Source organism: Ovis canadensis, chromosome 21, assembly GCF_042477335.2.
Source record: "Ovis canadensis isolate MfBH-ARS-UI-01 breed Bighorn chromosome 21, ARS-UI_OviCan_v2, whole genome shotgun sequence".
Taxonomy (NCBI): Eukaryota; Metazoa; Chordata; class Mammalia; order Artiodactyla; family Bovidae; genus Ovis; species Ovis canadensis.
Window position 1 is genome coordinate 55,296,752 of NC_091265.1, and position 65,438 is coordinate 55,362,189.

At 41.6% G+C, this 65,438-nt stretch overlaps 1 protein-coding gene across 1 annotated transcript; it reads right to left on the reverse strand.

Annotated features, from left to right (window-relative positions):
- Window positions 1-22,869: 22,869 nt before the first annotated feature.
- On the reverse strand, window positions 22,870-31,865 carry LOC138426656 (pregnancy-associated glycoprotein 1-like). Its single transcript, XM_070289443.1, has 7 exons — window positions 31,757-31,865; window positions 31,536-31,654; window positions 30,288-30,353; window positions 27,580-27,710; window positions 24,861-25,002; window positions 24,675-24,773; window positions 22,870-22,977 (listed from the first exon to the last, which is right to left on the reverse strand). The coding sequence occupies exons 1-7, from the start codon at window positions 31,863-31,865 to the stop codon at window positions 22,870-22,872; spliced, it is 774 nt and encodes a 257-aa protein (XP_070145544.1).
- Between the last annotated feature and the right edge of the window lie 33,573 nt (window positions 31,866-65,438).

Consider the following 65,438-nt stretch of genomic DNA (forward strand, 5'->3'; position numbering starts at 1 on the left):
AGTGGCTTTAAAATTCAGAATTATGACTACATTCAGAGTGGAATATCTTCTAAGGAAAAACAAAAATACTGTCCATCCAAAACAAAACCAAAGAAAATCAAAAGAAAAACAGGAAAGAAATCTGAAACTATATTCAGCAACTTACTGTTTCTCATGACTTCTGTTATTGCGACAGAATCATATGCATGTTAACAGGTAAAAGCAAGACAATACTTAAAACTAATGTTCTGAAGTAATCCTTTCAGTGGCTAGAAAAAGAGGTTCACACATACCATAAAGAAGTTTAATTAAAACCCTGCTGTCTTAATCTGGAACTGAAAGCAAGTTTGTAACAGAAAATTATATTCATTCTTATTTTATTTTTTTAAGGAAAATGTGTGCTTCCTACTCTGACCAGTGTAGAGCCTACTAGTAATGACAGCTTGATAACAGTGACTATTCTGAGGTCTATCATGTAGCTTCTAAATACGTTTCCCATCAGATGATGCATGGATTCTCAAAGAGATGGCTGATTTCAGGACTGGGTAAAGAAATGCACAAAATAATCTTGGGAGTTGTGAAAGACCAGAAAGCTAAGGGGCTTCAAAGACCAATGGGGACTGGACAGAAAGTTGAGGAATCCAAATGAAAAGCCCAAATATCTACCAGTTTGTTGGGCAGAGTGATGTTTCTGCTTCTCAACACACTGTTTATGTTTCTCATAGCTTTCCTGCCAAGAAGCAAACATCCTCTGATTTCATGGCTGCAGGCACCATCCACAGTGGTTTTAGAGACTGAGATGAAGAAATCTGTCACTGCTTCCACCTTTTCCCCTTCTATTTGCCATGAAGGATGGGGCTGGATCCATGATCTTAGTTTTCTAAAATTTAATTTTAAGTGGCCGAGTGTGTCCAAATGGTAATAGGCAACATCTAATTTGTCACTGTGATAGATTCCTGGGGCACCAACTCACCATTCCAAGCAATGAGAAAGTAAAATAATCATCAATATTTATGCTATTTTTGTTTCTATTATCATGTTATGTAACTACAAACAGTTCCAGGAGAACAAGCTAGAATGTCCCTTCTCGGGGTGATGAGAGAGTGATGGGGAGCAACTATAATACAGATGAAGCCTCACTCAGTGGCCTGCAGCTCAGCTCCTTCTGTGGAGGTCTGGTTCCTAATAGACCAAGGACTGGTACTGGTCCTGACGACTGTGCTGGTATTGTGGACTCCTGCTCTAAACCCAATAGTGGGACATTGTGTAAGAAAAACCACCGTGCTTCTGCCCAGTTTCTGAACAAATAAATGACATTAAAATTGGGAGAGAAACAGTTATTTAGTCTCAAAGGAGAACAACCAAGTGCAACATATGACAACATTCTTTCAATAAACTGTGAACTGCTTTTTGAGAATCAGGGGAATTTGTACATGGACTGGATATTAGATGTTATTTTTATTGGGAACAAATGAGCATTTTTTTTCACATCCTATCATTTTACCCCAAATACTCATTATATATATTTTTTGAAATGTTCATCTTTTCCTTAAAATACTTCAGGAAAAATGAATAGGGAGTAAAACAGTGAATGAAATGAGGGTCTGTCTTGATTTAAAAATAGATCTGCATAGCTGCTATGGATTGAATTGTGTCCACCCTTGACTCCCAATGTGATGATATTAGGAAGTAGAGCCTTTGGGAGGTATGCAAGTTGACATGGGATTTTGATGGTGTCCCTCTAGATGGGATTACCCTCTCCTTTTTCTCTCTCATCCTCCCTCTTCCTTCTTCCATTCCCCCACCACAAATGAGAACATAGCAAGAAGAGAAAGACCTGATGTAAGTCAAGAATATCTTCACCAGGAACTTAATTGTCCAAAACATTAATATTGTATAGTCTCTGGTTTATGACAACCTGTGGGACTAAGAGGTTAGTTTTGTAGTTACTGATGCCGAATGATGAAATATAAGGTTCATGACTCTCTTCTTTCTTATATTTGTTATGTTTGAAATTGTTTTGTAATAAGAAGTTTATAGAATGAAGTTTCTGTCTTAGTGATATCCTGAGGGGCCCAAGATGACAGATTTAGGCAGGTCCCCGATGAGTGAGTGGTTGGAGGACCACATGCTCCTTACTCCAACTCTTCTCTTGTCATCTGAAAACCATCCCCCCCCAAACCTGAAAACCGTACCTCCAACACTATCTGCATCTTTACTCCCCTGTTAAGCTACTGGGGCATCTAGTTGAAGATCTTGATCATTCAAGACAAGGTCTGGAAGGAGACGGAATGCCGACATTTTTTAGAAAGAATGATCTGGGCAACCCTTCCTTGGTTTTCCCTTCTTTATTGCCATCTGAAGGAGAGGGATAGGACCTGGGTAGAGAGGAAGCCACAAGTGAGACTGCATGGATATTTGCAGGAGAAGGGAGGAGGAATTCACAACCCAATAACCAGGAGGTGGGCAGCTGCACAGGACCCAGGAAGGAAGGAAGAAATACTGGGAAAAGAATAGTGCCTACCTGAGGGTCAGACCTACCTGAATCTTCCTGTTAAACTTGGAGGTTGTGTCCTTCCTGATTTAATTTCTGCTCCAGATGTGGAGGGGATAGAGCTGTGCTCATTGTTAATGAGTTATGGGGAGAGGGACATCCTCCCCCAGGAGCCCTTTGATTCCATTCTAACTGTGGGTATCATCCCAAGCCAGAGAGCAAATGGCAGGTCATCCAAAAGAGGACCTACTTTAAATAGTATTTAAAATACTACAGCATTTGTCTAAGAGTCCTGGCATATATTTTCCCAGAGGGTTTTTTTTTGTTTGTTTTGTTTTTTTTTTAGGAGAGATGATTAGTTATCCTAATTTGGGTTTCTGCTGAGGAATCTACAAGCTTCCCCATTGGTAACTTCTGATTTATAAACACCTGATCTCATCCCACAGAACCCAAATCATGGTAAGTTCCAGTGGAAAAGGCCTCTAAGGTCCTCAGTGTCCCAGCAGCTGTGTGCCAACTGGTCTACCACTCCCAGTCCTGAACTCAGGATCCATGAACATCACCAGACAGTTACAGCCCCCTGCCCACCAGAGGCAGCCTCAGCATAGTCAGCAGCACCCACCTTTGATCCACTTGTCCACTGATTGGCACTGAGCTTCAGTCTGGAACAAGTGTTCTGGAGCAAGTCTAGTCTCTCTCATCTAAGAGATGGGAAATTGAACCTTGGGGTGTATGACTCACCTTGGGCTGCAGGTAAGTTAGTGAAGACTTGGGACCAAGGAACTCTACTTCCCAGGCTAGGAGACTTCAAGGAAGGGAAAGATGAAAGAAAGCTCGATTACATCCACTGCTGGGTAGCTCTCAGATGTCTGCAAGCACCCAGAGTGGAAGTTCCTTTCCCTTTGCCCCTCAAGTCTCATTCTGATTTTATCTGCAGACCTGCCTTCTTGTACCAGCAGGAAAGCAAAATTCAGGGCTGTTTCTTCTGGGTTCCAGGCACAGTGGGGGCAGCCCAGCTGTAGTGACCCAAGGAAGTAGTCCTGCAGGTGGTGACTGACTCACTCCCAACTCTAAATCCAAAGAGCTCCCACTTCTCATTCACACAACACAGACCTTGGGTGACTGGATAACATCCACCTGCATTCAAGTGAGAAACATTCCTTTCTCAGCCTTCTGGTAACTTAGATAAGTGCCATATATTTCCTGAGGGAACCCCTGGCTGACCGAGGCTGGGGTAGCCTGGATGAAACGGATGTGTTACCTCTTTGATGCTCAAAGTAGACCTTGGAGCTTCAAAGGCCTTTGGAAGGTTACAATCACACTTATGTTTTTTCAGGACTTTGTTTTATGAATCTGGTTGGAGAAAAGGGATAGAAACACAGCACAAGGCTGGACATCACTGGGTCCCAGCTGACTCTGAGTTGACTTCCAGCAACCAGGCTTCAAAGTTAGGTGGTGCTGTTATTCATAAGCCACCTTTGAAGAAGGAATAGAGGAAAGAGTTTTTGGACAGACAGCAGTGTGGTCAAGGGGCCATGGGAATCACATGGGGCAAGATGAAGCAAGAGTCATTACTTGTTTCTTTGCTCTATCAGTTCCTTGGCGTTTCTACTCCTGAGAACAAGTACATGGAGATAGTCAGAGTCATTGGTGTTGCCCCTGGCACCTGATGCTCCTGGCGATAACCAGTTTGTGGATATGTCCCTGAGTTCATAGCATATTCAGCCTCGTGATAGCCCCAGTTTCTCCCTTCTTGCGGGGGCATGACATGGCTCATTGCTTATAACTCACAACTGAAGCATGGCATGAGGTTACGGTGGTTGACCTGTAGGCCAAGTTCCAAGCATGGAAGGAAGGCTGGCAGTGGAAGGGTAGCCATTTATTAAGCTTGGTTACTTTGGTCCTTAGCAGGGGCGATTTCTCACATCTACAATGTTTTTCTCCCAGCTTTTTGCACGGCCAGGTCCTTCTCAACACTTAGTATCATCTCAAATGAGTCTCTCTCAGGCTTGCTTTCTCTGGCCACTGCACTCTCATGGTACAGACCCTCATCCAAAAAGTTCCTAGGCCCTTCCCTCCATCAAAACAATAATTATAGTTAACAAATTGGAAAGGTGGGAGAGGTTTGAGATTAATGTATGTATACTATATGTATACTATTTTATTTAATAGATAATCACCAAGGACCTACTATACAGTACAAGAATTCTGCTCAATAGTCTGTAATATCCTGTATGGGAAAAGAATCTAAGAAACAATGGATACATGTGTATATATGATGGTATTCATTTCCCATAAAACTATTATTAATACAATGCTGTAAATCAACTACACTCCTATATAAATTAAAACCTCAGTTTTTTTGTTAAAAAATGCTGACATGTAGAGACTCATGGAGTTCTTTAGACTCACAGGATTTCAGATATGATGCTGGAGAAGGCAGGCTGGGTGCAGAAATCTAGACATTATCTGAGGTTGCATTTTCCTGAGCTTTTGTGTCTTTTGCTTCTAGTGCCACTTTTGATTAGTCTTTGGAGGATCTAATACAAGGGCTTGGAGACACCAGGTAGGTGTTAGTTGAAGGATGAGAGGGAAGCGCTAGTGGGAGAGTGAAATCCCAGCTACCTAGCCTTGGGTTGGGGAACTTTTGAGGCACAACTTATATCCCAATTTCCCTGTGAAAACAGGCTGTAGGTTCCCTCTCCATGACTTGCATGAAATCAGACCCAGACTGGTTTCATCCTTTTTCATGTCTTTCTTCCCCTAAGACCTCACTGGTTTCTCTAGGAGAATTCTTTTTTCTTTTTTTAAGTTTGGTAGCACTAGGTCTTCATTGTGGAGAAGGCAATGGCACCCCACTACAGTACTCTTGCTTGGAAAATCCCATGAATGGAGGAGCCTGGAAGGCTGCAGTCCATGGGGTCGCTGAGGGTCAAACACGACTGAGTGACTTCACTTTCACTTTTCACTTTCATTCATTGGAGAAGGAAATGGCAACCCACTCCATTGTTATTGCCAGGAGAATCCCAGGGATGGGGGAGCCGGGTGGGTTGCCATCTATGGGGTCATACAGAGTCGGACGCAACTGAAGTGACTTAGCAGCAGCAGCAGGTCTTCATTGCTGCTCAGGACTTCTCTATTTTCAGCGAGCAGGGACTACTCTGTAATGGCAGAGCACTGGCTTTTCAATCCTGTGCTTCTCTTCTAGTTGGGTTTAATTCGATCCTCTTGCTCTTTATCTTCAATTTGTCCCATGTTCTTTCTTTCCATGTCTCTTTTTATCCCTGACTTCTCTCTAATTGAGTAGTTTTTCTCATTCCTCTTTATATCCTTTGTCACTTCATTAACTGTAACTTTTTTATAAATACTTTTAAGATCCATGGTATGCATCTTTAACTTGCCAGTCTATCATTATTAATTATGATGATTATAAAATTATTTATTTATTTATCATTTTTTGTCTGGGTCTTAGTGTGTCACGCAGGATCTTCCTTGTGGTAGGAATTCTCTATTTGAGGAGGGTAAGCTCAGTACTTGCAGTGTGTAAACTCTATTTATTTGAGACATGCAGGCTTAGTTGCTCAGTGGCATGTGGGATCTTAGTTCTCTGGCAAAGGAACAAAACTTTGCCATTTGCAAATGCTTTGCATTGCAAAGCAGATCCTTAACCACGGGACCACCAAGGAAGTCCCTATATTTACCTTTTAATACATATTATATGATTATATTTTGGGGTACTGTTCATTCCCCCTGTAGATCCAGATTTTCACTTGGTTTTAAATTCCTTCTGACTTGAGACCTTTTTAAAAAAATTATTACATTGGTTTGTTGGTGATGATGCAGTCTTTTTCTTGTTGTATGTCTGAGAAAGTATTTTATCTTGTTTTAGATATGTATTTTTCTTGGGTATAGAATTCTGAGGCAATTATCTTTCTCTCAGCATCTTTATGTGGTGCCAGTGTCCTCTGGCTAACATTGTTTCATTTGCCTCATCTGCTGTCATCCCCATTTTTTGTTCTACTGTGTTTTTCCTTATGGTTATATTTCTTTGGTTGGTTGTCTTAAAACATGAATTATGATGTGCCTTTGTATAGTTGTCTTATTTCTTGTCCTTGAATTAATTGAGCTTCTGTGTTAATGGATTTAAAGCTTTCATCATTCCTGGAAATTTTTCAGCCAGTAATTATGCAGTTCTTTGCTCTATTCTCCTGTCTTTCACTTCCTGTAGGATTCCATTTACATATATTTTAGCATTCTTAAAGTTACTTCAAAGCTCTCTGATGCACAATTAATTCTTTTCCCACAGTCTTTGCATTTCTATTTTACATGTCTCTATTTAACATAGTCAATATTCTTCAGCTTCATGAATATAAGGATTATGTATGTAGCAAGCATTTTAATGTCCTTCCCTGCTAATTATGTAATATATATTTTACTTGTGTTTTTACTAATTGAATTTCCCCTCGTTATGGATATTTTGTTGCTTCTTTACACATCTGGATTTTTTTCTTTATAAATTTATTTATTTGTCTTAATCAGAGGATAATTACCTTAAAAAGTTGAGATGAAACTAGGACAAACACTTTTACAATTTATATGTAAATTTTAAATTGAATGGTGGATGTGGTGACTTTACCTTTGGATGCTGGATATTTATTTAATTTTTATAAATTGTTCCCTTCATTGTTTGCAAACGCTGTTAATTTCTTGGAAACAACTGTATTTTTTGAAGGCTTGCTATAAAGTTTTTTAAGCTGAGATGAAACCAGCCTTTAGAACAGGTTTACTATTTCCCACTAGCAAGGCAATATTGTCTTCAGGGCCCTGTTGATCTCATGAGAATTATGAGTAATTTGGGCGGTGGTCCTAAGGTGGCAGAGTAATAGGACAGGGAGACCAATTTCTCCCCAACAAATTCATCAAATGAACATTTGAATGCTGAGTAAATGCCACAAAACAACTTTTGAATGCAGGCAGAGTACATCAGGCACCCAGAAAAGCAGCCCATTGTCTTCAAAAGGAGGTAGGAAAAAATGTAAAAGATATAAAGAGAGGCAAAAGAGGTAGAGACAGAGATCTGTTCTGGGAAGGGAGTCTTAAAAAAGACAGAAGTTTCCAAACACCAGGAAACACTGTCACTGGCGAGGCTGTAGTGAGCCTTGAAACCTCAGAGGGCAACATAAGTGGGAGGAAAAAGAAATAAAAAGACTAAACCCACAGATTACATGCCCAATGGTAACTCTCAGCAGAGAAGCAGTGCAGAGGCCTGCATCTGCACCTAACAAGAGGGGGCTGGGCAGGGAGGTGTGGGCTGCATTGCTTAGAGTAAGGACCAGGCCTGAATGCCCCAAGGGCAATCGAGGGAACTAACTTGAGATAGCAAACCAGACGCTGGGATAGCTACCCTGGTGAAAAGCCCTAAACTAAGACACCGACAGGCCTGGTCACAGAACAAAGGACTGAGCAGAGGTATCCAGCTGCAGACCAGACCATCCCCTGACAGAGACAGGGGAGTGAGGGCAGCCAGAGCCAGAAGGGGGCAATCACAGCACCAGAGAGGCATCATCTACCAAACTGCAAGCAGGCTTCATTGCTAACCAAGATTTCTTGGGATTCTGGATGGTCAATATCCGCCTGAGAAGGTGTGCTGGTTGTACACCCAGAAAACCAAGCAGCAGGAACGGGAGAGGCAATATGTTGCAACGACCGCACATATTGACCACACATCTGGTCACCTGAGCAGCTCGGACCTGGGAAGGGCACAAAACTCAGGCCCAACCGAGTATGCGTCTTTGTGGAGTACCCGAGTACCTGAACCTCAGTAGCTTAGACCTGGGAAGTGCATGCAACCGAGGGCCCGCCTCAGACAGTTCCCAGCAGAGCAACCTAGAGCCTGAGCAATGTAGACAGGGAAAGCATGCACGCCATGAGTGGGGGCAAACTCAGTGTGGCCAAATTACTGTGAGCAAACACCAGTGTTATCTGTTGGCAGTGTCCCTCCCTCCCGACAGCGCAAATAAACAAGTGAGCCTAAAAAATTGTCCACCACCACCCCCTTGGGTCAGGGTGGAAATTAGACACTGAACAGACCAGCAAACAGAAGAAGCTAAAACAGGGAACTGCCCTGGAAGTGACAGGTGCAATAGATTAAAACCCTGATGTTAGCACTGACTACATTGGAAGTGGCCAATAAATCTTGAGAAGTATAAGTTGGATCAAGGAACTATCAGAAAGTGAACTGACCCCACACTGTCCACAACAACACCAGAGAAAATACTAGATATATTTTTACTATTTTCATTATTTAATTTTTTTAATTTTTAAGTCCTCTACTACTCCTTTAATTTTCATTTTTATGACCTACTATTACTTTGAAAAAAAGACCCTATTTCTTAAAGCAAAATTCATGTATATATATATATATATATATATATATATATACACACACACACACACACAAACACATATATACACATATATATACACACACACACATATATATACAATTTTTGTGACTTTTTTCCTTTAATATTGTATTTTTGAGAATCCAAACTCTACTCTAGATTTTTAAATTTTGCTTTTTGTTATTTTTTTGCAATTTTGTACCTTTAAGAACCCAATCTGCACTAACGATTTTTACTTGGGAGCGAGATCACTGGCCTGATTGTTCTCGCCCCCTTTGGATCTCCTTTTTCTCCACCAGGTCGCCTCTATCTCCTCCCTCCCCCTTCTCTTCTCTACTCAACTCCGTGAATCTCTTTGTTTGTTCTGGACTGTGGAGAGCACTTAGGGAACTGACTACTGGCTGGATATTTCTCTCTCCTTCTGATTTCCCCCTTTATCCCCCTAGCCACCTCTGTTTCCTTCCACCCTCTTCTCTTCTCTGTGTAACCCTGTGAACATCTCTGAGGGATCCAGACTGGAGAGCACATAGGGAAGTGATTACTGGCTGGCTTGCTCTCTCCACTTTTGATTCCCCCTCTTCTCCTTCTGGTCACCTCTAACTCAATCCTCCCTCTTCTCTTCTCTGTGTAACTCTGTGAACAACTCTGAGGGATCCAGACTGTGGAGAGCACATAAAGAAGTAATTACTGGTTAGTTTGAGGAGAGTGAAAAAGTTGACTTAAAACTCAACATTCAGAAAACTAAGATCGTGGCATCTGATCCCATCACTTCTTGGGAAATAGATGGGAAAACAGGGGAAACAGTGTCAGACTTTATTTTGGGGGGCTCCAAAATCACTACAGGTAGTGATTGCAGCCATAAAATTAAAAGATGCTTACTCCTTGGAAGAAAAGTTATGACCAACCTAGATAGCATATTGAAAAGCAGAGCCATTACTTTGCCAACAAAGGTCCATCTAGTCAAGGCTATGGTTTTTACAGTAGTCATGTATGGATGTGAGAGTTGGACTGTGAAGAAGGCTGAGCACCAAAAAATTGATGCTTTTGAACTGTGGTGTTGGAGAAGACTCTTGAGAGACCCTTGGACTTCAAGGAGATCCAACCAGTCCATTCTAAAGGAGATCATGCCTGGGTGTTCTTTGAAAGTAATGATGCTAAAGCTGAAACTCCAGTACTTTGGCCACTTCATGCAAAGAGTGGACTCCTTGGAAAAGACTCTGATGCTGGGAGGGCTTGGGGGAGGAGGATAAGAGGATGACAGAGGATGAGATGGCTGGATTGCATCACCGTCTTGATGGACGTGAGTTTGAGTGAACTCTGGGAGATGGTGATGGACAGGGAGGCCTGGTGTGCTGTGATTCATGGGGTCACAAAGAGTTGGACACGACTGAGTGACTGAACTGAACTGAATTGAACTGAAGTTTCTCTCGCCCTTTTTGATTCCCCCTCTTCTCCTCCTGGTCACCTCTATCTCCCTCCTCTCTTTTATCTTCTCTATGTAACTCTGTGAACCTCTCTGGGTGTCACTCACTGTGACTAAACTTTTCATCTTCAACCTAGTGTTTTATCATTGGTGCTGTATAGATGGAGAAGTCTTGAGGCTACTATAAGAATAAAACTGAAAACCAGGAGCAGGACACTTAAATCCAAATTCTGAGAACACCAGAGAACTCCTGACTCTGGGAAGCATTAATTGATAGGAGCTCATCAAACGCCTCCATACCTACACCACCCAAGGGCCAACAAGTTCCAGAGCAAGACATACCACACAAATTCTCCAGCAACACAGGAATATAGCCCTGAGCTTCAATATACAGGCTACCCAAAGTCACTTGAAACCCACTGACATCTCATAACTCATTACTGGACACTTCATTGCACTTCAGAGAGACTAAATCCAGCTCCACCCACCAGAACACTGACACAAGCTTCTCTAACCAGGAAAGCTTGACAAGCCACCCGTCCAACCCCACTCACAGTGAGGAAACTCCACAAAAAAAGAGAACTCCACAAACTGCCAGAATACAGAAAGGCGACCCCAAACACAGCAATATAAACAAGATGAAGAGGCAGAGAAATACCCCGCAGGTAAAGAAACAGGATAAATGTCCACCAAACCAAACAAAAGAGGAAGAGATAAGGAATCTACCTGATAAAGAATTCTGAATAATGATAGGGAAAATGATCCAAAATCTTGAAAACAAAAAGGAATTACAGATAAATAACCTGGAGACAAGGATTGAGAAGATGCAAGCAAGGTTTAACAAGGACCTAGAAGAAATAAAAAAGAGTCAATATATAATGAATAATGCAATAAGTGAAGTTGCTCAGTCGTGTCCAACTCTTTGTGACCCCATGGACTGTAGCCTACCAGGCTCCTCTGTCCATGGGATTCTCCAGGCAATAGTACTGGAGTGGATTGCCATTCCCTTCTCCAGGGGATCTTCTGGACCCGGGAATTGAACCCCGGTCTCTTCATTGTAGACAGATGCTTTACCGTCTTAGCCACCAGGGAAGTCCAGAATAGTGCAATAAATGAGATCAAAAACACTCTGGAGGGAAAAAAGATAAAATGGAGGCAGAAGATAGAATAAGTGACTTAGAAGATAGAATGGAAGAAATAAATGAAACAGAGAGGAAAAAAGAAAAACAAATCAAAAGAAATGAGGACAATCTCAGAGACCCCTGGGACAATGTTAAATGCCCCAACATTCGAAACATAGAAGTCTCAGAAGAAGAAGACAGTAAGAAAGACAACGAGAAAATACTTGAGATAATAGTTGAAAGCTTCCCTAAATTGGGGAAGGAAATAGTCAAGCAAGTCCAAGAAACCCAGAGAGTCCCAAGAAGGATAAATCCAAGGTGAACCACCCCAAGACACATATTAATCAAATTAATAAAAATAAAACACAAAGGACAAATATCAAAAGCAGCAAGGGAAAAATAACAAATAGCACACAAGGGGATTTCCATAAGGACAACAGCTGATCTTTGAATAGAAACTCTTCAGGCCAGGAGGGAATGGCAGGGCATAGTTAAAGTGATGAAAGAAAAAAACCTACAGCCCAGACTACTGTATCCAGCAAGCATCTCATTCAAATATGAAGGAGAAATAAAAATCTTTACAGACAAGCAAAAGCTGAGAGAATTCAGCACCACCAAGCCAGCTCTCCAACAAGTCCTAAAGGATCTTCTCTAGACCGGAAACACAGAAAGGGTGCATAAACAATAAAATAAATGACAATGGGATCATACTTTTCAATAATTACCTTAAATGTAAATGGGTTACAAAAAGTTATATTAAAGCCCTAATCCTCAAAAAAAAAAAAAATGTAAATGGGTTGAATGCCCCAAACAAAAGACAAAGACTAGCTGCATAGATAGAAAAACGAGACCTCTTTATATGTTGTCTACAAGAGACCCACATTGAAACAAGGGACACATACAGACTGAAAGTGGAGGGCTGGAAAGAGATATTCCACGCAAACAGAGACCAAAAGAAAGCAGGAGTAGCAATCCTCATATCAGATAAAATAGACTTTAAAACAAAGGCTGTGAAGAGACAAAGAAGGACACTACATAATGATCAAAATATTAATCCAAGAAGATGATATAACAATTATAAACATAAATGCACCTAACATAGCAGCACCACAATATGTAAGGCAAATGCTAACAAGTATGAAAGGAGAAATTAACAATAACATAATAATAGTGGGAGACTTTAATACCCCACTCACATCTATGGCTAGATCAACTAAACAGAAAATTAACAAGGAAACACAAACTTTTCCTGGAGAAGGAAATGGCAACCCACTCCAGTATGCTTGCCTGAAGAATCCCATGGACAGAGGAGCCTGGTGGGCTACAGACTGTGGGGTCACAAAGAGTCAGATACAACGGAAGCAACTTAACATGTACACACAATGTTTAATTATATGGATAATACCACATTTGATTTGTGTATTCATCCAGTAGACACTGCATTATTTCTTCTTTTTTTTTTCCTATTACAAATAATGCTGTTATGCATGTTTTATAGAAGTTCTTGTGTGGATGTATGCTTCATTTCTCAGGGTATACACCTAGGAACATAGCTCAGTTGGTAAAGAATCTGCCTGCAATGCAGGAGACCACGGTTCAATTCCAGGGTCAGGAAGATCTGCTGGAGAAGGTATAGGCTATCCACTCTAGTATTCTTGGGCTTCCCTGGTGGTTCAGCTGGTAAAGAATCCGCCTGCAATGTGGGAGACCCATGTTGGATCCCTGGGTTGGGTAGATCCCCTGGAGAAGGGAAAGGTTACCCACTCAGTATTCCAGCCTGGAGAATTCCATGGAATGTATGATCAGTGGTTGCAAAGAGTTGGACATGACTGAACGACTTTCGCATACCTAGGAATGAAATTGATGATTTGGTAACTCTATGTTTCACATGAGGAGTAATTGTCAAACTGTTTTCCAGAGTTTCTCTACTATTTTACATCCCCCACCAGCAACATAAAAGGGTTTCAGTTTCTCCACATCCTTGCCAATGCTGGTTTAATTTTGTCTTTCTGATTATAGCCATCATAGTGGGTGAAAAATGGTATCTCACTGTGGTTTTGACTTGTATTTCTCTATTACTTGCATTATGTTGAAAATCCCTCAATGTTTATATGGTCAGTTGTATATTTTCTTGGAGAAATTTCTATTCAAATCCTTTACCCATTTTAATTAGATTATTTGTGGTTTGAATTATTGTTATTTGTATTTTGTGAAAACAAGTCCACTTATCACATATACAGTTTTTTCAATTTTTTTTTTAAATTCTGTGGTTGCCTTCTACTTTCTTGATGGAATTTTTGCAACACAAAAGTATTTAATTTTGATATGGTTCTATTTATCTTTTGTCACTTGTGCTATTGGTATTACATATAACCTATAAACTCAAGGCCCCAAATATTTACTCACATGTTTTTAGTGTCATAATTCATAGTTTTCTCTATCACATTTAGGTTCATGCTCTATTTTGAATTATTTTTTGTGTTTGTTTTAAGATAGGTGTTCAGCCTCTTTGCCCATGGATATACAGTTGCCCTAGCACCACTGTTCGAAAAGACCACTTTTATCCCTCATTGAATTGTTTTGGCACTGTTGTTTAAAGTCAACTGACCATAAATTTATGGGTCATCTCTGGATTAAAATTGATGTTTGAAAATTCTAAAAGCCTATTAAGTATAAGGTAGAGGTCTAATTAATCTTCTTTTATGTGAATATCCAATTCATCTGAATCAGCATCATTTATTAAATAGACTATGTTTACATTTTCAATGTCAAAAAAAAAAGAAAGGAAACACAAACTTTAAATGATACAATAGACCAATTAACCTACTTGATGTTTATAGGATATTTCATCTCAAAACAGTGGATTTCACCTTTTTCTCAAGTGCACATGGAACCTTCTCCAAGATAGATCACATCTGGGCCATAAATCTAGCCTTGGTAAATGAAAAAAAAAAAATTGAAATAATTCCATTCATCTTTTTTGACCACAGTGCAGTAAGATTAGATCTCAATTACAGGAGAAAAAACTTTTAAAAATTCCAACATAGGGAGGCTGAACAACACGATGCTGAGTAACCAACAAATCACAGAAGAAAACAAAAAAGAAATCAAAACATACATAGAAATGAATGAAAATGAAAACAAAGCAACCCAATCCCTGTGGGACACTGTTAAAGCAGTGCTAAGGGGAAGTTTCATAGCAATACAGGCATACCCCAGGAAACAAGAAAAAAGTCAAATAAATAACCTAACTCTACATCTAAAGTAACTAGAAAAGGAAGAAATTAAGAACCCCAGGGTTAGTAGAAGGAAACAAATCTTCAAAATTCTGGCAAAAATAATGCAAAAGAAACAAAAGAGACCATAGCAAAAATCAACAAAGCCAAAAGCCGGTTCTTTGAGAGGAAAAATAAAATTGACAAACCATTTGCCAGACTTATCAAGAAACAAAGGGGGAAGAATCAAATCAACATAATTAGAAATGAAAATGGAGAGATCACAACAGACAACACAGAAATACAAAGAATCATAAGAGACTACTCTCAGCAACTATAGGCCAATAAAATGGACAACGTGTAAGAAATGGACAAATTCTTAGAAAAGTACAACTTTCCAAAACTGAATCAGGAAGAAATAGAAAATCTTAACAGACACATCACAAGCATGGAAATTGAAATTGTAATCAGAAATTTTCCAGCAAACAAAAGTCCAGGACCAGACAGCTTCACAGCTGAATTCTACCAAAAATTTAGTGAAGAGCTAACATCTATCCTGCTCAAACTCTTCCAGAAAATTGCAGATGAAGACAAACTTCCAAACTCATTCTATGAGGCCACCATCATCCTAATACCAACACCTGACAAAGAAGCCACAAAACAAAACAAATGAAACAAAACAAAAAAACTATAGGCCAATATCACTGATGAACATAAATGCAAAAATCCTTAACAAAATTCTAGCAATCAGAAGCCAGAAAGAAAAACATGAATATAGTATACTAATGCATATATATGGAATTAGAAAGATGGTTACAAAAACCCTGTATGTGAGACAGCAAAGAGACACAGATGTATAAAACAGCTTTCTGGACTCTGTGGGAGAGGGCGAGGGTGGGATGATTTGGGAGGATGGCATTGAAATATGTATATTATCATATGTGAAATGAATCGCCAGCCCAGGTTTGATGCATGATACAGGACGGTTGGGGCTGGTGCTCTGTGATGACCCAGAGGGATGGTATGGGAAGGGAGGTGGGAGGGAGGTTCAGGATGGGGAGCACATGTACACCCGTGGTAGATTCATGTCAGTGTATGGCAAAACGAATACAACATTTTAAAATAATTAACCTCCAATTAAAATAAATAAATTTATATTAAAAATATGAGTAATTTCGACACTGGTGGGTGGGGACACAATTAAACTTGGTGCAATTTGAGACTCAAGTATTGTTCCCTGCAATTCAGACCAGTACTATCATCTCTATGCCGAAAACTGGAAGGGTATCACCTGTACCTTCCTACAGTTCCCTCTATGTCCCTCTCGCCTATGAACTCTAACTATATAGAGTCATAAATCTCTCTTCTTGGGGAGACTGTTTGTCTCTGCCTAGGTACACCTTCCATGTATGTGTTGGAAACTATTTCTAGAGTTGAGGCAATTGTAGAACTCTCCTTGCTTGCTCCCCGCCTCAGAAATCCATTCCCTGCTGCCAGATGTTTGATGTAAAACAATGCTCTTTCATTTGTCTTTTCTACTTTGGAGTTAGTTGAGACAGGAGGATAAATGTGTCATTTACTCCTTTATGTCGATTAAAATGGAGGTCCCCCTGAAATCAGAAATCACAGAATGACTTGTGAATGCTAGGCACTGACTTTTGTGCATGGGTGCAAACTTGACTGGGGATATGTGTTGGGGCCTTAGGGAGCCCCAGTCTTGCTGGAGAAACGTGCACATTACAAATAGTATTTGCTATGTGGTATGTTCAGTTCAATTCAGTCGCTCAGTCATGTCTGACTCTTTGCAACCCCATGGACTGCATCACAACAGGGCTTGCTCTTCTTCACCAACACCTGGAGCTTGGGCAAACTCATGTCCATCGAGTTGGTGACTCCATCCAACCATCTCATCCTCTGTCATCCTCTTCTCCTCCTGCCTTCAAGCTTTCCCAGTAACAGGGTCTTTTCTAATGAGTCAGTCCTTCACATCAGTTGGCCAAAGTACTGGAGGTTCAATTTCAGCATTGGGCCTTCCAATGAATATTCAGGTTTGATTTCCTTTAGGATGACTGGGTGGATCTCCTTGTAGTCCAAGGGACTCTCAAGAGTCTTGTCTACACCACAGTTCAAAACCATCAATTCTTCATCACTCACCATTCTTTATGGTGCAACTGTCACATCCATACATGGCAACTGGAGAAATCATAGCTTTGATTATACTGAACTTTTTCAGCAAATTCATGTCTCTACTTAAATATATATATATACGTCTCTCAGAGCTTTTCTTCAAACAAGCAAGCATCTTATAATCTGACTGCTGCAGTCATCATTGGCAGTGATTCTGGAGCCTCCGAATATAAAGTCTCTCACTGTTTCCATTGTTTCCCCATCTATTTACCATGAAGTGATGGGACCAAATGACATGATCTTTATTTTCTGAATGTGAAGTTTAAACCAGATGGTTCACTCTCCTATTTCACTTTTATCAAGAGGTTCTTTAGTTCTTCTTCAATTTCTGCTGTAAGGGTGGTGCCTTTGGCATATCTGAGGCTATTGATATTTCTCCCAGAAATCTTGATTCCAGCTTGTGCTTCATCCAGTTGGGCATTTCACATGATGTACTCTGCATATAAGTTGAATAAGCAAGCTGACAATATACAGCCTTTATGTACTCCTTTCCCGATGTGGAACCAGTCTGCTGTTTCATTGTCAGTTCTAACTGTTGCTTCCTGACCTGAATACAGATTTCTCAGAAGGCAAGTAAGATGGTCTGGTATTCCCATTGCTGTAAGTTTTCCACAGTTTGTTGCGATCCACACAGTCAAAGGCCTTTGCATGGTCAATAAAGCAGAAGAAGGTGTTTTTCTAGAATTCTCTTCCTTTTTCTATGATCCAACGAATGTTGACACTTTGATCTCTGGTTCCTCTGCCTTTTCTAAATCCAGCTTGAACATATGGAATTTCACAGTTCATGTACTGTTGAAGACTTGCTTGGAGAAATTACTTTGGTATCATGTGAGGTGAGTGCAACTGTGTGGTAGTTGAACATTCTTTGAAGTCACCTTTTTGAGAGATTGCAAGGAAAACGACCTTTCCAGTCCTATGGCCACTGCTGAGTTTTCCACATTTGCTGGCATATTGAATGCAGCACTTTAACAGCATCATCTTTTGGGGTCTGATATAGCTCTACTGCAATGCTGTCACCTCACTCTTTGCTCTGATTGATGCTTCTGAAGACCCATTTGAATTCGCATTTCAGGATTGTCTAGCTCTAGGTGAGTGATCACACCATTGTGGTTATCTGGGTCATTAATCTTTTTTTGTGCAGTTCTTCTATGTAGACATTACTATGTAGACATACTTCTAAGAGACATTACTTTACCAGAAAAGGTCTGCATAGTCAAAGCTATGATTTTACCAGAAATCGTGAGTGGATGTGAGAGTTGGACCATAAAGAAAGCTGAGGACCAAAGAATTGATGCTTTTAAGCTGTGATGTTAAACAAGACTCTTGAGAGTCCCTTGGACTGCAAGGAGATTCAACCAGTCCATGCTAAAGGAAATAAGTCCTGAATATTCATTGGAAGGACCGATGCTGAAGCTGAACTTTCAATACTTTGGCCACATTTGGGGAAGAACTGATTCATTAGAAAAGACCTTGATGCAGGGAAAGATTAAAGGCAGGAGGCAAAGGGGAAGACAGTAGATGAAATTGTTGGGTGGCATCACTGACCTGATGAAGATGAGTTTGAGCAAGCTCCAGGAGTTGGTGATGGACAGAGAACCCTGGCATGCTGCACCCATGATATAGCAAAGAGTAGAACATGACTGAGAGACTGAACTGAACTGATATACACAGGACATCAGGGAGCATGCAGAGGTCTTTGGGGTCCAGTCAAGCCTGTGTCCCTGGTGAGAGTGTTGAAAGATTTAGGTGGAAGGGAATGCTTCCCATCCTCTAGTGCAGGTCCTTGAATCCAAGGAAGGAGCACAAGATTTTGAATGTGTTACCAAATATTGTTTTCTTAAAAAACGAAAAACCTATTTTCTGCAGGAGTGAGAACTTTGACTGAGTCTGTTCTTTAGATATTACTGAGGGATATGGAGTGGGCTGAGTCTGCAAAAATTATGTGAACAGCTGCTGGAGGGCCAGGCTTATGCCTGGCATTCTGCACTAGATGGAAAACAAATCTAGAGAAAAAGTGTCCCTTCTGGAGTGTACATGCCAATGTATCCCATTGTTTCAGCAGATCACTTCAATGGTGTTTTGGACCAAGCAAGAAATCTATGAAGGGTGGTTTCTTTTGTCAATTCCTGTGGGTAGTTAGATGACTAAATGTTTGGTTACTTCATTGCATGGTTGAAATCACGCTTGGAAAAGAAAACTAGATGAGGTCCACACATATTTTGACATTAAACAGCAAGCATAGGAAGGTTACTAAGGCAACTATACATAATTTAAACATGAGGGGCCAAATGGGGAAAGATTCATTTAACAGGCTGATATTGGACTGTACAGGTTGCCATAGTTGTTGGTATGACAAGTAGCCATAACAGCTACTTGTTGCTACGCTGGAGATGTGGGAAACTGGCAAGAGAGAAAGAGCCTTTAGGACCCTCCTTGCAGTGTGATTTCAGGGGAGAAGTAGTTGACAAGGAAAGGCTGATTGGTAAGGCCGAGGAAGGGAGTAATCTGATCAGTAATCATTAGTTCTTGTGGAAGCCCAGAAAACAGAAGCATCGGCTCAGTCAGAATTCTGGGTCAGGGTTCAGAGATAGATGTCATTTGGCTTGAATCAATATTTAGCCTTGGGGATGGCAGCCATAACCTCCAAACAGAAGATTTCCTTCTCCCCAGGGGGCAGAATAATTCATATTTGTTCCAGACTCAGGAACCCAGAAAGCCCTCTCAGGGCCACTTGTTCTTAGCAGGCACACATGTAATCTAGAAGGTGGAATTATCATCATGGTGCATGAAAAAACTGAGGTTAAGAGACTTGATCAAGCTCACACAGTGAAGCATGTGAAAAGCCAAGCAGAAATCCAGGGTAACAGTCCTCAAATTGTGTGTTTTTGCTCCACACCCACTGGGAGTGGTGGGTGGTGATATGGAAGCAATGCTTAGGCAGAAGCAAACAATATTCACATTTAAATTGAAGAAAGTAAGGAAAACCACTAGCATTCAGCTATGACCTAAATCATATCCCTTATGATTATATAGTGGAGATGAAAAATAGATTCAAGGGATTAGGTCTGTTAGCCTGAAAACTATGGATGGAGGTTCATAACATTGTACAGGAGGTGGTCATCAAAACCGTTCTCAACAAAAACAAGTGTGAGAAGGCAAAGTGGTTGCCTGAGGAGGCCTTAAAAATAGCTGAGAAAATAAGAGAAGTGAAAGGCAAAGGAGAAAGGGAAAGATATATCCAATGGAATGCAGACTTCCAGAGAATAGCAAGGAGAGATAAAAAAGTCTTCATAAGTGAATAGTGCAAGATTTAGAGGAAAACAAATAGAATTGTAAAGATTATAGATCTCTTCAAGAAAAGTGGAGATACAAGAGGAACACTTCATACAAAGATTGGCACAATAAAGGACATAAATTTAAAGACATAACGGAAGCAGATGAGATTAAGAAGAGGTGGCACGAATGCACAGAACTATACAGAAATGGTCATAATGACCAGGATAGGGATGATGCTGGGGTCACTCACATAAAGACAGATATGCTGGAGTATGAAGTCAAGTGGGCTTTAGGAAGCATCACTACAAGAAAAGCTAGGGAGGGTGATGAAATTCCAGCTGAGCTGTTTAAAAATTCTAAAGAATGAGGCTGTAAAAGTGCTGCATTCAATATGTCCGCAAATTTGGAAAACTCATCAGTGGCCGCAGTGCTGGAAAAAGTCAGTTCTCATTCCAATGCAAAAGAAAGGCAACTCCAAAGAATTTTCAACCTATCAGCCATTGTGCTCATCTCACTTGCTAGCAAGGTGATGCTCAAAATTGTTCAAGCTAAGTTTCAACAGTACATGAAGTGAGAACTTCCAGATATATAATATGGTTTGCGGAACCAGAGATCAAATTGCCAACATCCATTGGATCATAGAGAAAGCAAGGGAATCCCAGAAAAACATTTCCATCTGTTTCACTGACTATGCTGAAACCTTTCACTGTGTGGACCACAACAAACTGTGGAAAATTCTTAAGGAAATGGGAGTACCAGATCACCTTACTTTTCTTCTAACAAGTCTCTTTGTAGGTCAAAAAGCAGCAGACATGGAACAAATGAAAGATTTAAAACTGGGAAAGGAGCATGACAAGGTATACATTGTCACTCTAGTTATGTAATTTATATGTAGGATACATCATTCAATATGCTGGTCTGGATAAATCCCAAGCTGGACTCAAGATTGCTGGGAGAAGTATCAACATCCACAGATATGAAGATAACACTACCCTAATAATAGAAAGCAAAGGACTAAAGAGCCTCTCAATGAGGAGAGGAGATGAAAAAACTAGCTTAAACTCAACATTCAAAAAACTATTCACAAAAAGATACTCAACATTCATGGCATCCAGTCCCACCACTTCATGGCATATAGATGAGGGAAAAGTGGAAACGGTGGCAGATTTTATTTCCTTGGGCTCCAAAATCACTATGGACCTTGATTACAGCCACAAAATTAAGACACTTGCTCTTTGAAAGGAAGAAAGGCTATGAAAAACCTGCACAGTGTATTAAAAAGCAGAGACTCACTTTGCTACAGAGGTCTGTAGTGTCAAAGCTATGGTTTTTCAAGTAATCAGGTAAGATGTGCAATTTGGACCATAAGAAATGGTGAATGCCAAAGAATTGAGCTTTAAACTGCGGTTCTTGAGAAGATTCTTGAGAGTTCCTTTTACAACAAGGAGATCAAACCAGTCAATCTGAAAAGAAGTCAAACTCTGACCCCTGCTGTCTCAGCTGAGGCATCTACTGACGGCCTCCAGGTGGAAAGAATGGATGCTCCCACTGTAAAAGTACCTAACCATGGCAGCTCCAAGCAAACAGTTCGTAGCCCCACCCATGGAGAAGCTCAGAAAGGCTGAATGCTCTGTGTACCCTGGGTCTCCAGATACATGCGTTGCATTCTCCCCAGCAGCACTGAAGTCCAAGTAAGGGGCATCGTGTGCCCTGGAGGAGAAGGATGGCTCATGGATCCACTGGGGCCATCACTTACCAAGTAAGATTGGAAAGGAAAGAGCAGGCATACGTGCAGAGACCTGGTGACTGGGTGTGGGACAAAAGGGAAGCAGCTCTCCATGAAGCACCTCACCCAAACTCCCCTAGAGGCGAAGCCAAGTGATAAGCTCATGTCAGGTGGGATGAAGAGAGTCTATTTCATTACCCCTTATATTTCCTCTGAATGAGGAAGTGGTAGAGTTGGTGAGTCATCTCAAACTCGTCCATGGCCTAGGCTATCTCCCAGTCACTTTCTTTGGGGCTGCCTCTCCCTAGCTTCAGTCATGTATTTCTGGAGGAAATTGACAATCATGTGTGCTGCTGCGTCAGGACCACAAGACCATGGGATCATAAGATCCCATGGCCCTGCCAGGACGGCTGATCTAGGTCTATACATGTGATCTGAGGTGGGTCATTCAGAGAAAACCCTTGAACTCTGATGTCTTCAGTATTTCTTTCCTTATTAGAGATGCCATCAGGATATAAAACCTTAGGGCAGGTATCTTGGACTTCCTCATTAGGTGTAGAAGCCTTAAGGAAGAAAGTTGTGAGGCTAAGACCATCAAAGAAGAGGGAATGAAAGAGTGAGTGTGTGAAATAGAAAACTGATGACTTCTGATTTCTTGGGTCCAGTCACAGAGATCTTTGTATTTGCTCTGAGTCTTGTGTCCTGGATTCCCAGAGTCATTTCAATGAGTCTCCCATTTCCTGGAAGCCATGTGGAGGTGGGCTCCTCTGAACTGTGATTCAGACTTTGTTCTAGATCCTTCCAGATCATTGTACACCTCCCAGACACAAACAGTGGCACCCATTTGTTTCAGCACTGTTACGAGTGAAACCCTTTATTCTTTACCACAATAGGATCTGCAGACCACCAAATACAGTTCACCAACATCCTGGGCAGGAGAACCCTAAGTGTGATTTAGTGTTTGCTTGGAGTGGCCTTACTGATTCTTGAACCATTCCAAGCATTTACACTGCCTGTGCCAGGCCAATCCTGTCATTTCCTCAATCAAAGACAGAAATACTGCCTCAGGAAGATGTCACCCAGGATCCAGGTCTCTCTAGATGCCCTCACTTTGTTCTCTTTAAAGGTGGTATAGAAGTGGCCTCTAGAAACCTGGAGGAATCAGAGACACACACCAGTCAGCCTGAGCCTTTACATGTGACTCCCACAGATATCCAGACCCAGCACAATTGTTGATTTTACTTCCCTCTTTTGATAAGTATCAAGGGATTTTCTCATTAGCAGGGGATATGAGAGTTCATCCACAACCAAAAAGGGCAAAGATTGAGGTTGCCATAAGGAAGGGTGTTGGGGAGGGGAGGACTGGGAATTGGGGATACAGAGGAATGATAAAGAACAAAGTCCTACTGTAGAGCATAAGGAAATATATTAACTATCTAGCCATAAACCACATGAAAAAGAATAAGAAAAAGAATATATATATTTCTGTATGCTTATAACTGAGTCACATTGCTATGCGGCCAAACTTAAATCAACACTGAAGATTAGCCACAGTTCAATAAAATTTTTAGAAAAGAAAGAGTGTCCATAGTTGTCCTCTCTCCCTGTTTCTTTCCTTCTGACTCCTGCTTCTTGTTTTCTCTGCAGAGAATGCTGATTTTCCTCCTGCATCCCCACAATCCATACTTTTTTAAAAACGTTATTTTGTATTGGAGTATAGCTGACTAACAATATTCTGAGTTTCCCATGGACAGTATATGGACTCAACCATATGTATCCATGTATCCTGGTCCAAAAATACCCCGCCCATCCAGGCTGTCACATAATTAAGCATAGTTCCCTGTGCTACACAGTAACTCGTTGTTGGTTATCCATCTTAAATAGAGCAGTGCCCACAACACGTTCTTGAAGACTTAACTTAGGAATTCTGGGAAGCCTCCTTCAGTCCGTACTCACCCTCTTTGGCCACCCCAGGCTTGGTGGGGTAACAACCTCTGGTTCCCCATCCCCACCGGTGAGTCCGTAGCCCTCATCACCCAGGTAAGTCCCCAGTTCCCCAAGGCAGAGCACCTTGGGATGCCATTTGCATGGAATCCAGTTCAGTTTTGCCTAGAGCAATGCAATCCTCCCTATGGCTTCGTGAGTTTAGGCTTTAGAATTCCTGAAATTCCCTCCCTTCCTCAAAGTGTTCCTGGAGCCCATCAGCCAGCTCTGAACTCCCTCAGGGAGCTGACATGAATCCTCCACCCTGTGCCGGGGCTGAGAAGTCACTGTGCACCGTTTATTCACATTAACATCCAGCCTTCCCACAGAGGGGTCAGGTAGCCTGACTCACAAAGAGGACTCCTGGCCAGAGCTAGGGGAAGATACATCCGAGAACTAGGGTGACCACGTAATTTATCATCCAGGCTAGGAAAATTGTGAGAAGGAAAGGGAGACTGTTAATCCTTATGGTGGGACAACACACTGGGAATGTCCCCAGCCATTCTCCTTGTCACATGACTTATTTCAAGGACTGCTAGAGCTGTCTTTCCATGTTCATCCATCTGAAGGTTTAGATTGAAGTGAAGCTCTTTGAACACTAAGGACCTGAGTGTTCACCTTTCCTTGTGACTCCCACCATGCCAGCATGGCGTGGTGTCTCCACATTTATTTGAGGATGATCAGACTCCCAGATGGCCCTTTACTCTCAGGTAGTTCCTCTTGTGGGAGGCTCTGGCCAGCCACAAGGCTCAGCAGCATCTGCAATAGTGTGAGATGGCCTGCAGAGGGCGCCTTCCTCCCAGCAGCAACCCAAGGGTTCCTGCAAGTTCCTATTTGAGAACCACCGCTCAGGGTTCTCCCCTCACCTTGAGGATGTAGGCTTGAGCTGGGACTGGGTAGTTGATGCCATTGATGGTGAAGATAATAGAGGACAGGGTATTGACCACAAAACATGAAACGTAGTTCTCTTAGAGAGACAGGGAGAGAGGTTGGCCCTGGAGATGCTTCTTGTGTGTGGAGACTGGGAGTGACTCAGAGGCATGACCCTTCACCTCAGAACCCTGTGGCATGGCACCAATGAGCTTCTGGATGTTATTGATCAATCTTCTTGGGCCAAGGATCAGTGATGTTGCAGTATCCACAAGGGCCTCGCAGCTGCCAGAACAAGAAATAGCTTTTCTTTTCTTGGAGATGCTGAGAGACAGTGTGACAAAGCAAGCATCAATGTCACTCTGAGTCTCCCCAGAGCTGCCCCCTTCCCAACTGTCTTCTAAACAGCCCTTTGTCTCTTGTCCTCTTTTCCCTTGCTCCTGACACGGCACCTTCCTCGACATTCTTGAATGCAGTACTTGAATATACCAGGCTCTTTCGCACTTTGCCACAAGCTGGTCTTCCTTCCTAAAGGAGCCCCCTTCCCTTTGACTGGCAAATTTCTTCTCATCTTCCAGATTCTGGCTTAATTGTCATGGTTTCAGGGAAGTCTTTCACCTGGTGTTTATCAGTCTCCTTTATTGACAGTCTCTGTAGACACTTCCTCATGTCTAGCATGTACCAAAATCACAATTCACTATGTGCATATCTCAATTCCTGTGCATCTGCCTTCTTAGACATGAGGGCAAGTTTTATTCTCATTGCCTCTCTAAAGTGCCTGGCACACAGTGGATACCCAAAGCTTGTCTGTTTAGTGAGTGAAAGAATACTGAGAAAACAATAAGAAACATCCAGAGAGCTGTATCTTGTGGGGAACAAATAACAGGTCAATCGAAGAGTGAAGCTGGAGATTCGCAAGGGCAGCAGATTCTCATAGTGGTGGGAGAGAGGGCCTCCTCTAGGAGAGGGAGTCTCCCAGCACTGCTCCTACAACCAGTTCAGGCCCTGAGACCATGGCCAGGAAATACATGACTAGCCCACAGAAACTCAAAGGACAGGTCAGCTTTTCTCTGAAGGTATCACAGAGAAACCTATCAATTATGCCTCTTGTCTACAGGTCACTACTGGATCCCACCTTCCTGATTCTCTGTTATAGCCCTTGCCCCACTGTGTGCCCATTGAACGTGGGGGTGTCTTTTTTATTAGTTATTTCACATCTTAAGTCTTCAGCAAATCTCTACACTTCTCGGTCATTGCTCCTTTAGGACACCAGTTCTCCCCATTTGCTCAGGACTTTCCCTGTTTTTAAACTGACGTTTATCTGTACTAAGAACTTCCTTGGTCCAGGTAGCCCCGGACAGTTGGTCATTTATAACTCTGTCGAGGCTGGAGTAATTCTCCCTACTCTTCTGTTCACCACAGTGTAGAGTCCTCTAACCATGCTCCACACCTCACAGGGCAGTGGGTGCAATCCTTTCCCAGTTGCCCAGACCTCTCTGGACCCTTTGAGGACCCTGGTCAGAGCCCTGGTCAGAAGGCCTGGGGATTATGAACCCATTGGTTGTTTGCATATCTATCTCCTTGTATGTTTGTTATATATGTGTTTGTATGTGTGTTTGTATGTGTCTCTGTGAGTGCTTGTGTGTCTCTGACTAGCTATGCATATTTATATATGTCTCTGTGTATGTTTTTGTGTGTCTGCTTGTGTGTTTCCATGTGTTTGTGTGTCTGTCTGTGTCATTGTGGGTGGTGTATATGTCTGTGTGACTGTGTGTCTTAAGAGTGTATTTGAGTGTGTCTGCCTGTGTCCATGTACAGTAGTGGGAGCATCACTTGGGCTGACCCTCAGAGGGAGAGGTTACTGGTCCATGTGTACACTCCAGTTGCCCACGTGGATCAATGGTACCCAGCTGAGTGCTCCCTGGCAGTAGGATTTACCCACTCCACCAAACATCACCACACTGCCTTTTGCCCTGCATGTGTAGAGAGAAGAGAGGAGGGGATCCTTTGAAGACAGTAACAACAGCACTGTCTGAGAGCTGTGCTGGTCCACCCATCCAGGCCCTAATAAGGTCCCCATGTACAGATGCAGAAATCGAGTCTAGGAGCAATTGAGATCCAGACCGAGGTCGGTTCCTGGCTAATGAGTGGCACAGATGAGGTTAGAAACTGAGTCACCTGGCTGGGCTCCACCCACTATAGCTACTGAAGATGCCCTACCTCCTGCAACCTGAGTACTCAGACGCACTCAGAGGATACAGTGCTGTAGCATAATGGGTTTCTCCTGTCCAGCTTGTCATTTTTCAGGAAACTCAAAGTCTAGGAGTTCTAAGGGTGTGCGTTCAGGTCACTGAGAGTTAGCACCACTGGCCTGTGACCTCTACTGTTCAAAGGGCCCCACACTCAGAAGGGACCCCACCTCTGCTCTCCCTGTCTTGAAATGCCTAATATTTCTTGAACAAGGGGTCCCACATGTTTGTTTTGTGTCCCACACTTTCATTTTTCCCTGGCTCCTGCAAATTGGGTAGCTGTTCCTGGGCTCCCAGTGGAATGCTAATGAGGCTGGAAAGATATCCACCATCCTTCTCCTTCCTTCCTTATCAAATTGATAAGCAAATCGTATTGCTTTTCCTCCAACTTGTTTCCTGTTGCCTTCCATTAGTCTTCCTCCTCACTCACCTCCACTAGACCAAGTTACTGGTTTTGAGCCCAGGAGCAGGGTTGTGTTCCAATAAAAAATTATTTATAAAAGCCAGTGGTGAAGTCAGGTACAGCCCAGGGCTATATTTATCCTGGGTTATATTATCTCTCAGGAATCTTCATCAAGTGTTCTATAATTTCGTGCAACTGAAAGCATCTTAAGGCTATTTTGGAGAAAGGGATTGTTCATCTCAGACTTACTTGCTCAAGTAGAAGGCAAAAGCAGGCTCAGCAATGGCACCTTGATTCTTCAGCTTGTCAAAGATGGGGATGGCTCCAGAGAAGGATTTGTTGGGGTAGTTCAAGCCCAAGATGCCATCATAAGCTCTGCCCTCAAACCCGTGATGAGGGGTTAATGTGGCCACAATAGGGAAAGTGGAGATGTGCCTGCAAACGGGACTCTCTGCCTGGGCTGAACGTGCTTGCAAATGAGGAGTTCTGCCAAGCAGTCTGGACACAGACTTGAGTTTAATGGTCCCTTGTAAATGAGGGAACATTTCCTTCTTGTGATAAGGAGAAAGAAAGGGCTCTGGACAGACTCTGTAGTAGCAGGAATTTCACTCCCTTTTGCTGTACAATAACATTTCTGCACATGTGCTATACTGAGAAGGCTTAATCATACAGTCTGGAATTCTGCCCAGGGACGCTATATAAAAGTAAACTGCAAGCTTGCTTGCTTGCGCAGTTCTTTTTCCTCTGGCCGGAGTTGTGTCTGTCTCTTGTGTGTCTTGTCTTTGTGTCATTTCACTCGCAATCTCCAACATCTGGCACCCAACGTGGAGCTCAAGTGAAACCAAAAGGGTGAGTAACCCCGGGGGGATTTTGAATCCATAGCAGGGGAACTTTCAGGAAAATCATGGGGAATTCCTCATCATCATTACGGACACAATACATGGGGTTGGTCAAAGGACTTCTCCACTCCATAGGCGTTAAGGTCTCGACTTGTTGATTGAGTGAGCTCTTTTGCTTGGTGGAGCAACATTGTCATTGGTTTCAATATCAACTAAATTACAGTTAAATTTGAAGGAATGGAAAATAATTCAAAAAAATTTAAAAAGCAACATCAGAAGGATAATGTGATCCCTTTGAAGTTATGGACTTTATGTAATGCTATAACACAGGCTTTGACTTTGCTATCTACTGATAATGAAACTAAATCTAATGCTTTAATAAAGGGAGAGGCAATTTATGAAGATGTGCTAAACGTTGGTAGGGTTTCTGCATTGCCTGAAGGTAAAGATACAAGTAAGCCTCCTTTTGGAAACGATGAAACATCTGTTAGCTCAGAATCAGATTTGGAGGCTTCTTCAGTTTTGTCAGAGGAGGGCAAAGAGATTAAAAAAATGACCCATCTATTCCAGGAATGGTAAAAATCCCATAGGGAGGAGAAAAAATCTGTGCCTTCTGCTCCTCCTTATGCTTCTCTTTTCCCCACTGCAGTTGATCAGCCCAATGTGGGCAGGGAACATTGTCTGTTCTCCTTTCCTTTGTCTATGCTTCATGATGATGACTTGCCTGCTCCCCCTGGTGGTTTTATCGATCCTCCACAATTATTTCCCATCCAGAGACAGCAAGATGACAAAGTGATAAATATTCAATACACTCCTTTGAAATATAAATTTTTTAAAGATCTTAAAGCTGCAGTAGTGCAATACGGTCCTCAATCTCTCTTTGTTTTGGCTATGCTGAAGTCATTGGAAAAAGGCAAATTAATCATTCTGTTAGATTGGAAATCTATTGCCCAAGCTGCCTTGGAGGGTTCTCAATGGTTGCAACTTCGTAGCTGGTGGAAAAAAGAAGCTAAAAAATAGTCTCAGATTAATAAAAGACAAAATCCCCCTGGTCCTCTCGAAGACAAATTAATGGGAGAGGGCCATTATCAGGCTTTAAAAAAAACAGGCTCAATACTCTGATCAGGACTTACAACAAGTCTGCCAGGTCTTTTTACGAGCATGGCGCCGTGTGGTCCCTACTGGCCACGCCCAGCCCTCCTTTGTTAAAACAATGCAAGGCCTCAATGAGCCATATACTGATTTTCTAACAAGATTGAGGGTAGCTGTAAAATGAGCTGTAGGGAAGGATAAAATTTCAGAGATATTATTACAAACTTAAGCATTTGAAAATGCAAATACTAAATGCAAACATATACTGGACCATTAAAAGGACAGGGTGTACCTGTAGCTAAATATATCAGAGCCTGTTCAGGAGTAAGAAAAACAGAACATCAGACTAATGTCTTTGCTACAGCCTTGGCCAAAGATATAAAACCACAAAAGGGAGGTAACTGCTTCCATTGTGAAAAACCTGGTCATATAAAAAGAAAATGTCAAAAATTAAAAGCTGATCAAAGTGCAATTCCTAAAGACAGATCTTTTGCTGGGAGAAATAAGACTCCTCCTAGATCTTGCCAGCGATGATGAAAATAAAAACAACTAAAGCACAAAGCAAAAAAGATCCAGACCATGCTACAATTTATTAAAGCAAATAAAAAAAAGGGGGAGATGAAGGGTTAATGTGGCCACAATAGGGAAAGTGGAGATGTGCCTGCAAACGGGACTCTCTGCCTGGGCTAAACGTGCTTGCAAACGAGGCGTTCTGCCAAGGAGTCTGGACACAGCCTTGAGTTTAGTGGTCCCTTGCAAACGAGCGAACATTCCCTTCTTGTGATAAGGAAAAAGAAAGGGCTCTGGACAGACTCTGCAGTAGCAAGAATTTCACTCCCTTTTGCTGTAGGATAACATCTATGCACATGCGCTATACTGAAAAGGCTTAATCATACAGTCTGAAATTGTGCCCAGGGGGGCTATATAAATGTAAACCACAAGCTTGCTTGCTTGCACAGTTATTTTTCCTCCAGCCAGAGTTGTGTCTGTCTCTTGTGTGTCTTGTCTTTGTGTCATTTCACTCACAATCTCCAACACGTATTCCACCACGCTTAGACCGAACGGCTGGTCAGCACTTATAAAGTCCCCAATCTGTGGGAGAGTAGTGTTCCCATTTACAGATATGTGAAGTGAGGTTAGGACTGGGCTGGGGTGCATTGCCATTCAATCCTCAGAGAAGAATTGAGGTTGCGCTGTGTCTTTGGTGGACCTCAGACAGTTAGACCAAGCTGGGAGGGGAATTTGATTTCCATTTGAGAGAGGCTGTGAATTTTAAAACATCTGCCCATCTGAAAAACACCACCTGAGTGAGTCAAATTGGCCTGTGTCTTCTGTACAGGTGGGGGAACCGAGTCAGGTCAGGACCCATTGCTGCCCCCTTGTGGAAAATGAGTCGAGAGCAAGATAGCCTTCTCTGGCATCACTATGACCTAATGACAGGAATGGACTGAATTCTCTGTAAGGTACTATGGATTCTGCATCTGTCCAGGAAGACAGAAGCCAAAAACACAGTCTTGCTTGCAGGGATTTATGAAACTACTGCCTGGGAAATTCACTTTTGGGGATATGTGTGTATTTGTGTGAGTGTGTATGAGAGAGAGAGGGGAACTACTCAAGTACTTTGGGGAAACAGGCCATACATTTTATTAGACTCTCAAAAGCACCCTAGAGTGAGAACTCATATATCAGGCCCCTTGACATCTCTGGCCTCCAGTGTCCCACTATGGATACCTGAAGCCCTTGACTGCCCCCAGGGTCCCCAGATCACTTTTATCCTGTCCCTAAACACCCTACAGCAACTGCCGTCCTGAAAACCCAACCCAGCTCCAACGTTTACCACATGTGTGACCTCAGCAAGGCCCTTGCTGTCTGCACCTCAGTTTTCTCATATGTCTCATGAGCTAATCAGACCACCTGTTGTGTGGGGTTGTTGCAGGATTAAACCAATTATTACCTCAAAGTGCCTGGAACAGTCTGTGAATATAAAAGTGGATGCTTTCCCCCCCTCTTCTCGCTCCCAGCAAAATGAGCCTTGAACTGCTCATGGGCAGAGGAGCTGCAAGTCCACACCTCAAACCACTCCCTGGGTTAGCTAATTCATTTGCTCCTGTGTCACCATGGGCACTGCCTTCCCAGGAACAGGATCCTGTGGGTAAGATGGCCAATATCTATGGGAATTAGCTTGGAAGGGTCCTGACAGATGGCCCTGCATCTGTTTTGCAAGCAGGGGTCACTCCATAGCCAGTCCTGACTCAGCTTCTCTTTAAAAGTTACCCAAATGGTGTCATAAGCAAGAAATCCCTCAATGCTCCCAGATCCATAGGCGATGCTGAAGGTCTTTTGGGTAGGCCGGAAGGTGGAAGACTTATAATGTCTGAACCTAACTTGTGTAGCTACAGACAAAAGAGATGAGTGTCATCAGGTGCCAAGGGTGGAAACAGGGTGGCAGGGCAAGTGAAGGATGGTCCCCAAGTGGGTATGGGGTCTGTACTCACAACAGGCTGGACTGGGGCAAAAGAGGGAGGTCACCCACAAGTCAGATGAGCCTGTGTCAAAGATAACCTGGAACTCCTGAGGGAGTGTTCCAATGGTGACTTTACCCATATAGAGCTTAACACAGAGAAGGAGGGAGTGGGTTAGTGCAGAACTGGCTACCCTCTGTTCCCACACTACTGCCTCCCATTGGGTGTCACATATCTCTTGAGATCACTTTCTAACCACCATACAGCTCACAGTCTTTGATCACAGAGGTGCTTGCATTTGATATTTTTTTCCTGTGCTACATTGTATGCAGGATATTGATTCTATGACCGGGCGTTGGAGTGGCACAACCTGCATTTGAAGTGCAGAGGCATAACCATTGGAACTCCAGCCCCTTTGGACACCCGGGGAAGTCCTGGTGCATTCATTTGAGAAACACTGTAGTCTCCTCAAACCTAGCTTTAGCACCCCCTTTTCCAGGAGGTCCTTCTTGAACAACCCCAGTCACTCCCTCTAAACTCAGATCACATCCAATGAACACCACACAAGTGACCCTTTCATTTGACATGTATTTACTCTTTGCCTATCTGTCAGGTTGGCATGGGCATTCTTGAAGACAAAATAAGCCCGTTTTCTAATCTAAAATCAGTAAGTGCTGTGTTAGATTCTGATGGCCTTATACGGAATATGGGTTCAGTAACTTTTTACAGCTGTGGTTCTTGCTTCTGTGGAAACTGAATTGATCTGCCTGGTTATTCAAAATTGCTTTGCAGTTGGTTCTACCTTCTGATCAGATATGGGTCACTCTTCATCTGTAACTAGATGACTCCCTTAGTTCAGAAGGAACTGCTGCTGCTGCTGCTAAATTGATTCAGTCATGTCCCATTCTGTGCAACCCCATAGACAGCAACCCATCAGGCTCCACCATCCCTGAGATTCTCCAGGCAAGAATACTGGAGTGGGTTGCAATTTCCTTCCCCAATTCAAGAAAGTGAAAAGTGAAAGTGAAGTAGCTCAGTCGTGTCCGACTCTTAGTGATACCATGGCCTGCAGCCTACCAGGCCTCTCCATCCTTGGGTTTTTCCAGGCAAGAGGACTGAAGTGGGTCGCCATTGCCTTCTGCTCAGAAGGAACAATCTCCCTCAAACTAATGACACATCTTTGACACAGAAGTGGATGTTTACAGGCCACCTGATAATTTCTGGGCCCAGTCACCAAGACAAGAGTTGAGGATGATAGTGCCTTCTCCTCTGCATGGGGCCCCTTTGGCCCAGTGTTTCTGCCTCCTGGCAGGAGCCCCAGCTCCAACATCTCACGTGGCATCTCCAGATGAGCCCCAGTGCTAGGCTAGAGCACCAGGGGGCGCTGTGGAGCACCATCCTCCCAAAACACTCACATCCATGATGTTCTTCAGGGGGTGAATAGTTATATTTGAGCCACGAGAAGAAAACTGAGACAGTCTGTAAACATGTCCCTTCAGGAAATTGTTCAGCATTTTTTTTCACTGAAGGTATTTCTCATGGTCTTCACTTTCCTTAGAAGTATTCTTTCACCAAACATTTGATACAGAAAACAAAGAAGATGCTACATTTAGCTGTCAGTGTTAAGGTATAACTGTCATTGTAATGGCACTGTGTATTTTCTAATCATTTTTATGAGTCACCTTATTATAAGAATTTTATGAATATTCCATGGCAAAGACGTAGGTTTGAATAAAGCTTCTGTTCTGTAATGTTGGGTAAGACATATGGTCATGTGGGGTTTCAGTCTCCCCTTTGGAAAAATGATGGAATGTAATGATTCAAATCCTCCAAATAGAATATCTTGGGGATAAGTGAAGTGATGGATATAATGTATCAGATAAATAAGAAGACTCAAAAATGACAGTCATTAGCTTTGCTGTTGCCATCCCATTGTATCCTTCTCATAGAAGCTCAGGGAAGGAGGTAGAAGGGGGATTCCTATCCTCTTTTACAAGGGAGGAATTTGAAATGCAAGGGGTTTGTGAATTGGCTGTGGTCACACTGCTCATCAGATATAAAACAGCGAATAAGTAGCTCTCCCAATCTTTCTCCAAGTTGAAAGAGAAGAGAGAGTTGAAAGAAGAATCCAGGAGATATGGAACAAGTTCAGGAAACATAGAAAATTAAAAGAAAAGTTAAAAGAATACACCACAGAGAGAAATCCACTCACAGAAACTTCCAAAGGGATAGAGAGATAAATGATAGTGATACAGAGATGCAGACATGGACATATACACACTGAAGTAGAGAGGGAACAAAGAGGACATGCTAAATAAAAGGTAGAAAAGTGCTATTCCATAGGACCACATCTACATCTGCAATGACTGTGCTCTGAACAATGGCAAAGATTTCCAATTTCAATAAGTCATGACATGACTGGACCCCAGAGTTGTGCAACTATACAAGTCTACACCAAGAACCTTGGGTCCCACAGTTCCTATAGCAAGGTACTTATCAATATTTAAGGGCTGAACTCTAAGGTTGCCAGGGAAATATTCCATTCCATCCTAGACCTGATGAGTAGAAGAAAAATCAGATTTAAAAAAATCACAGAAAGAAAGATGATGTGGCTTACAGTCTCCATAGTTAAATGACTATGCACTCTGAGATGGCCACCAGCCTGAGAAGCACAAACCACTTCATGTTTCTTTCCTGGCTCCAAGGACTCAGGGAAGTTCATGTTCTTAGCATGTAGTGGTGACCAGGAGGCCCTAGTTATATATGCTCTGGCATGCCCTAGTTTAGCCCTTTGGGCCAATAATAGGTCTGAAAAAAACACAAAGGTCTCGATAAAATCTCTACCTTCATCAGTGTCCTTGGCAAGTGGACTTTGAAGCTTCTCAGAATACAGAGCATTGAACTGTAAACTCTTCCTTGAAGTTTGACTGGAAAATCAAGCTGATCTGCATGGACGCCTAAGAAGATGGAGAACCTTGCCTACTTGGAGGGGAAAAAAAAAAAAAAAAAAACAAACTACTGCTAAGTACATCATAAAAATAGATACTAAGGGCCATGCTTGACATTCGTTATTTCATGTCATCTCCCTAACCACTTCATGGGATATGCATTGCTGTCTTCACTGGATAGGAGATAATAGGAGGATAAGTTGTCAAATGGCGAAGTGAAGACTTCAGGGACAGCCCAGGGACATACAACTGGCTTTAGGTAGTGGGTCTAATGGCAGACATCAGGGGCACCTATGATGCCAGTCTGCATCAAAGATTTAGGGCAGAGCAGTACTTCAATTGCATGGTTTCAATATTGGAAGAAATGTCCTATGTATCCACAAGATATTTTATAACATCCAACAAACGTACAAGGAAGAACTGTGTGCTAGGTTCTGGGTTAAAGGCTTCAAAGTCAAAGTTGATGAAGACAAAAGTAGTCTTTATCTTAAGAGAGTTAGCAGTTTAGTTCTCACTAAGTCATGGCCCCAGGAGGCAGGAGTTATGACACTAGGACGAGGTGGCCATGTTGAACCCTGGGCTACACTGGCCTTACCACTGGAGCAGCCTTTCCTCCACTTCACCCGTGCTGGAAAGCAGGCCAGTTGGCCATGGTTTCAAGAGAATCAGAATTTTGGATATTTATGTACAATCTACTGATTTTAATGTTAGCAACTGTTTTTTTTTTTCCCCCCCAAAAAAACCGTGGGAATGAAATCTCCACAGTGATGTGCTGAAATCAGCCTTCAGTCTCTGCAGGATTTTATTTCTTGCCTAGAGTTGGGAGGGCAGTGGGGACAGAGAGGAATTTAAGTCATGTCAGTTGATTTAAAAAGAGAATGAATGCATACTGAACATGTGTGTTTCCTTTCTGTTTATAAAGAAAGATCATCAGGGACATACAAACCAACAAAATTTAACTGCTGAAGATAAATGGATATATTTCTGATATAATTTCCCCATAGGGTCTATGTCATGAAAAATTTTGTCTGCCAAACCAAACATGCAAAAAATAAGTTTGAAATGCCTTCCCAATCAAAGAAGACAAAACTACTGAGGCAGCCAAAGTAAATACAACCGTGTTTAATGACTCATCCAAGACTCCCAGGGCTTATTCCTGCTTGAGATCTATCCATACCTGTCCCTTGAATACAACAGGGGCCTCTCCTGTTGCCAGGTATGTTTAGATGGGGCACTGTGACTTAATCCTCATTTTTGCATGTTGTTTAAATTCAGTTATGGTAGTTAAATTGCAACAGGGGGAACATGACATCACTGACAAGTGACACACATATATGCCCTTTAAACTATGGTGTTGGAGAAGACCCTTGAGAGTCCCTTTGACTGCAATGAGATCAAACCAGTCCATCCTAAATCAGTCCTGAATATTCACTGGAAGGATTGATGCTGAAGCTGAAGCTCCAATTATTTACCCACCTGATGGGAAGAACTGACTCATTGGAAAAAACCCTGATGTTAGGAAAGAGGGAAGGCAGGAAGAGAAGGGGAAGACAGGATGAGATGTTGGATGGCATCACCAAGTCAATGGACATGAGCTTGAGTAAGCTCCGGGAGTTGGAGATGGATAGGGAAGCCAGGCATGCTGCAGTCCATGGCGTTGCAAAGACACGGACACAACTGAAAGGACCAACTGAACTGAACAAATTGAGAACAAAGAGACTGATAAATCTAATTGCATCAAGTTGGTGACTAGCTGCCCATAACAACACATTACTTAAGTGGCTTTAAAATTCAGAATTATGACTACATTCAGAGTGTAATATCTTCTAACAAAAACACTGCCCATCCAAAACAAAACAAAGAAAAACAGGAAAGAAATCTGAAACCATATTCAACAACTTATTGTTCCTCATAACTTCTGTTATTGTGACAGAATCATAAGCATGTTAACAGGTAAAAGCAAGACAATAATTAAAACTAATGTTCTGAAGTAAGCCTTTCAGTGGCTAGAAAAAGACGTTCACACATAACATGAAGTTTTATTCAAACCCTGCTGTCTTAAATCTTGAACTGAAAGCATAAGTTTGTACCAACTAATTATGTTCATGTTTATTTTACTTTTAAAGGAAAATTTGTAATTCCTCGTTTAACAACTGTAAGGCCTAGAAGGAGTGACAACTTGATAACAGTGACTATTCTGAGGTCTAACATGTAGCTTCTAAATGCGTTTCCCATGAGACAATGCTTAAATTCTTAAAGAGATGGCTGATTTCAGGACTGGATAAAGAAATGCACAAAATAATCTCAGGAATCGTGAAGGACCAGAAAGCTAAGGCACTTAGAAGCCCAATGGGGACTGGACAGAATGTTTAGGAATCCAAATGAAAAGGCTGAACATTTACCGGTTTGTTGGGCAGAATGATGTTTCTGCTTCTCAACACATTGTTTACTATGTTTCTCATAGCTTTCTTGCCAAGAAGCAAACGTCCTCTGATTTCATGGCTGCAGACACCATCCACAGTGGTTTTAGAGGCTAAGATGAAGACATCTGTCACTGCTTCCACCTTTTCTCCTTCTATTTGCCATGAAGTATGGGGCTGGATCGCATGATCTTAGTTTTTTAATATTTAATTTTAAGCTGGCTGAATGTGTCCAAATGTTAATAGGCAACATCTAATTTGCACTGTGGTAGATTATTAGGGCACCAACTAACCATTCTGAGCACTGAGAAAGGAAAATAATCATCAATATTTAAGCTATTTTTTAAAAGATTACCTGTTTGTTAGCTCACATCATCCATATGTTTTATTTTTTAATATAAATTTATTTATTTTAATTGGAGGTTAATTACTTTACAATATGGTATTGGTTTTGCCATACATCAACATGAATCTGCCACAGGTATACACATGTTCCCCATTATGAACCCCCCTCCCTCCTCCCTCCCTGAACCATCCCTCTGCCTCGTCCCAGTGCACCAGCCTCAAGCATCCAAAATCATGTGTAGAACCTGGATTGGCGATTCATTTCATACATGATATGTAACATGTTTCAATGCCATTCTCCCAAATCATCCCACCCTCTTCCTCTCCCACAGAGTCCAAAAGACTGGTCTATGCATCTGTGTCTCTTGCTGTTTCACATACAGGATTAGCGTTACCATCTTTCTAAATTCCTTATATATACGTTAGTATACTGTATTGGTGTTTTTCTTTCTGGCTTACTTCAATCTGCATAATCACCTTCAGCTTCATCCACCTCATTAGAACTGATTCAAATGTATTCTTTTTAATGGCTGAGTAATACTCCACTGTGTGTATGTACCACAACTTTCTTATCCGTTTGTCTGCTGATGGACATCTAGGTTGCTTCCATGTCCTGGCTATTATAAACAGTGCTGTGATGAACATTGAAATACACGTGGCTCTTTCCATTCTGGTTTCCTCAGTGTGTATGCCCAGCAGTGGGATTGCTGGGTCATAAGGCAGTTCTAGTTCAAGTTTTTTAAGGAATTTCCACACTGTTCTCCATAGTGGCTGTACTAGTTTGCATTCCCACCAACAGTGTAAGAGGGTTCCCTTTTCTCCACACAGTCTCCAGCATTTATTGCTTGTAGACTTTTGGATCACAGCCATTCTGTCTGGCGTGAAATGGTACCTCATTGTGGTTTTGATTTGCATTTCTCTGTTAATGATTGAAGTTAAGCATCTTTCCATGTGTTTGTTAGGCATCTGTATGTCTTCTTTGGAGAAATGTCTATTTAGTTCTTTGGCCCATTTTTTGATTGGGTCTTTTATTTTTCTGGAATTGAGCTGTAGGAGTTGCTTGTATATTTTTGAGATTAGTTGTTTGTCAGTTATTTCATTTGCTGTTATTTTCTCCCAATCTGAATACTGTCTTTTCAACATGCTATAGTTTCCTTTGTTGTGCAGAAGTTTTTAAGTTTAATTAGGTCCCATTTGTTTATTTTTGCTTTTATTTCCAATATTCTGGGAGGTGGGTCATAGAGGATCTTGCTGCGATTTATGTCAGAGAGTGCTTTGCCTATGTTCTCCTCTAGGAGTTTTATAGTTTCTGGTCATACGTTTAGATCTTTAATCCATTTTGAGTTTATTTTTATGTATGGTGTTAGAAAGTGTTCTAGTTTCATTCTTTTATAAGTGGTTGACCAGTTTTCCCAGCACCAGTTGTTAAAGATGGTCTTTAATCTATTGTGTATTCTTGCCTCCTTTGTCAAAGATAAGGTGTCCATGGGTGCGTGGATTTATCTCTGGGCTTTCTATTTTGTTCCATTGATCTATATTTCTGTCTTTGTGCCAGTACCATACTGTCTTGATGACTGTGCCTTTGTAATAGAGCCTGAAGTCAGGCAAGTTGATTCCTTCAGTTCCTTTCTTCTTTCTCAAGATTGCTTTAGCTATTCGAGGTTTTTTGTATTTCCACACAAATTGTGAAATTATTTGTTCTAGTTCTGTGAAAAATACCATTGGTATCTTGATAGGGATTGCACTGAATCTATAAACTGTTTGGGGTAGTATACTCATTTTCACTATATTGATTCTTCCAATCCATGAGCATGGTATATTTCTCCATCTATTAGTGTCCTCTTTGATTTCTTTCACCACTGTTTTATAGTTTTCTATATATATAGGTCTTTAGTTTCTTTAGGTAGTTATATTTCTAAATATTTTATTCTTTTCATGGCAATGGTGAATGGAATTGTTTCCTTAATTTCTCTTTCTATTTTCTCATTATTAGTGTTTAGGAATGCAAGGGATTATTTATGCTTTTTTTGTTTCTATTAATTATAAGTTATGTAACTACACACAGTTCCAGGAAAACAAGCTAGACTGTCCCTTCTGGGGGTGATGAGAGAGTGATGGAGAGCAGCTATAATACAGATGAAGCCTCACTCACTGGCCTGCAGCTCACCTCCTGCTGTGGATGTCTGTTTCCTAATAAACCAAGGACTGGTACTGACCCTGACCCACCATGCTGGTTTTGTGGATTCCTGCTCTAAACCCAATAGTGGGACATTCTGTAAGACAAACCACCCTGCTTCTGCCCAGTTTCTGAGCTAATAATTGGCATTAAAATTGCAAGAGAAACAGCTACTTAGTCTTAAAGGAGAACAACCAAGTGCAAAATATGACTACATTCTTTCAATAAACTCTGAAAACTGCTTTTTGAGGATTACGAAATTTTGTACATAGACTGGGTATTAGATGTTAATTTTATTGAGAACAAAAGAGCATTTTTTCACATCCTATTATTTTACCCCAAATACTCATTATGTATATTTTGTGAAATGTTCATCTGGTCCATAAAACACTTCAGGAAAAATGAATAAGGAGCAAAAGAGAGAATGAAATGAGGGTCTGTCTTGATTTAAAAACAGATCTGCATAGCTGCTATGGATTGAATTGTGTCCACCCTTGACTCCCAATTTGATGGTATTAAGAAGTAGGGCCTTTGGGATATACTCAGGTTGACATGGGGTTTTGATGGTGGTCCCTCATGATGGGATTATCCTCTCCCTCTTTTTCTCTCATATTCTCCCTCTTCCTCAATCCTTTCCACCACCACAAAGGAAAACATAGCAAGAAGAGAAACACCTGATTCAAGTCAAGAATCTCTTCACCGGGAACTCAATTGGCCACCACCTTCATGTTGCTTAATCTCCTGTCTGTGACAACCTGTGGGACTAAGAGTTTAGTCTTGTAGTTATTGAGGCTGAATGATGAAATATTGGGTTCATGACTCTCTTCTTTCTTATATTTGTTATGTTTGAAGTTGTTTTGTAGTGAGAAGTTTATAGAATGAATTTTCTGTTTTAGTGATACCCTGAGGAGCCCAAGATAGCAGATTCAGGCAGGTCCCCAATAAGTGAGTGTTTGGACGACCACATGCTCCTTCCTCCAACTCCTCTCTTGTCATCTGAAAACCATCCCACCCCCATACCTAACAACCTTACCTCCAACCCTACCTGCATCTCCACTCCCCTGTTAAGCTACTGAGTCATCTAGTTGGAGATTTAGATGATTCAGGACAGGATCTAGAAGGAGAATCAATGCAGACATTTGTAGAAAGAATGATCTGGGCAGACCCTTCCATTCATTTCCCTTCTTTATTGCTATCTGCTGGTGAGGGATAAGGCCTGGGTAGAGACAAAGCCACAAGTGAGGCTGCATGGATATTTGCCAGAGAAGGTTGTAGGAATTCACAACCCAATAAACAGGAGGTGGGCAGCTGCACAGGACCCAGGAAGGAAGGAAGAAGCACTGGGAAAAAAAATAGTGCCTACCTGAGGGCTAGACCGACCTGAGTCTTCCTGTTAAACTTGGAGGTTGTGTCCTTCCTGATTTAATTTCTGCTCCAGATGTGGAGGGGATAGAGCTTTACTCATTGCTAATGAGTCATAGGGAGAGAGACAGCCTCCCCCAGGAGCCCTTTGATTCCACTCTAACTGTGGGTATCATCCCAAGCCAGAGAGCAAATGGCAGGTCATCCAAAAGATGACCTACTTTGAATAGTATTTAAAATACTACAAAATTTGTCTAAGAGTCCTGGTATATCTTGTTCCCAGTGTTTTTTAGGAGAGATGATTAGTTATCCTAATTTGGGTTCTGCTGAGGATTCTACAAGCTTCCCCATTGTAACTTCTGATTATAACTACCTGATCTCATCCCACAGAACACAAATGATGGTAAGTTGCAGGGGGCAAGGCCTCTAAGGTCCTCAATGTCACAGCAGCTGTGTGCCAAGTGGTCTACCACTCCCAGTCTTGAGCCAAGAACCCATGAATATCACCAGAGAGTTACAGCCCCCTGCCCACCAGAGGCAGCCTCAGCATCCTCAGCGACAACCAGCTTGGAGCCACTTGTCCACTGATTGTCACTGAACTTCAGTCTGGAACAAGTATTCTGGAGCAAGTACAGTCTCCCTCATCCAAGAGATGGGAAACTGAACCCTGGGGTGTATGATTCACCTTAAGGCTGCAGGTAAGTTAGTGAAGACTTGGGACCCAGGAACTCTGGTTCCCAGGCTAGGAGACTTCCAGGAAGGGAAAGATGAGAGAAAGCTCAATTGCATCCACTGCTGGGTAGCTCTCAGATGTCTGCAAGCACCAGAGTGGAAGCTTCTTTCCTTTGCCACTCAAGTCTGGTTCTGATTTTATCAGCAGACCTGTCTCCATGTAGCAGCAGGAAAGCAATATTCAGGGCCATTTCTTTTGGGTTCCAGGCACAGTGGGGGAGCCTAAGCTGTAGTGACCCCAGGAGGCAGTCCTGCAGGTGGTAACTGACTCACTCCCAACTCTAAATTCAAAGAGCTCCCACTCCTCATTCACACAACACAGGCCTTGGGTGACTGGGTAACATGCACCTGCATTCAAGCGAGAAGCATTCCTTTCTCAGCCTTCTGGCAACTTAGATAAGTGTCTTATGTTTCCTCAGGGAACCCCTGGCTGAGCGAAGCTGGGGTCTGAGACTAGCCTGGATGAAATGGATGTGTTCCCTCTTTGATGCTTAATATAGCCCTTGGAGATTCAAAGGCCTTGAGAGGGTTACAGTCACACTTATGTTTTTTCAGGAGTTTGCTTTATGAATCTGGTTGTAGAAAAAGGACAGAAATACAGGACAACACTGGACATCTCTGGGTCCCAGCTGATTGTGAATTGAGTTCCATCCACTAGGCTTCACAGTTAGGTGGTGCTGTTATTCATAAGCCACCTTTGAAGAAGGAATAGAGGAAACAGTTTTGGGGCAGAGTAGTGTGGTCAAAGGGCCATGGGAATCACATGGTGCAAGATGAAACAAGAGTCATTACTTGTTTTTTGCTCTATCAGTTCCTTGGCATTTCTACTCCTGAGAATAAGTACATGGAAATAGAGGCATTGGTGGTGCTCCTGCCACCTGATGCTCCTTGTGATAACCAATTTGTAGACACTTCCCTGAGTCCAGAGCATATTCAGCCATGTGATAGTCCCAGGTTCTCGCTTCTTTGGAAGGCTGACATGCCTCATTGCTGCTAACTCACAACTGAAGCATGGGATGATGTCATGGTGGTTGACCTGCAGGCCAAGTTCAAAGCATGGAAGGAAGGTTGGCACTGGAAGGGTAGACATTTATAAACCTTGGTTACCTTGGTCCTTAGCAGGGGCTACTTCCCACATCTACAATAATTTTCTCCCAGCATTTGCATGGCCAGGTCCTTCCCAACATTTACCATCATCTAAAATGTGCCTTTCTCAGGCTTGCTTTCCTTGGCCACTTTACTCTCACAAGAACAGACCCTGATACAAAAAGTGCCTATAGACATTTCCCTCCATCAAAACAATAATTATAGCTACCAAAGTGCAAAGGTGGGAGAGGGATAAATTCAGAGTTTGAGATGAATATATGTATAGTAATTTATTTAATAGATAATCAACAAAGACCTACTGTACAACAAAGGAATTATGTTCAATAGTCTGTAATAACCTGTATGGGAAAAGAATCTAAGAAAGAATGGATACATGTGTATGTATAAGGGAATTAATTACTCATACCACTAATATGAATACAATATTGTAAATTAACTCTACCACTATATAAATTAAAAGCTGAATTTTGAAAAATGCTTATGTCTAGAGACTCATGGAGTTCTTTAATCTCACAGGATTCCAGATATGATGCTGGAGATGGCAGAGCGGGTACAAAAATCAAGACATAATCAGAGGTTGCATTTTCCTGAGTTTTGGTGTCGTTTTGCTTCTAGTGTCACCTTTGATTTGTCTTTGGAGGATCTAATACAAAGGCTCTGAGACACCAGTTTGGTGTTAGCTGAAGGATGAGAGGGAGGTGCTAGTGGAAGAGGGAAATCCCAGCTCCCTAGTCTTGGGTGTGGGCACATTTGAGGCACAAGTTATGTCCCAAGTTCCCTACGGCAACAGGCTGTAGCTTCCCTCTCCACGACTTGCATGATATTAGACCCAGACTGGTTCATCCATTTTCATGTCCTGCTTCCCCTGAGACCTAACTGATTTCCCTATGAGAATATTTTTAATATAAATTGATTTACTTTAATTGGAGGCTAATTAGTTTACAATATGATAGTGGTTTTGCCATACATTGACATGAATCTGCCACAGGGATACATGTGTTCCCCATCTTTAACTCCCCTCCAATCTCCCTCCCCATCACATCCCTCTGGGTCATCACAGTACATCATCCCAAAGCACCCTGTCTCATTCGTGAAACCTAGACTGGCGATCCATTTCAGATATGGTAATATACATATTTCAATGCCATTTTGCGAAATCATCCCACCCTCGTCCTCTCTCACAGAGTCCAAAGGACTGTTCTATACATCTGTGTCTCTTTTGCTGTCTTGCATATAAGGTTAGCATTACCATCTTTCTAAATTCCATACATATGTGTTCAGGTCAGTTCAGTTCAGTTGCTCAATCATGTCTGATGGTTTGCGACCCCATGAATCACAGCACGCCAGGCCTCCCTATCCATTACCATCTCCCCGAGTTCACTCAGATTCATGCCCATCGAGTCAGTGATGCCATCCAGCCATCTCATCCTCTGTCATCCCCTTCTCCTCCTGCCCCCAATCTCTCCCAGCATCAGAGTCTTTTCCAATGAGTCAACTCTTCACATGAGGTGGCCAAAGAACTGGAGTTTCAGCTTTAGCATCATTCCTTCCAAAAAAATCCCAGGGCTGATCTCCTTCAGAATGGATTGGTTGGATCTCCTTGCAGTCCAAGGGACTCTCAAGAGTCTTCTCCAACACCACAGTTCAAAAGCATCAATTCTTTGGTGCTCAGCCTTCTTCACAGTCCAACACTCACATCCATACATGACCACAGGAAAAACCATAGCCTTGACTAGACGGACCTTAGTCGGCAAAGTAATGGCTCTGCTTTTCAATATGCTATCTAGGTTGGTCATAACTTTTCTTCCGAGGAGTAAGCATCTTTTAATTTCAAGGCTGCAATCACCTTCTGCAGTGATTTTGGAACCCCCCAAAAATAAAGTCTGACACTGTTTCCACTGTTTCCCCATCTATTTCCCGTGAAGTGATGGGACTGGATGCCATGATCTTCGTTTTCTGAATGTTGAGCTTTAAGCCAACTTTTTCGCTCTCCACTTTCACTTTCATCAAGAGGCTTTTTAGTTCCTCTTCACTTTCTGCATTAGTATACTCTATTGGTGTTTTTCTTTCTGGCTTACTTCACTCTGTATAATAGGCTGCAGTTTCACCCACCTCATTAGAGCTGATTCAAATATATTCTTTTTAATGGCTGAGTAATATTGCATTGTGTATATGTATCACTGCTTTCTCATCCATTCGTCTGCTGATGGACATGTGGGTTGTTTCCATGACCTGGCTATTATAAACAGTACTGTGAAGAACATTGGGGTACATGTGTCTCTTTCAATTATGGTTTCCTCAGTGTGTATGCCCAGCAGTGGGGTTGTTGGGTCATATGGCAGTTCTAGTTCCAGTTTTTTAAGGAATCTCCACACTGTTCTCCATAGTGGCTGTACTAGTTTGCATTCCCACCAACAGTGTAAGAGAGTTCCCTTTTCTCCACACCCTCTCCAGCATTTACTGTTTTTAGACTTTTGGATAGCAGCCATTCTGACTGGTATGAAATGGTACCTCATTGTAGTTCTGATTTGCATTTCTCTGATAATGAGCAATGTTGAGCAACTTTTCATCTGTTTGTTAGCCATCTGTATGTCCTCTTTGGAGAAATGTCTGTTTAGTTCTTGGCCCATTTTTTGATTGGGCTGTTTATTTTTCTGGAAATGAGCTGCATGTGTTTCTTGCATATTTTTGAGATTAATTCTTTGTCTGTTGCTTCATTTGCTATTATTTTCTCCCAATTCAAGTCTATCTTTTAACCTTGCTTATAGTTTCCTTTATTGTGCAAAAGCTTTTAAGTTTAATTAAATCCCATTTGTTTATTTTTGCTTTTATTTCCAATACTCTGGGAGTTGGGTCATAGAAGATCCTGCTGTGATTTATGTCAGATAGTGTTTTCCCTAAATATTCCTCTAGGAGTTTTATAGTTTCTGGTCTTATGTTTAGACATTTAATCCACTTTGAGTTTATTTTTGTGTATGGTGTTAGAAAGCATTCTAGTCTCATTCTTTTACAAATGGTTGACCAGCAACCGTTGTTAAAGAGATTGTCTTTTCCCCATTGTGTATTTTTGCCTACTTTGTCAAAGATAAGGTGTCCATAGGTGCATGGGTTTATCTCTGGGCTTTCTATTTTGTTTCACTGATCTACATTTCTATCTTTGTGCCAGTACCATACTGTTTTGATGAATGTAGCTTTATATTAGAGCCTGAAATCAGGAAGGTTGATTCCTCCAGTCCCCTTCTTTCTCAAGATTGCTTTGGCTATTCCAGTTTTTTTTGTATTTACATACCATTTGTGAAATTATTTTTTCTAATTCTGTGAAAAATACCATTGGTAGCTGGCTAGGGATTGCATTGAATCTATAGAATGCTTTGGGTAGTATACTCATTTTCACTATATTGATTCTCTGATCCATGAACGCGGTATATTTCTCCATCTATTAGTGTCCTCTTTGATTTCTTTCACCAGTTTTTTATAGTTTTCTATATATAAGCCTTTTGTTTCTTTAGGTAGATGTACTCCTATGTATTTTATTCCTTTCATTGCAATGGTGAATGGAATTGTTTCCTTAATTTCTTTTCTATTTTCTCACTATTAGTGTATGGGAATGAAAGGGACTTCTGTGTATTGATTTATATCCTGCAACTTTACTATATGCATTGATTAGCTCCAGTAATTTGCTGGTGGAATATTTAGGATTTTCTATGTAGAGGATCATGTCATCTGCAAACAGTGAGAGTTTTACTTCTTCTTTTCAAGTCTGGATTCCTTTTATTTCTTTTTCTGCTCTGATGGCTGTGGCCAAAACTTCCAAAACTATGTTGAATAATATTGATGAGAGCGGACACCCTTGTCTTATTCCTGACTTTCGGGAAAATGCTTTCAGTTCTTCACCATTGAGAATAATGTTTGCTGTGGGTTTGACATATATACCTTTTATTATGTTGAGGTATGTTCCTTCTATTCCTGCTTTCTGGAGGGTTGTATCATAAATGGATGTTGAATTTTTTTAAAGGCTTTCTCTGCATCTATTGAGATAAGCATATAGTTCTTATCTTTCAATTTTTTAATGTGGTGTATTATGTTGATTGATATGTGGATATTGAAGAATCCTTGCATCCCTCAGATAAAGCCCAATTGGTAATGATATATGATCTTTTTAATATGTTGTTGGATTCTGTTTGCTAGAATTTTGTTAAGGATTTTTGCATCTATGTTCATCAGTGATATTGGCCTAAAAATGGCATTGTTGTCCGGTTTTGGTTTTAGGGTAATGGTGGCCTCATAGAATGAGTTTGGCAGTTTGTCTTCATCTGCAATTTTCTGGAAGAGTTTGAGTAGGATAGGTGTTAGCTTTTTCTAAATTTTTGGTAGAATTCAGCTGTGAAGCTGTCTGGTCCTGGGCTTTTGTTTGCTGAAAGATTTCTGATTACAGTTTTAATTTCTGTGCTTGTGATGTGTCTGTTAATATTTTCTATTTCTTCCTGATTCAGTTTTAGAAAGTTTATTTTTCTAAGAATTTGTCCATTTCTTCCCAGGTGTCCATTTTATTGGCATATAGTTCTGAGAGTAGTCTGTTACGATCCTTTGTTTCTGTGTTGTCTGTTGTGATCTCTCCATTTTCATTTCTAATTTTGTTGATTTGATTCTTCTCCCTTTGTTTCTTGATGAGTCTGGCTAATGGTCTGTCAATTTTATTTATCCTCTCAAAGAACCAGGTTTGGACTTTGTTGATTTTTCTTATGGTCTCCTTTGTTTCTTTTGCATTTATTTATGCCTTAATTTTTAAGTTTTCTTTCCTTCTACTAACCCTGGGGTTCTTCATTTCTTCCTTTTCTATTGCTTTAGGTGTAGAGTTAGGTTATTTATTTGACATTTTCTTGTTTCTTGGGGTTAGCCTGCCTGTATTACTATGAACCTTCCCCTTTACACTGTTTTTACAATGTCCTATATTTTGGGGGGTTGTTTTGTTTTCATTTTTATTCATTTCTATGCATATTTTGATTTCCTTTTTTATTTCTTCTGTGAATTGTAGGTTATTCAGCAGCGTGTTGTTCAGCCTCCATTTGTTGGAATTTTTAATAGTTTTCCTCCTGTAATTGATATCTAATCTTATTGCACCGTGGTCAGAAAAGATGCTTGGAATTATTTCAATTATTTTGAATTTGCCAAGCCTAGGTTTATGGCCCAGGACGTGATCTATCCTGGAGAATGTTCCATATGCAGCTGCGAAAAAGTTGAAATTCATTGTTTTGTGGTGAAATGTCCTATGGATATCAATTAGTTCAGCTGGTCTATTGTATCATTTAAAGTTTGTGTTTCCTTGTTATTTCCCTGTTTAGTTGATCTATCCATAGGTGTGAGTGGGATATTAAAATCTCCCACAATTCTTGTGTTATTGTTACTTTCCCCATTTTTTTTTAAGTTGTTTGGCTGTGGTAGGTCTTCGTTGATGCTCAGGACTTCTCTATTTACAATGAGCTGGGGTTACTCTGTAATGGCAGTGCATTGGCTTTTCAATCCTATGTTTCTCTTGATGCAGATCACAGGCTCTAGGGCACTCAGGCTCAGGAGTTTTGGCCTGCCGGTTTAGCTGGCCTGGGGCATTTGAAATCTTCCCAGGCCATGTCTAAAACTCATATCTTAAGTACTGGATCAAAAGGGAAAACACTCTGGAAGGAATTTGAAATAAATCACTTTTACATGAAACTTGGCACCATGGCCTATTTTTAAGGAGAACAATAGAGGATGGTCCGCTGCTTCAAGCAACCTCCTGAGAACAGCACTGATTTAGGTTCCCCTCCCAATTGTTTCTACAGCATCATGAAGCTGTCCGTGTCATGTTGCTTTGCTCTTGCTTGAGCTTCTGAAATGCACACTAGACCACGGCTTCCAGAGGGCACGACTGTCACTTGACTCACTTGTAAGTATATGTCAGTAGATCTTGTCTCATTATATCAGACTCTAATATGAAGACAAGGCTAACACAAAGATTTGTTATTCTATTGTGAATTTTAGGTATAGGTTCAACTGTTGTAAACAAACCTTTAATAACATTGTCTTAAATTCAATACAATTTCAATTCTCTTTCATATAATACTAGTGCAGGTCGCTCCACAGAAATGGGGACCCACTTCTTTCTTGTCACGTATTCCATCTGTGCTACTTTCCTCTGGTCTCATATGGCTGTTCCAGCCCCTGTCATTACATCTGTATTCCAGCTAGTGGGACAGAAAACAATACTCTCATTTGGAAGTGACATATAAACTCTACTCAAAGTCCATTGGCCAAAGTATCTTCCATGGTCATGGCAAACCTGGCGGTGGTGGGCCCACAGAAGGGCAGGGAAATGTGATCCTAGTACAGAACATTCATAATGAGTAACAAGGGCCACCACCCTTCATTCATGTCTTTGTAATTCATTCTTCTTTGGTTCTCCCCACACAGCTTTCAGCCTGTTTTGGCCTGCAGATGTGGATATGGATGAAGTCATAAGAGAGGACATGGCCTAGGCTGTACAAATATGGAGAAAACAAGAAAGGGAATAGTATTAGAAAGTATAAAAATGAAAAATCTATAGGAAAGTATACTTATAATTTTTCAGTTATACAATTTAGGTATACCTGTGGTTGGTGAATCAATTTATAAAATAAAAAATAAGAGATATGTAAAAAAAGTAAATATATTCAGTAAACCCAACACGTCCAAAGTCAGGGACAGCGGCCCAGAGTGCCAGGCTGCGACAGCGCAGGAATGGCCAGCAGAAGCCACCTCGTGCCTGAGGCCAGGGGCAGTGACCCTGAGGAGCCACCCCGAGCCAAAGGCCAAGGCAGGAGGCCAGGGGGAGCAACCCGCGTAGTGGTGGCTGAGCAGGCACAGGAGGGCCTAGAGGAGCTATCCCACATTGAAGGTCAGGAACCATGGCAGTAAGGAGATACCCGTCATCCAAGGTAAGGAGCAGCGGCTATGCTTTGCTGGAGCAGCTGTGAAGAGATAACCCACGCCCAAGGTGAGAGAAACCCAAGTAAGATGTTAGGTGTTGCATGAGGGCATCAGAGGGCAGACATACTGAAACCATACTCACAAAAAACTAGTCACTTTAATCACACTAGGACCACAGCCTTGTCTAACTCAATGAAACAAAGCCATGCCTGCAGGGCAACCCAAGATGGGTGGGTTATGGTGGAGAGGTCTGACAGAATGTTGTCCACTGGAGAAGGGAATGGCAAGCCACTTCAGTATTCTTGCCTTGAGAACCCCATGAACAGTAGGAAAAGGCAAAAGTGATAGGATACTGAAAGAGGAACTTCCCAGGTCATTAGGTGCCCAATATGCAACTGGAGATCAGTGGAGAAATAACTCCAGAAAGAATGAAGGGATGGAGCCAAAGCAAAAGCAATACCCAGCTGTGGATGTGACTGGTCATAGAACCAAGGTCCGATGCTATAAAGAGCAGTATTGCATAGGAACCTGGAATGTCAGGTCCATTAATCAAGGCAGATTGGAAGTGGTCAAACAAGAGATGGCAAGGGTGAACGTTGACATTCTAGGAATCAGTGAACTATTTAGGACCGGAATGGGTAATTCAATTCAGATGACCATTATATCTACAACTGTGGGCAGGAATCCCTCAGAAGAAATGGAGTAGCCATCATGGTCAACAAAAGAATCTGAAATGCAGTACTTGGATGCAATCTCAAAAACGACAGAATGATCTCTGTTCATCTCCAAGGCAAACCATTCAATGTCACGGTAATCCAAGTTTATGCCCCAATCAGTAATGCTGAAGAAACTGAGGTTGAATGCTTTTATGAAGACCTACAAGACCTTTTAGAACTAACACACTAAAAAGATGTCCTTTTCATTATAGGGGACTGGAATGCAAAAGTAGGAAGTCAAGAAACACCTGGAGTAACAGGCAAATTTGGCCTTGGAATACAGAATGAAGCAGGGCAAAGACTAATAGAGTTTTGTCAAGAAAATGCCCTCTTCCAACAATGCGAGAGAAGACTCTACACATGGACATCACCAGATGGTTAACACCAAAATCAGACTGTTTATATTCTTTGCAGCCAAAGATGGAGAAGCTCTATACAGTCAACAAAAACAAGACCAGGAGCTGCCTGTGGCTCAGATCATGAACTCCTTATTACCAAATTCAGAATCAAATTGAAGAAAATAGGGAAAACCGCTAGACCATTCAGGTTTGACCTAAATCAAATCCCTTATAATTATACAGTGGAAATGAGAAATAAATTTAAGGGCCTAGAACTGATAGAGATACAGTGCCTGATGAACTATGGAATGAGGTTCGTGACATTGTACAGGAGATAGGGATCAAGACCATCCCCATGGAAAAGAAATGCAAAAAAGCAAAATGGCTGTCTGGGGAGGCCTTAGAAATAGCTGTGAAAAGAAGACAAGTGAAAAGCAAAGGAGAAAAGGAAAGATATAAGCATCTGAATGCAGAGTTCCAAAGAATAGAAAGAAGAGATAAGAAAGCCTTCTTAAGCAATCAATGCAAAGAAATAGAGGAAAACAACAGAATGGGAAAGACTAGAGATCTCTTTAGGAAAATTAGAGATATCAAGGGAACATTTCATGCAAAGATGGGCTTGATAAAGGACAAAATGGTATGGACCTAACAGAAGCAGAAGATATTAAGAAGAGGTGACAAGAATACATGGAAGAACTGTATAAAAAAGATCTTCATGACCCAGATAATCATGATGATGTGATCACTAATCTAGAGCCAAACATCTTGGAATGTGAAGTCAAGTGGGCCTTAGAAATCATCACTACGAACAAAGTTAGTGGAGGCCATGGAATTCCAGTTGAGCTGTTTCAAATCCTGAAAGATGATGCTGTGAAAGTGCTACACTCAATATGCCAGCAAATTTGGAAAACTCAGCAGTGGCCACAGGACTGGAAAAGGTCAGTTTTCATTCCAATCCCAAGGAAAGGCAATACAAAAGAATGCTCAAACTACTGCACAATTGCACTCATCTCACATGCTAGTAAAGTAATGCTCAAAATTCTCCAAGTCAAGCTTCAGCAATATGTGAACCGTGAACTCCCTGATGTTCAAGCTGGTTTTAGAAAAGACAGAGGAACCAGAGATCAAATTGCCAACATTGCCTGGATCATGGAAAAAGCAAGAGAGTTCCAGAAAAACATCTATTTCTGCTTTATTGACTATGCCAAAGCCTTTGACTGTGTGCATCACAATAAACTGTGGAAAATTCTGAGAGAGATGGGAATACCAGACCACCTAACCTGCCTCTTGAGAAATCTGTATGCAGGTCAGGAAGCAACAGTTAGAACTGCACATGGAACAACAGACTGGTTCCAAATAGGAAAAGTAGTACGTTAAGACTGTATATTGTCACCCTGCTTATTTAACTTATATGCAGTGTACATCATGAGAAACGCTGGACTGGAAGAAACACAAGCTGGAATCAAGATTGCCAGGAGAAATATCAATAACCTCATATATGCAGATGACCCCACCCTTATGGCAGAAAGTGAAGAGGAACTAAAAAGCCTCTTGATGAAAATAAAAGAGGAGAGCAAAAAAGTTGGCTTAAAGCTCAACATTCAGAAAACGAAGATCATGGCATCCAGTCCCATCACTTCATGGGAAATAGATGGGGAAACATTGGAAACAGTGTCAGACTTTATTTTGGGGGGCTCCAAAATCACTGCAGATGGTGACTGCAGCCATGAAATTAAAAGACGCTTACTCCTTGGAAGAAAATTTATTACCAACCTAGATAGCATATTCAAAAGCAGAGATATTACTTTGACGACTAAGGTCTGTCTAGTCAAGGCTATGGTTTTTCCTCGGTCATGTATAGATGTGAGAGCTGGACTGTGAAGAAGGCTGAGTGCCAAAGAATTGATGCTTTTGAACTGTGGTGTTGGAGAAGACTCTTGAGAGTCCCCTGGATTGCAAGGAGATCCAACCAGTCCATTCTGAAGGAGATCAACCATGGGGTTTCTTTGGAAGGAATGATGCTACAGCTGAAGCTCCAGTCTTTGGCCACCTCATGCGAAGAGTTGACTCATTGGAAATGACTCTGATGCTGGGAGGGATTGGGGGCAGGAGGAGGAGGGGACGACCAAGGATGAGATGGCTGGATGGCAATACGGACTCGATGGACGTGAGTCTGAGTGAACTCCAGGAGATGGTGATGGACAGTGAGGCCCAGAGTGCTGCGATTCATGGGGTCGCAAAGAGTCGAACACGACTGAGTGACTGAACTGAACTGAGCTGAACTGAAACCCTACAAAATAATAAGGCTGTATGACATGAAACACATAGTAGTATCAAAATTAGTTTGGATGCACATCACAAAAAACTAAAACAACCATAATTTTAGCAAGATGAAATTGATTTTTGTCTCCCACTGAATCAAAGCTGGAGGTAGGACAGTGAGAGCTTGGGTGGTATCCATCTCCAAGGTTACATGATTGTCTAACACAACTGCAGGAGTTCCAGCCATCACAACTAAAATCCAGGTAGCAGTTAGGAAGAAGGTAGGGAAGGGAACAGACTCATCTCTCAGCTAAATCAGCTCCTTGAAAACAGTCTTCCAAGAAATCCCTCCTACAGGTCAGCTTGCATATCAGTCACCAGTCATGATCAAGAGCACTGCTGGGTAGGAAGTGCAGTCCTGTAGCTACTGGTCTCATTCTATATAACAAACTGTTTTCCGTTTTGAAAGAGAAGCAGATAATAGATCATTTTGTAGGCAGCCAGTAGTGTCTTCTTTAAAGAATAAAACTTTTCTGATTGGGCTGAAGAGTTGGGCAGTGTGTGGGAGCCAACAGGAAGGAGCAGCAATGAAAGACACCTGGATGGATCAGAATGTACTCTAGAAAAAAAAAAGACAGACTGGTCAGTAGAGATCATCTAAGGACTGAAGTGAGGATTATACATACCGCATGATCCAATTTGGTTTGAAAACTGCTTTTCCAACTCAGGTCCCAAATATCTCTCAATTCTTCAGCTTCTAAATACCTTGTCTTTGTTACCTCACATTCTGTCCTACCTGTCTCACCTTCCTTACTTCTGTTCACATCACTTCACCATCCAGTCACCAGCATTACAAGATCCAGTACTGAGGAGTTAGCAACACTTTCTAGAAGTGTGTAGAAACACAATGACTATTTCTACTTTAATATTAGTGTCTCCTGATCAAGGTCTTTTGAAGGACTGATATGGCTAGAATTATGGAGATCTCACGTTTCCTGTAAAATCCCAACCAAGAATGTGACTTCCTTGGACCTGGAGGGAATGCACTCACTTTTGGATTCACAGGTCTTAGCAGGACAGTAAGTCCCCTGTGTATGAACAAGTTACATTTCAAAAGGGTGTTCAAAAATCACAATTTCTACATATGTCAAGCAAAGTGTCTTAGACAGCCAACTAAGACAAATGGCTATATATTACTGTAGTTTAATAGCTTTATGATACTTTTCATGCAAATAATACATTTAAAAAAAAACAGAAATAATAAAAGAAACATTTTTAATTTTGCAGTACCTGGATAGGGCATGGGAACCTACTTTGGTATTCTCATCTGGACAATCCCCATGCCAAGAGTAGCCTGGCTGACTACAGTCCATATGTTACCAATGTTGAACACAGCTGAGCAACTAAACACACTTTTAAAAATAAAATAGTACTACCATCTATATTACCGCTGCATTTATGCTTCCTTTCAGACGCCATAGGCTTGAAATAAAAATACTGCACTATTGTACTCCATCATCTTCCCTTGTAGCTCAGTCGGTAAAGAATCTGCCTGCATTGCAGGAGACCCGAGGTCAATCCCTTGCTTGGGAAGATCCCCTGGAGAAGGAAATAGCAACACACTCCAGCATCCTTGCTAGAAAAATCTCATGGGCAGTGGAGCCTGGTGGGCTGCAGTCCATGGGGTCGCAAAGAGTCAAGCCCAACTGAGTGACTAACACTTATTGTACTCCATACAGTCCTGTACAGTAAAGTACACAAAAGCACCTCCCCTTGTCTGGGATGTGCCCATGACAATGTGTGCCAGATGTGTGAACTAACTGATGTGATTGCACATTAAAATGCACTTTTACATGTTTGAAAGTTTTCAACTTGAAAATTTGTTTGTAACAGACTTGCTACACAGGTGTTCAGTGAATGTATGTAGTGAATGAACAAGAGAAGAGAGTAAGGAGCTGCCTGTTCCTTCCATGTTTGCATGTATTATGGCCACTCTGAATAGGAGTTCCATTGGGCAAAATTGAGGCCTGGTGTATGGGAACATCACTGCAAGTGACAGAGGACCAGGATTCCAGGACGTGGCACAAGAGCCATGGTTGATTGAAAAGAGCCAGGAGTGCAAATTAGTAGGAAATAAGTTTTCATTGGTTTATTTGAAAGACTTGGCAAATATCATCTGGATTTGTTTGTAGTGATTGAACTTTGGTTTAGAGGAGCAGTCTTTGTTGCTCAGTATGAGCAAAGAGAGGAGAATGAACCATGAAAATTGAACATGTGTCCCAGGTCAAGTATATCTAGTATTGAAGAGATGTAAGTCCTGTCAATTTACCTGCTCCTTCCAGGAAAGAATTAGAGTAGTAAAGGAAGGAAGGTCTGCACTATGCTAGCACCTTATTCTTCTTCTGTCCAGTGAGCATTGATTTCTAATGCCATTTCTTTATAAACAAAGGTTGTACTTTGTATGATTGAAGTTTTCTAATTTACTGTTCCATATAAACTTTTGGTGCTGCTCTGTGCCCAGGCACATGGGGCCCTGGAGTCTGGCAGGCTCTGTTTTGGCAGCACAGTGAAGTGTATGGGGATCTGCTGTCATCTGGGCCCTGGGGTATATCTTCAGTCTGGGTTCACATCTGATGGGTTAACTCTAGTTGGGTTTAATTTGATCATCTTGCTCTTTATCTTCAGTTTGTCCCATGTTTCTTCCCATGTCTCTTTTCATCCCTGACTTCTTTGTGACTGAGTAATTTCTATGATTCCCTTTTATAGACTTTGTCACTTTATTTAACTGTAACTTTTTTTTAAAGCAGTTTTAAGATCCATGGTCAGTTCAGTTCAGTTCAATTCAGTTACTCAGTCGTGTCCAACTCTTTGTGACCCCATGAATCGCAGCACACCAGGCCTCCCTGTCCATCACCAACTCCCAGAGTTCACTCAGACTCATGTCCATCAAGTCGGTGATACCATCTAGTCATCTCATCCTCTGTCGTCCCCTTTTCCTTCTGCCCCCAATCCCTTCCAGCATCAGATCCATGGTATGCATCTTTAACTTTCCAGTCTATCATTATTAATTATGATAATTATTAATAGTTATTAAATTATATATTTATTTATCATTTCTTTGGCTGTGTTGGGTCTTAGTGTGGCATGCAGGACATTCCTTGTGGTACAGACTCTCTATTTGAGGAGGGCAAGCTCAGTACTTGCAGTGTGTAAACTCTATTTGAGACATGGAGGCCTAGTTGCTCAGTGGCAAGTGGAATTTGAGTTCTCTGGCAAAGAAAGAAACCAGCATCCCCTGCATTGCAAAGCAGATCCTTAACCGCTGGACCGCTGGGAAAGTCATTATATTTACCTTTTAATATATATATTACTTGTTTATCATTTGGGGTACTGTTCCTTCTCCTAGTAGATCCAGATTTTCCCCTTCCTTTAAATTCCTTCTGACATGAAACCTTTTATAAAACATTTATTACATTGGTCTGTTAGTGCTGATGCGTTCTTGTAGTTGTTGTACATCTGAGAAAGTATTTATCTTGTTTTTGATATGTATTTTTCTTGGGTATAGAATTCTGAGTCAATTCTATTTCTCTCAGCACTCTAAGATGTGGTGCCAGTGTCCTCTGGCTAACATTGTTTCATGTGCCTAATCTGCTGTCATCCCCATTTTTTGTTCTGCTGTGTCTGTTTTTCCTTCTGGTTACATTTCTTTGGTTGATTGCTTTAAGCAATGGATTATGATGTGCCTTTGTATAGTTGTCATACTTCTTGTCCTTGAGTTAATTGAGCTTCTGTGTTTATGGGTTTAAAGTTTTCATCATATCTGGAAAATTTTCAGCCAGTAATTATGAAGTTCTTTTCTCTATTCTCCTGTCTTTAACTTCCTATTGGATTCTGTCTACATATACTGTAGTATTCTTAAAGTTTCAAAGTTCTGTGATGGACAATTAGATTTTTCCCACATTCTTTCCATTAGTATTTTCCATGTCTCTGTTTAACATACTCAATGCTGTTCAGCTTCATGAATATAAGGATTATTGTTGTCATAAGCATTTTAATGTCCTTCCCTGCTAATTATGTAATGTGTATTTTTAACTGTGTTTTTACTAATTGATTTTTTCTTCATTATGGATTTTCTTTTTGCTTCTTTGCACATCTAGAATGTTTTTCTTTTTAAATGTATTTATCTTAATTTGAGGATAATTACTTTACAATATACTGATGGAACTAGGTCATCACTGCAAGTGACAGAGGACCAAGATTCCAGGATGTTGCACAAGAGCTATGGTTGGTTGAAAAGAGCCAGAAGTGCAAAAGAGGAGGAAACAATTTTTCACTGGTGTATGTGAAAGACTTGGCAAATACCATCCGGATTTATTTGTAGTGATTGAGCATGTTTTTACTGATTGATTTTTCCCTCATTTTGGATATTTTCTTGCTTCTTTGCACATTTGGAGATTGTTACAACCTCACCAGAGCCATGACAGGCTCAGAGAGGTGCACTAGGCCAAAAATAATCCCTGAGTCATGCTTCCAGGGTTTCCGGGGATGATAACTCTGGCCAGTCAGAGAGGTGATAACGCTGGCCAATCAGAGGGACGATAACTGGCCAATCAGTAAATACCAGGAAACCCATGCAGCCAATCAACCCCTGCCAACTCCCTGTCTTTGTTCTAAACTTATAAATACTACTGTAAATCTGGGCTCGGGGCTCTTGTTCCACTCCACTGTGTTGGATATGACAGGAGCCCTGGCTCGAGCTAGCAATAAACCCCTTTATGCTTTTGCATTGCTGTGGATGTCTTATTCTCTCAGTTTTGGGGACTCGGACACTGGGCATAACAGAGAATTTCTTTTGAGACACAAGGATAAATGTGTACTTTGCTCCTCTATGTCTACCAAAATGGAGGTCACCCTGCAATCAGAACTCACTGAATGTCTTGTGAATACTAGGCACTGACTTCTGTGCATGGGTGCAGACTTGACTGGGGATAAGTTTTGGGGTGTTAGGGAGCCCCAGTCTTTCTGGAGAAACATACCAATTAAAAATTGCAAATAATATTTTCTATGGGGTTTGTTCAATTCAGTTCAGTCGCTCAGTCAACCCCATGGACTGCAGCATGCCAGGCCTTGCTGTCCTTCACCAGCTCCAAAAGCTTGCTTAAACTCATTTCCATCAAGTCAGTGATGCCATCCAACCATATTATCCTCTGTAGTCCTCTTCTCCTCCTGCTTTCAATCTTTCCCAGCAACAGGGTCTTTCCTAATGAGTCTGTTCTTTACATCAGTTGGCCAAAGAAGTATGTCAAGACTGTATATTGTCACCTTGATTACGTAACTTATATGCAGAGTACATCATGAGAAATGCCCAATTGGATGAAACACAAACTGGAATATTTTCTAAGTTATTTGTAAGGCCTTCTCAGACAAACTTTTTGCATTTCATTTTCTTAGGGATGGTCTTGATATGGTATGTACAGATCAAAAAACAAAGATCATGGCATCCCATTCCATTACTTCATGGCAAATACATGGAGAAACAATGAAAACAGTGACAAGCTTTATTTTCCTGGGCTCTAAAATCACTGTGGATAGTGACTGCAGCTGTGAAAAAAAGAGACACTGATCCTTAGAAGATAAAGCTAAGAGAAACCTAGACAGCATACTAAAAAGCAGAGACATTATTTGCCAGCAAAGGTCTGTATAGTCAAAGCTATGGTTTTTCCAGAAGTTGTGATGGATGTGAGAGTTGGACCATAAAGAAAGCTGAGCACCAAGGAACTGATGCTTTTAAACTCTGGTGTTAGAAAGACTCTTGAGAGTCCCTTGGACTGCAAGGAGATCCAACCAGTACACCCTAAAGGAAATAAGTCCTGAATATTCATTGGAAGGGTTGATGCTGAAGCTGAACCTCCAATACTTTGGCCACCTTATGGGAAGAACTGACTTAGTAGAAAAGTCCCCGATGCTGGGAAATATTAAAGGCAGGGGGCAAAGGGGAAGACAGAACATGAAATTGTTGAGTGGCATCACCAACTTGATGAACATGAGTTTGAGCAAGCTCCAGAAGTTGGTGATGGACAGGGAAGCCCAGTGTGCTGCACCCCATGATATAGCAATAAGTTAGCATGATATAGCAAGTCCTCTGAACTGATGTATAGAGGACAATCAGGGATCAGGCAGAAGTCTTTGGGGAAGGAGGAAGGAACAGTTCCTGGATAGCTGACAATGACAGGTTGGTAGGCCTTTTCAAGTAAGAGAAGCTATAAGGAAGCAATTCTATGCCAGGTTCAGAGAATGGCAAGAGAAAGGCAGGGCAGCAGTGCTGGGATTTCCCAGGGGACAACATCCATGTTCTATTAAACTTTATCAATGCTCAATATTGTTTGGTTATTGGAAACATGAGTTTTGTTTTGGAAGTGGTAGAGCAATATTCAATGCAAAGACTGATGCTGAAGATGAAGCGCCAACATTTAGGTCACGTGATGTGAAGAGCCAGCTCATTGGAAGAGACCCTGATGCTGGGAAAGATTGTTGGCAGAAGGAGAGGTGTCAAAAGGATGAGAGGATGAGATGGCATCACCGACTCAATGGACATGAGTTTGAGGAAACTCCGCAAAATAGTGAAAGACAAGGAAGCCTGTTTTGCTGCCGTACATGTAATCACAAAGTGTCAGACATGACTTAGCAACTGAACAATATCAATGAGAACACAGTGTCCAATGAAGGCTCTGGTCCTAGTTGGAGTGGAGAAAGATTTAGGTGGAAGTGGAGGCATCCTATCTTCTGGTACAAGTCCTTGAATCCAAGGCAAGGAGCACAAAATTTGGAATGTGTTACCAAACATTGTTTTCTTTTTCTTTTTTTTTTTTAATATGATAATTTATTTATTTTTTTTTTAAATTTTAAAATCTTTAATTCTTACATGCATTCCCAAACATGAACCCCCCTCCCACCTCCCTCCCCATAACAACTTTCTGGGTCATCCCCATGCACCAGCCCCAAGCATGCTGCATCCAGCGTCAGACATAGACTGGCGATTCAATTAACATGATAGTATACATGTTAGAATGTCATTCTCCCAAATCATCCCACCCTCTCCCTCTCCCTCTGAGTCCAAAAGTCCGTTATACACATCTGTGTCTCTTTCCCTGTCTTGCATACAGGGTCGTCATTGCCATCTTCCTAAATTCCATATATATGTGTTAGTATACTGTATTGGTGTTTTTCTTTCTGGCTTACTTCACTCTGTATAATCGGCTCCAGTTTCATCCATCTCATCAGAACTGATTCAAATGAATTCTTTTTAACAGCTGAGTAATACTCCATTGTGTATATGTACCACAGCTTTCTTATCCATTCATCTGCTGATGGACATCTAGGTTGTTTCCATGAGCTTCTGCACAACAAAGGAAACTATAAGCAAGGTGAAAAGACAGCCTTCTGAATGGGAGAAAATAATAGCAAATGAAGCAACTGACAAACAACTAATCTCAAAAATATACAAGCAACTTATGCAGCTCAATTCCAGAAAAATAAACGACCCAATCAAAAAATGGGCCAAAGAACTAAATAGACATTTCTCCAAAGAAGACATACGGATGGCTAACAAACACATGAAAAGATGCTCAACATCACTCATTATTAGAGAAATGCAAATCAAAACCACAATGAGGTACCACTTCACACCAGTCAGAATGGCTGCGATCCAAAAATCTGCAAGCAATAAATGCTGGAGAGGGTGTGGAGAAAAGGGAACCCTCCTACACTGTTGGTGGGAATGCAAACTAGTACAGCCACTATGGAGAACGGTGTGGAGATTCCTTAAAAAATTGCAAATAGAACTACCTTATGACCCAGCAATCCCACTGCTGGGCATACACACCGAGGAAACCAGAATTGAAAGAGACACATGTACCCCAATGTTCATTGCAGCACTGTTTATAATAGCCAAACATTGTTTTCTAAAAAAAACACAAAACTGCTTTCTGCAGGAGGGAGAGCTCTGACTGAGTTTGTTCTCTAGATTTTACTGAAGGATGTCGAAGGCTTCTGGAGTGGGCTGAATCTGCAAAAACCAGGTGAACAGCTGCTAGAGGGCAAGGCTTGTGGTAGACATTCTTCACTAGGTGGAAAACGAATCCAGAAAAACTGTCCCTTCTGGATTGTACATGCCAATATATCACATTGTTTCAGCAGATCACTTCAATATTGTTTTGGGGCAAGAGAGAAATGTAGGATGGGTGGTTTGCTTTTGTCAATTCCTGTGGGTAGTTAGATGACTAAATGTCTGGTTACTTCATTGCATAGTTGGAATCATGCTTGGGAAAGTAAAGTAAATCAGGTCCACATATATTCGGTCATTAAACAGCAAGCATAGGTAGGTATCAAAGGCATCTGTACGTAATTTAAACATGAGGGCCAGATGGGGACAGTTTCATTTAACAGGCTGAGATTGGACTGTACAGGTTGCCATAGTTGTTGCTAGGACAAGAAGCCATCACAGCTACTTCTTGCTACGCTGGAGATGTGGGAAACTGAAAAGAGACCAAAAGCCTTACACCTCTCCTTGCAGTGTGATTTCAGGCTAGAAGTAGATGGCAAGGTAAGGCTGACTGGTAAGGCTGAGGAAGGGAGTAATCTGAGACAGTAATGATTAGCTCTTGTGGGATCCCAGAAAACAGAAGCATCGGCTCAGTCAGAGTTCTGGGTCATGGTTCAGAAATAGATGTCATTTTGGCTTGAATCAATATTTAACCTTGAGGATGGCAGCCATAACTTCTAAACAGAAGTTTCCCTTCTCCCCAGGTGGCAGAATAATTAATATTTGTTCCAGACTCAGGAACCCAGAAAGCTCTCTCAGGGCCATTTGTTCTTAGCAGGCTCAAATGCAATATAAAGGTGGAATTATCATCATGGTGCCCATTTTCCAGATGAGAAAACTGAGGTTAAGTGACTTGATCAGGGTCACACAGCTAAGTATGTGAAAAGCCAAGCACAAACCCAGGGTGACAGTCCTCAAATTGTGTGGTTTTGCTCCACATCCACTGGGAGTAGTGGGTGGTGATCTGACACCAATGCTTAGGCAGAAGCAAGCAGTATTCAGGCTTAAATTGAAGTAAGTAAGAAAAACCACTAGACCATTCAGTTATCAGTTCAGTTCAGTTCAGTTCAGTCACTCAGTCATGTCCGACTCTTTGTGACCCTTTGAACCACAGCACGCCAGGGTTCCCTGTCCGTCACCAACTCCAGGAGTTCACTCAGACTCACGTCCATCGAGTCCATGATGCCGTCCAGCCATCTCATCCTCTGTCGTCCCTTTCTCCTCCTGCCCCCAATCCCTCCCAGCATCAGAATCTTTTCCAATGAGTCAACTCTTTGCATGAGGCGGCCAAAGTACTGGAGCCTCAGCTTTAGCATCATTCCTTCCAAAGAAATCCCAGGGTTGATTTCCTTCAGAAAGGACTGGTTGGATCTCCTTGCAGTCCAGGGGACTCTCAAGAGTCTTCTCCAACACCACAGTTCAAAAGCATCAATTCTTCGGCACTCAGCTTCCTTCACAGTCCAACTCTGACATCCATACATGACCACTGGAAAAATCATAGCCCTGACTAGATGGACCTTAGTCGGCAAAGTAATGTCTCTGCTTTTGAATATGCTATCTAGGTTCATCATAACTTTTCTTCCAAGGAGTAAGCGTCTTTTAATTTCATGGCTGCAGTCACCATCTGCAGTGATTTTGGAGCCCCCCAAAATAAAGTCTGACACTGTTTACATTCAGCTATGACCTAATTCAAATCTCTTATGATATTATAGTGGAGATGAAAAATAGATTCAAGGGTTTAGGTCTGGGAGCCTGAAGAACTATGGATAGAAGTTTGTAACGTTGTGCCGGAGGTGGTCAGCAAAACCATCCCCAAGAAAAACAAATGTGAGAAGCAAAAGGAGTTGCCTGAGGAGGCCTTAAAAACAGCTGAGAAAATAAGAGAAGTGAAAGGCAATGGAGAAAGGGAAAGATATACTCAATGGAATGCAGACTTCCAGAGAATATTAAGGGGATATAAGAAAGTCTTCATAAGTGAAAACTGAAAAAAATAAAGGAAAATAATAGAACTGTCAAGAGTATAGATCGCTTCAGGAAAATTGGAGCTATCAGAGGAACAGTTAATGCAAGGATGGGCACAATAAAGGACAGAAACATCTAAGACCTAACAGAAGCAGATGAGATTAAGATGAGGTGGCAAGAATGCACAGAAGAACTGTACAAAAACCATCATATAGACTGGGATAGGGATGATACTCATGTAAAGCCAGATATACTGGAGTATGAAGTCAAGTGGGCCTTAGGAAGCATCACTATGAACTATGATAGGAGAGATGATGGAATTCCAGCTGAGTTGCTTAAAAATCCAAAAGAATGATGCTGTAAAAGTGCTGTTTTCAATATGTCAGCAAATTTGGAAAACTCATCAGTGGCCACAGTGCTGGAAAAAGTCAGTTTTCATTCCAATCCAAAAGAAAGGCAATTCCAAAGAATGTTCAACCTTTCAGGCAATTGCGCTCATCTCACTTGCTAGCAAGGTAATATTTAAAATCCTTCAAGATAAGCTTCAGCACTACATGAACTGAGAACTTCCAGATGTACAAACTGGTTTGAGGAACCAGAGATCAACTTGCCAACATCCATTGGATCATAGAGAAAGAAAGGGAATCCCAGAAAATATTTCCATCTGCTTCACTGACTATGCTAAAGCCTTTCACTGTGTGGACCACAACAAACTGTGGAAAATTCTTAAGGAAATGGGAGTACCAGATCACCTTACCTGTCTCCTGAAAAGTCTGTATTTAGGTCAAAAAGCAGCAATTAGAATCAGACATGGAACAACTGAAACATTTAAAACTGGGAAAGAAGCATGACAAGGTGTACATTCTCACTCTGGTTATTTGACTTCTATATAGCATACATCATTCAATATGCTGGACTGCATAAATCCCAAGCTGGAATAAAGATTGCTGAGAGAAATATCAACATCCGCAGATATGAACATGACACTTCCCTAACGGCAGAAAGCAAAAAAGAACTAAAGAGCCTCTTGATGAGGAGAGGAGATGCAAAAACTGGCTTAAAACTCAACATTCAAAAAACTATTCACAAAAGTATATTCAACATTCATGGCATCCTGTTGCACCACTTCATATCATATAGATGAGGGAAACGTGGAAACAGTGGACAGATTTTATTTTCTTAGGCTCCAAAACTACTATGAACCTTGACTGCAGCCACAAAATTAAAAGACACTTGCTCCTTGGAAGGAAGAAAGGCTATGAAAAACCTGCACAGTGTATTAAAAGCAGAGACTCACTTTGCTACAGAGGGCTGCAGTGTCAAAGCTATGATTTTTCCAGTAGTCATGTACAGATGTGCAATATGGACCATAAGAAAGGGTGAATTCCAAATAATTGAGCTTTTGGACTGTGGTCCTTGAGAAGATTCTTGAGAGTCCCTTATACAACAAGGAGATCAAACCAATCAGTCTGAAAGGAAATCAACAAGTGACCCCTGCTGACTCAGCTGAGGCATCTACTGAGGGCCTCCAGGTGGAAAGAACAGATGCTTACACTGTAAAAGAGCCTAACCATGGTTCCTGCTGCTAAGTCGCATCAGTCGTGTCCGAATCTGTGCGACCCCATAAATGACAGCCCAACAGGCTCCTCTGTCCCTGGGATTTTTCAGGCAAGAATACTGGAATGGGTTGCCATTTCCTTCTCCAATGCATGAAAGTGGAAAGTGAAAATTGAAAGTGAAGTTGCTCAGTCATGTCTGACTCTTCGCGTCCCCATGGACTGTAGCCTACCAGGCTTCTTTGTCCATGGGATTCTCTATCAAGAGTACTGGAGTGGTTTGTCATTGTCTTCTCCACTAACCATGGCAGCTCCAAGCAAACAGTTTGTAGTTCCACCTCTGGAAGAAGCTCAGAAAGGCTGAAGGCTCTGTGTACCCTGGATCTCCCAATACATGTGTTGCATTCTCCCCAGCAGCATTGGAGGCCAAGGAGGGAGCATTCTGGGCCCTGGAGAAGGGGGATGGCTGGGGATCCACTGGGGCCACCACTTACCAAGTCGGACTGGAAAGGACAATACAGGCATACGTGGCAGAGAGCTGGTGACTGGGGTGTGGGTACAAGATGGAACCAGCTCTGCATGAAGTACCTCACCCAAAATCCCCTGGAGGAGAAGCCCAGTGATAAGATCATCTGAGACTGGATGAAGAGAGTCTATTTCATTACCCCTTATACTTCCTCTGAATGAGGAGGTGGTGGAGTTGGTAGGCCATCACAAACTCTTCCATGGCCTAGACCATCTTCCAGTC

Coding starts and splice junctions, on each gene's coding strand:
- LOC138426656 (XM_070289443.1), bottom strand. CDS start 31,865: ATGGGTAAAGTCACCATTGGAACACTCCCTCAGGAGTTCCAGGTTATC. Junction 25,003..27,579: donor TTTGCCTTCTACTTGAGCAA/GTAAGTCTGAGA, acceptor ACTGTCTCTCAG/CATCTCCAAGAAAAGAAAAG. Junction 24,774..24,860: donor CCATGCCACAGGGTTCTGAG/GTGAAGGGTCAT, acceptor TCTCTCTAAGAG/AACTACGTTTCATGTTTTGT.